The sequence below is a fragment of the Diabrotica undecimpunctata genome, chromosome 3 (assembly GCF_040954645.1).
Source record: "Diabrotica undecimpunctata isolate CICGRU chromosome 3, icDiaUnde3, whole genome shotgun sequence".
Taxonomy (NCBI): domain Eukaryota; kingdom Metazoa; phylum Arthropoda; class Insecta; order Coleoptera; family Chrysomelidae; genus Diabrotica; species Diabrotica undecimpunctata.
The window spans coordinates 89,387,293-89,448,240 of NC_092805.1; the positions used below are offsets into that span (position 1 = coordinate 89,387,293).

The 60,948-nt window shown below is 32.8% G+C and overlaps 2 protein-coding genes across 5 annotated transcripts in view; one reads left to right on the top strand and one right to left on the bottom strand.

The window, feature by feature from the left end:
• The window catches only part of LOC140435755 (uncharacterized), a 9,036-nt gene extending 2,563 nt beyond the window's left edge, over positions 1-6,473 (top strand). Inside the window, exons 2-3 of one of the 3 annotated variants that reach the window (XR_011950226.1) lie at positions 3,897-5,446; positions 6,371-6,473. Coding sequence is in view for 1 of the 3 variants with exons in the window: in XM_072524475.1 (XP_072380576.1) it covers positions 3,897-4,876 (980 nt within the window). In the remaining 2 variants the exon portion in view is untranslated. Of the gene's footprint in view, positions 1-3,896 lie in introns of all 3 variants that reach the window. The other 2 variants (XR_011950227.1, XM_072524475.1) reach the window with 2 other exon arrangements.
• Positions 6,474-21,252: 14,779 nt separating this feature from the next.
• On the bottom strand, positions 21,253-60,509 carry Pur-alpha (Purine-rich binding protein-alpha). 2 transcript variants are annotated; one of them, XM_072526264.1, is made up of 7 exons: positions 60,400-60,509; positions 59,816-59,857; positions 44,917-45,029; positions 28,591-28,693; positions 28,176-28,484; positions 26,524-26,711; positions 21,253-23,139 (listed from the first exon to the last, which is right to left on the bottom strand). In XM_072526264.1, the coding sequence occupies exons 1-7, from the start codon at positions 60,440-60,442 to the stop codon at positions 23,095-23,097; spliced, it is 843 nt and encodes a 280-aa protein (XP_072382365.1). In that variant the 5' UTR covers positions 60,443-60,509; the 3' UTR covers positions 21,253-23,094. The 2 variants fall into 2 exon arrangements, with proteins under 2 accessions (XP_072382365.1, XP_072382366.1); XM_072526265.1 differs by lacking the exons at positions 59,816-59,857; positions 60,400-60,509 and adding an exon at positions 59,500-59,628.
• Positions 60,510-60,948: the final 439 nt, after the last annotated feature.

Sequence of the window (60,948 nt, forward strand, 5' to 3'; positions counted from 1 at the left end):
TGTCCAAGGTGAAATCAATATTAATGGAACCAGCATAAACAACATCAAGTACGCTGAGGATACCGTCCTAATAGAAAGCAACGCTCAAGAACTGCAAAATATTATAAATGTGGTAGTTCGTCATAGCGAAATGTTCGGTTTACATCTAAACGTTTCCAAAACTAAAATACTAGTATGTAATTACAAAGATACCAATAAACGTATATTTGTATGCCAAGGGACAAATATTAGAACAGGTAAGTTCCATAAAATATTTGGGAGCAAATATCAAGGTGTAACCCAAAAAAAATCCTATCAAAAATCAAACAAGCTGGGAAAATACTCATGAACATGAAAACATTTTTAACAAAATCAAACCTTAGACTAGAGCTCATAATCCCAATGATCAGATATTACGTTTACTCTGTTTTGCTGTAAGGCTGTGAAAGTTGGACAATGCACTGTGAAACAGAAAAAGAATAGCTGCCTTTGAGATGTATATATACAGACAGATGCTGAGAATTCCATGGGTACAAAAATTTACCAATGCTGAGGTACTTCGGCGTATGAGTAAACAAAAAGAATTAGCATAATGAAAGAGAGGAAAATACAGTACAATGTGTTGAGAGGTGAAAGGTATGAATTACTTAAAATCATCTTAGAAGGTAAAGTACAGGGCAAAAGATCAGTTGGAAGACACCAGAACTCATGTCTGAAAGACCTGAGGAGAGGTTTGACCGCTCATCCTCAGAAATCTTTGATTGATTGACAGAGTTGCCATTTGGATTGATAACCTCCGAAAGGAGACGGCGCAATAAGAAGATACAAGTTCAGGGTCCCTTGCGTCCGAATTAACGTCCGGTTCCACCAACGTGATCTAAGATCGTACCTAAGTTTTGCTTAGTCAAAGAAATTATTATTTCTTAGTTGAAATTTGTGTTCCACCATACAAGTTTTTACTTAATTTAACCAAGAAAAAACTTAAATTATCAAAGATACCAACTTTGCAAAGTTGTCAAAAATTATTTTCCTGTTGACTCATTATTAATGAAGAAACAATAAAAAAACGAAGATCATTTGTGTTATTTTTGATGTTGTCATTAATTTGATTTCAATATTTATTGTAGATGGTGATCATTGTTGTGTATTTTGTCTGATCCATTTTTTCAAAAATCATACACTATATTCTATATACCTAAAATTCGGTAGAATTTAAAAAACAAAAAAAATATATAAAAATAAAAATCCTATCAACACAAAAACATCTACGTATACTGTATATACACAATAAACCATTATGTTCTATACTACTTTATACCATAGATTACGGTAGAAATTTACCCTCACTTACATGTCAATATATGACAGAAGATGAATTTAAGTACATGCTCCAAGTTAAAACTTTTGCTTAAGTCGTCATAGTGGGTAACTTGAGCTTGAGCAAAAATATTTGTCTTCTTCTTCTTATAGTGCCGTGAACCTATAGTGCATTGGCGAATTATCTTAAGGCCAGACGTCTGTCCTTTGCGGCACGCAAAAGATCGTCAGTGTTATTTATGCCTGTCCAGTTCTTTATGTTCCGTAGCCACGACATTTGTTTACGACCTAGTCCTCTCTTGCCTACAATCTTTCCCTGGATGATTAGTTGAGGGATTGCGTATTTTTTCCTCTCAGAATATGGCCGAGGTATCCAATTTTCGTACCTTGATCAAATTGAGTATTTCTCTCTCAGTATTTGCCTTTCTTAAGACTTCCTCGTTTCTCACCCTATCTGTCCATGGTATGCGGAACATTCTTCGCAACGTCCACATTTCGAAGGCCTCCAACTTCTTAATGGAAGGTACTCTTAACGTCCATGTTTCCATGCCGTATAACAATATGGACCATACATAGCATTTATCCATCCTGTAGCGGAGATTGAAGGAAAGATTGCGGTTACATAGTAGCGTTTTTAATTTGATAATATTTGTACTTAAGTAAAATATTTTTAGTTGGTGGCACGAAACTCAACGTAATTAAGTAAAAATTGTTTCTTAAGATCAAATTTTCACTTAAATCACGTTGGTGGAACTGGCCGTAAATTTTCAGCTTGATTCGTCAACTTACTGGAGAAGTTTGTTCAATAATGATGAGGTGGTCTATATCTTATTCAAGGCTAGTTCGTGAGTAAGAGCTGCTAAAGTCTATGCAGAGTGTTGCAAGTTCAGAAGCCTGCGACCTATCATGTCCAAGACATGTTCAATTGGAGACAGCTCAGGCGATTGTGGTGGCCAAGGTAAATGGTTGATGTGATGTTGATCCATGAAGGCCAATGATTCTCCGGCAGTATGTGGTCTGGCATTGTCTTGCTGAAAAATCGGGTTTTGGGTGGTGTTAAGTTATGGAATAAAATGAGGCTCCACTACTTCCTGAATATAGCGTCAGGCAGTCATATTGCCTCTGATGAAAATGTGTGGTGATCTGCTACAAAAAGCAATAGCACACCATAACTCCCATGGTGTGGTAAACGTGCCGCTCGCTGTCAAATTGTGGATCACGTCTTTCACCACGTCGCCTTCTCCCTCTTGCCGGACCATCGTGCATCACTAGACAGAAGCGGCATTCGTCAATAAAGACCACCTAATTCCATTCCCGGTCCCATAAAATTCTTTCTCTCAGCAGCAGACTTCCATGCTCATCAAACCACTGATTGGTGATGGTTATAGTGCTACTGAATCTGTCTCTTGGAGCCAGAAGTTTCAATCGGCGATCTTGTCGCTATGTGGTCCCTCTGTGACGTCGAGAACCCCTAGATCGGTGTTCTGCTGAGTCCACATTCGTTCACACTGCTCAATTTGACCGCTCTCAAAGTCACTTAGCTGGGACACCCGGCGAATTCTATATACACTAGGTATTTTGAGCAATAAAAAAGGCGTGTCAATCAGTTTCACGAATTTTAAAAATTTAACTGACACCGTAAATTCACAAAAACTGACTGTTTGTTTATCACCAAACAATTCATAAACAATTCATGCAGTCACCACAAAAAGTTAACAGATAAACCAAAAAATTTAATCACTTGTTCATGCCAAGATAAGTCGATATGCAAAAAATTAATGAATTCTAATAAACATATGTAGGTGTTTACCTTTTTTTGACACACAAAGGTGATAGCCTGTAAAGACGCTGTACTAGGTAAGGCTCCTATCATATTTAGAAGCTCTTGTCTTGAAACCAACAGAACCTTTGGTTTCACCTCACAGGTTTTACCTGCAACTCATTTGCAGTTCCAGAAGAGTCAGATAGCCCTGTTGATTATGTTGTTGATGAGTGTTCCAATTGAGTTTGGAATCCAGAGTTGCCCCTAGACACTAAACCTCATTGGTTCTTTCTAGTTCCTCCCCAAATAATTTCAGTTCACTTAGTTAAGTAAGCTTTCTCTTATTAGTAAAGGCTACTATTTTAGTTTTAAAAGGGTTCATAGATAGGTTGATTTTCAGACATCAATACTCTACGTAATGAAAGGCATATGGCATCTGATCTGCAACAATCGTTACTATTACAATATCGTCTGCGAAACCCAGGTCTCAGATTCCTTTGCTGCTGTCCACGAATCAGGTTGTCGACGACTCTATTCCATTTGTTCGTAATTATTGTAATATTTTTTTGTTAATTGAATATTAAAGTTGAAATTAAGTTAGTCAAATGGTTTATTTAAATAAAGAGGTGCATTATGCATCGGAAGGGCGGTCTAGTCAACAGAAAGCACATGCCTCTAATCAATATTGATATCATTCACTAGCATTTTAAAATACCTGTCATTTTATTGTGCTTTACATTGTTTATTAGATGTATTTGGTACTTTTTATATCCATTCTTTAGTTTGTGTTATCGCTTTTCCTTTGTATTAAAATTTCTATAAATGACTTTTATTTTAGGTTGTCCCGAGGAGGAGAATAAAATGGTAATGACAAAAACATTAACAGAACATTCATCTTATAAGGAAAAATATATAATTCAACACTATGACGATAGCACATTAAATAATAATATAAAAATTAAAACTGGACAAGGACTTTACGAATGTGAAATTTGTTTAAAGCAATTTTCTCTTAAAAGTAAATTGGAAACACATTTGATAACACACTCTGGAGAAAAATCCTACACGTGTGAAATTTGTTTCAAGCAGTTTTCTCGTTCAAGTCATTTACAAAGACATGTGTTAATACACTCTAGAAGAATCCTCGAAAAACCTTACACGTGTGATATTTGTTCCAAACAGTTTTCTCGGCAAACTGATTTGAAAACACATTTGATAACACATACTGGAGAAAGACCCTATAAGTGTGAAATTTGTGTTAAACAGTTTTCTTCGCAAAGATATTTGAAAACACATTTAATAACACACAGTGGAGAAAATCCTTACAAGTGTAAAATTTGTTTTAAACAGTTTTCTTCGCCAAGTTATTTGAAAACACATTTGATAACACACACTGAAGAAATACCTTACAAGTGTGAAACTTGCTTTAAACAGTTCTCTCACCAAAGTTCTTTGAAAATCCATTTGCGTCTTCACACTGGAGAAAAACCATTTAAGTGTGAGATTTGTTTTAAGCAGTTTTATCAAGCAATTCAATTGAATAGACATTTGATGGCACACACTGGAGAAACACCTTACAAGTGCAAAATTTGCTTTCAAAAGTTTTCTCAGAAAAGTTATTTGAAAACGCATTCCATAACACATACTGGAGAAAAACATTTCAAGTGTGAGATTTGTTTAAAGCCTTTTTCTCTAGCAGTTCAATTGAAAAGGCATTTGATAGTACACACTGGAGAAAAACCTTACAAGTGTGGAATCTGTTTCAAGCAGTTTTCTCGTCAAAATCATTTGAAAAGGCATGTGTTGATACACTCTTGAGAAACCCTCGAAAAAACCATATATGTGTAATATTTGTACTAATTCCAAACAGTTTTCTGAGCAAGCTAATTTGAAAACACATTTGATAACACACACTGGAGAAAAGCCCTACCCCCCTCCATTGGTTAGGTAAGGGGTGAGAGTTCTGGCCGCATAACCCACACCACTTTGTATGCCCTCGCTATCAACCCCACCACTACCGATAAAGGGGTGAGAAATCTGGCCGCATAACCCCCACTCTTCGTATACCCCCCAGCATCGACCTACCTCCCCATCGGAAGAAAGTGTTGTATTTGTGAGTGCTGGAAAAATTACTTCCAGCGAGCGGCAACAAAGTGAGGCGCAACGTCCTATTTTAAAAATTAATAAAAAAAATTACACCGGAGACACAAACAATTGCGATGGTGCGCGCAACAAACATGGCTGCTTCCACATCGTCTGAATCCAAACGGTGCATCCAGGTAGAAGATCTGTCATAGCAAAGAAACACATGACGGAGGAGCCTGTCTATGAGAAAATTAATGTCCGTGGTAGAACGGTCATTTTAAACCATAGTGGCAAGTATTTAAGGTAAGAATTTGTATTACAATATGTTGTAAGGATTTTACTATAGAATTTTTCATATAAAAATGATTGCACGTCAAGATTTACGACGTCAGAACCCCACAGCGTTGCCAAAACATCAGAATAGTTAGTAAGTGAGAAATTTTTAAAATGTCAACTATTTGTCAAACTATTTTATTACCAGTAAATACACTTAGTTTTAAGACTACTGCGACAAACTAAAATACATAAGAAAATATTTTAATACAAAATTATATATTCTAAATTTTAAACTTACCACTTTTAGGGCTGTAATAGTAAAGACGTCTCGTCATTATTTCTTGTTCAAAATTATCTATCTATCAAATTATCTATCTTTTAGAGCATTAATAGAAAAACGTCCCGCCATTATTTCTTGTTCAAAATAATCTATGAAAGTTTATCAGTTTTCTACAGACTATCTAGTTGTTTTGGCATAACAGAATCACAATACACAACAATAATTAGTGTTTAAAGCTATTAATCTAAATTTAATATGTATTTATAAATACAATTTATTAATATATAATATATTATGATCACATTGTGTAAGAAATCAAAACGTAAGCAAAATTCTTACTCTAAAAAAGCGGCAACACTTTAAACAATTTTGCCACACGCTGAACTGTCATTAAAATTTGAAGTATTCCTGTATTTTTTACAACCACATTGAAACATTTTTTTCGTCAATTGTTACAAACCCTCTATAACGTAATTTTAATTTATTCTTCCTTGTGCTATTTCTTTGTTAAAGCATCCTCCTCGTCAACAACTAGCGCGCCCTCCTTCGGCAATGATTAATGTATTCAACGTTGTTGCTGAAGTCTACCTGTAAATTTGTAAGTGTGATCATTAATTTTGTAGACCATTATATTTTAATTTTTTCTACATGTTGCGATTTCTTTGTTACAGAATCCACCCTGTAGGCGACCCCTGTATAGTTAATATTAATTATTTTGAAGTATATATATATATATATATATATATATATATATATATATATATATATATATATATATATATTAAATTATAGTTTGTATTTAGCTTTATATTTTTATTCCCTTTAATAAAAACGTATTTAACAATATACATCACTTTTCCTTACTTTAAACTTAAAGAGGTACTTAATTTATATAAAAACTGAAGTTTTCTAAAATCTTTAAGAATTCAGTTAAGTTTTCGATAAAAAATGATATTCATATAATGAATGCATTGGCATTCTAGTTTACATTAGCATGTAATACAGCGGCGGAGCAAGATCATAATTGTATGTGGGCAAGATACATTTTGCGAGGCTCGCGCATAATGTGTTATTTCATTATTAAACTTTTATTATGCAAAATCTAGTCAAACTTACAACTAACCTAAAAATATTTAAGATATTTAGACCTAGCAACGTTAAAAAACAATTTAATTTAAATATTACAGGAACGGAATTATTTTACTTTTTGCACTGCTGAATTATTTAATTACATGCTCGTAATCTAGCTTGGATGCTATATCAGCCTCTATAGACAAAATTGCGACCGCAGAAAGTCTTTCCTATGATATCGACTCCTTAAATAATTCTTAATGAGTTTTAATTTTGAGAAGCTCCTTTCAGCGGAGACTGTATTAATTGGTATTGTTAATAATATTCTAATGAGGATGTAAATGTTTGGGTATATTTCTTTTAAGTTATTATCTGTAGTGTATTGACTCAACTGTTTCATGTCTGTTATAAAGTTTGGTAAATTAGGGATCATTATTTGTAATTCTTCTTATAATTCGTAAAGTTGAAAGTCATTGCTCTCATCCACTCGTAGGATTGTGTGTAAACCATGACAATTTTTTTATAATATTTGTTCGTGTGAAATATTTTTTAATTTGCAGAAAACCGAAATTTTCATGATTTATATTTAAAGCCTTAAATCTCAAATCCATATTGGTAATAATTGGCTCATAATTTAAGACCCTTTTCTTTTTCAATTTGTTCAGTCTCTTTTGTTTTTAAATTTTGTTCAGCAGATCATAACAGCCTCTGTCAATAAATTCAGTTGCAGTTTGCCGATAATATTACGTTAGGAATGTCCTACGATTAATTTGCGCAAGAGACTCCTGGTTCGAAGAAATACAACATTAAATTTATATTACAAAAATCTATACTCCCACATTCACACAATAATTTTAAAATATACCACACAATCCGTCTACCCCCTAAAGTCCAATATTTTTCGCTAAGCAAACTAAGTAGCCGGAAGTAAGATAGGCAGACGAAAATCTTCCGTGTCAAGTCTCTCAGTAACGCGAGTTTTTAAACGTATAAGTCCAAATTCATCGAAAAACGTGTTTAGCGAGGAAATTCGTTTCGTATCTGAACCGAACGCTTCGTTCTGCACTAGCTTCAATACAAATATTTCGGCTTTATCGATTTCCTCAGCGATTCACCTGTACGTTTTTCGTGTGAATTTCTTGCATTATAACAAAATCGTAGCGCCCAAGCTATCATTCTTAAAAGTTTTATGTACTGAGAAAAGTAATGCAGATGCCAATCGTCAGACGTCATATTCAAAAGTGACGAACTGGCATTTTTCTTTTTCTCGGTACAGACTTCTTCTTCATCAACTTCTAATTTTTGTTGGGGCCAATCATTTTCTTTTCTCGTTCGCTAAGCTTAGGACGGTATCATATGCAAATCGAATGTTATGTCGTTGATGGATCGACCGTTTACTTTTATACTTCTGCTAAACTTGCAATGGTTCCTAGTCTATTGTTTAGTAATTATTTACTATATTCATGGGCAAGAATGGTATGTAAAAAGTGTAAGGGTATGTAAAAAAAACAATTTTTATAAATCTTTTATTTTTTGTAACCGATAATGTTTTAAAATAACATTTCGATATATAAATAATAAAGTGTGTTTCAGCATGTCCAGAGACAGCAAATCCATGGTGATTGGTGAAATTTTTCTGTTACCAAACTATACCTTCTATATTTTTATTAGAACACAGTATTTTTTACCAAAAACCATACTCTTATATCAATGTCCAGAACAAACTTTCGTTAAGGTTAATTCATTATTTAGTAATACTGATGAAATAAAGTAAATAGTTATAATTAAGAAAAATTTGTACAATAAACAATGGACATTGTTATAAACTGAATTTTAAGTAAAACTTCCCTACTTAAATAACATCTAGTTTTACCAATGAATTTTTTCTTATGTCAAACACGATACCTTAATCTATAATAATAAAGTTATGTATCAGTTTTATCACTGCCCAACTTTAGATTGTACACTGTATCACCCATTTCCTCGAAAAAATTAAATTACACGGTAAGTACTGTATATTGCACAAAATAAATGTAACGAATTCTGTGCATGTGATTTCCAATCTGTACAAATCTTCAGACCACTCAATTGAACGATATACGAATCATCACCTTTTTGATGCCTTATATCATTTGTAACCCTTCTCTAAAACCTGCCTCAATCAAATTCCAGTTGGGTGATAAAATAAAACAATTGCCTACTAGACTTATGTTGTTGATGATTAATTTGATTAGAGAAACAAAAAAGTTCAGATGCAAAGTGGTAAAGCTACCTGGATGATCTGATCTTGTTAACTTCTAGTTTACCCCCACCTCTGTCAAATTTTATGAGTATGGTAGTTACCAACAGGTATATTGTAGTAAAACTGGTATTTTTAAGTTTTCATGTTTGCTGCTATGGTTTATTTAATATTATGAAAAAAAAAAAAGGTATTCCACAGATCGTTTATCACATTCATAAATAACGTACAATAAAGATAACTTCTTCTTCTTGTCACTGTTCTCTATAGGCATATATTAATGTTCATTCTTCAGGTTATTACCCGGTTTCAGATTGTCTGACCACAGTTTTCTTGGTCTTTCCGTTGATCTAATTTTAGCTGGTAATTTAAGTCTTGCTATAAAGATAGTCCAGAAGATACCAGTGGGCAGAACACCTAAGATGATATTCTGACGAAAGAATAGTAGGGCTCGCATGGGAAGAAGCTCCAACTGGAAGAAGATCAGGTGTACGACCTCGAGTCCGGTGGAGAGATAGTATAACAGACATTAAAGCTATGGGCGTGGAGAATTGGATGGAGCTTGCCCAAGGCAGACGAATCGAGGCATGTTGTCAAGTCGGCTAAAACCCACAAAGGGCTGTAACACTACGGACTAAGTAAATAAGTATAAAGATAGCCGTACCTTAGCATTATTAGTATTATCATTAATTTGACTAATAAATAAGAAATGTCGATATCGGGTACTGACATTTTTCAACCCTGATGTATCAAGACAGTTTTGGCACCCTATTTTTATTTGGCTAGTAGCAATACTAATGTCATATCATATCAACTTTAATTTAAGAGCAGTAATTTATCAGTATATCAAGTTAGAAAATAATAGTTTCTATGAGGATACAATATTGAGAAAATAAATGGCAGACTGGTGATATTTTTACTTTGATATGTTATTATATCGCAGTTGATCTAGATGTCCATTGAAATGTTGAATGATATAGGTGACCAGAATAAACGCTGTCTGAAATTTAAAAAATTTTAAATACTCCATTTTTATTTCATTATTTAGGTCGTGATTCCTTGGGTGAGGTTGGAATAAACAACGCCTAAATCAGAAACCAAACCACATCAAAAATGGGTAATTTACTTGTATTTGAATAAGATAAAGTATTCTTCCTGTCCATCTGATTTGTGTTATATACAAACAAGAGTAAGCTGATCATAGACAATGATTTGATCACTTTCCGAGGCCTGCATCTAGATCACATTTTATACGGTGCTTCGGTAGTTGTAACTAAAAATTAGCTACAAGATTTCTAGATAGCTCTAGATTTCATAATTTTCCTGGGCGATAATATAGCCCATACATTGCCTCGACCGAAAAAAAAAACAAAGCAAAATACGTAAACAATTTGCAAACTTTTTTTCCAAAAAAATATATTCTTGGTGATCTATTCTGGAAGGCAAAAAATGAACAACCTTCTCGTTAGTGAATTACTAAATGTCCGCTTACGAGCCTAGGTAATATTTTCTATTACACCGTTGGCGGCAATTAAGTGCCGCCATCTTTTAGATATCTTTACTAGACTTAAATTTAATATATGAAATAGCGACATATCGTTCTATTTTTTGGTTAGATCTTGCAATTGACACCGCAAATCCTATTTGCTTCCATATATATTCATCCAGCTCACCTTTTTCTTTGTACAGGTCGCTTGAAAGTAATTGTTTTGTTCACCGTTTGTCCTAAACTCCTTTCTAACCAATGTTTTCTGTTTCTAACCAAAAATGGAACACTTAAGAACCTTTTTCACTGCCTACTACTTATTATTTGGCAAGCATCTTGAAAATGGTGAACATAAATAAGAAATGAAAAAATAAAAATAATGTTAGTAGAATTACCACCTTCATCATGGAAACTAGGACTTACACTAATTTTTAAGGAAACATATCATTCTTCTAACGCATGTTATGATTTTTTTGCAAGATTTAATTACAAATGTTGGAACAAGATGCTGAACGTATCATAATTATTCTTAAATTTTACTGAAATTGTACAGCATCAGTGTACGTGACTGACGACAGGTAAGAGAAATATCAATGCATAATCGCATAATGAGTCATTCACGCCCATTCTCAAGCTTGAAGATTTCCATGTTATCTGTATATGTCCACATTTTCTATTGATAATGGATATTGTAAAGATTGAATTTGCAGACAAAGTGAAGAAACACTCTGAACATTTATTTCAACAATATTTTCTATTTAGGAGAAAATCTTGAATGAACTCAATATTAGCTTCTCGGCAGAACACTTAGATGCGAAACTAATTTAACAACAAGGAGGTTTTAGACCAAACAAATCCTGCACTGGTCAGGGACTGAAACGGACAGAATTCACAGAAGATGGTTTTGAGCGGGGAAAGATAATGGGAATAGCTTTATTAGCCCTCACTGTGATAAATCCCTGCCAAAAGTTATTAAGACATTTCTCTACATTAGACCCTTCTCCGTTGTGTTAACAGTAAAGAAGAGCAGATGGCGTATCTAGAAAAATATCCTGCATAAGGGAAGCATTCTGGCCCTATAACTATTTAACATATACACAAAAGACCAGCTAATTGTTTATGCCCACGACTTTGGTATAGCTGTGAAATGAAAAACATTCAAACAAATAGAATCCACAGTACAAGAGGTCTTAAACAAGTTGTCAATATATTATAATATATTGAGAAAAACTCCCTAACTCCTTGCTAAAATCCAAGTATGTACATTCCACTTAACAGCCATCTGCAGCTGAAAACTAAACATATCCTGGGGAAGCCAACATTTGGAATACCAACAGATCTCAATATCTTGGGAGTCATGCTAGACTGTTAACTTACATACAAATATCATTACCAAAACAAAACAAAATGTGACGAAGAAAAACAACATCTTCCGAAAATTTTCTTGAGGTGCAAATGGGTGCAAAACCAGAAATTCTAAAGTCAACGCCGAAGCCTTTTAATTTTCTGTAAGAGATCTCCTATCCTGTTTGGAGTGTGTCTAGACACATCCAACAAGTCACCAATGGGGGAAAACGAAATGTATAACAACCACTGGCTATTTAAGCCAAGCGTTTTAGCTCTCGTTGATTTTAAATACCCAGAATACCGCAGATACGTTGAACAATATTTGGAGCAATTCAAACTCTTTATGAAAAACACCTAATATACCACTTTAAAGATCCAATCAGCCAACTTAAGAGATTTATAAAAACAGTTAACATTAAACCAATAACCAAAATTGTTCTCCTTGCATCCGGAATCGACATACAGTCTGGATTGAAGAAACTATAGTACGGTCAACTGCATTCCCCTGTTAAATATAATCTGATTAAGTAGGGTATAAAGCACAAAAACCACGCACTCTACGAATGTGGGGAAATATACGATATGGAATACTTAAGATTTTGGTATACTGATACTACAGAAAATCTTAAAAAAAATTATTTATGGTGTTTTATGCTTCAAAATTTGTATTGTTTCTGTATCCTTCACTATTTCGTTCTTCAGGAGTGAAGAAACAACCGTTAGGGTATCTCAAAGATACCCTAACTACCTTGCTGGCGCAAATGATGAAACTGATACACTTTTTTACAGCCACTTCCTATTTATGTTCGTTAATTAAAAACATAAATAGAATTCTACAAATGTCTATGTGAATAAATCCATTTTCTTAAAAAGATAAACTTTAAAAAGTACAATTCTTCGTTAAATAAATTACAACAACATAAAAACAATTTAAATGGATGGCAGGTTTTTCGTACTTTTAAAAGTTTTTTAAAGGTTAATCTGGAGTGCCTTCCTCGATTTTTGTATTGAACGTTCACCAAGCAACATTCCATATTAAAACTGTGCATGAAAAACAGTGAATATCAAAATGTTCTTAGACCAGAAACAATAACGGTCGTGACGTAGACACCAACAGAGCTCATTCCGAATTTAAGTTAAGCCAAAAGGTTAAAAAGAGCAGATTTTGTGACAGAATTCAATAAGAGTGTGAAATGGACGAAGAAACAATAAGAAAAATAATTTTATAGAGAAGAATGTCCTGAACAAGAAAGTCAAGCTATACTGTAACTAAATATTGAATCCCGTGATCAAAGCAAATCGCCGGCATTGATGGCAGTACAGTTTAGTGGTCCTACCTGTATATTTACACATAATACTTGTACACTGCATGAATATTCACGATTTAAGTTTCTCCATGCGTTAGCCTAGCCAGTTACCCATCTTACATTACTGGACTAGAAACGCAGATGCGCCAAGAGACCAAATCGTAGACAGAAAATGAATATATACTTCTGCTTCTCAGTGAAAAAAATCAATTTCAATTAGACCCAAAAACAATAAATTACAAACATACAGCAGGTATCGTGAATCGTTACATGACGAAATGCAATTCATACTTTTAATATTTTATCTTCGCCTTTCACATGTGAAAATAAAGTCAAAACTGTTAACGTGGGGTTAAGCAACGAAATATATCATTTTTATTAACACTTGCACATTCGGTAGACCGAAAACAATGATTGGAGACCAACTCCAATCTCTTTAGTACAGTTTGTAATATTTCACTTTTGTTGACATTGTTATAATACTATCAGTTTATTATTCTATTATTGTAAAGGTTTTGCTATCCAAATCTTCTTTTATTAAAAAAACTGTTGTAATAAACCAATCCACCAATAATTTTCTGGAGCTATTATCTAGCTTTAAAAAAATGAAGTGGTCTAATATTTTACATTATAATATTTTTAATTTCAAGACAAGTTCCGTCAAAACATTAGGACTCTGAAATCACTTCAACAGTCCGTCCAGAACTATAAATATTGCTCAGTAAACTCTCAGACGAAATGGTTCCGCTATGTTTATTTGCAATTATTAGAAGTGGATATATTATAGTATTATTTAATTAAGCCAAACTGCAACAGTATAGCCGTTGGTCAAACAGACACGGCGTTTGTAATTCGAAGCAGAATGTTCTATGTCGACTTATTTCTTACACTGTAAATGGTGACCGGTAAAAATCCACTGTTCAAATTTTACCAAAGATTTACCGATATATTGTAATTTTTTATTAATTTTATAAATGGAGATGTCGACGAAATGAAAATTAAATTAGATTGTAAAAATCAAGTACTAATGATTTTAGTACAATAGATGACAATCAAAACCTTACTCTAAATAACATAATCTAGATAAACTGCAAAAAAATGGTTAATAGAAATATGTACAGACCACTGTTGACTAAGAAAGCATGTAATAAGAAACTGAAATAAAGAGAGAAAAAAAAACGACAAGTGTAATCAGATTTTGAAAAAAGCAGAGCAAAACCTCGATTATCAGGAAAACAGTGTAACCATGAATTCGGACTTTTAACCTTTTCACGTTGTTGCATGCAACAACGGACAAGAGAGATATATTATTTGCAACTTGTCTGTTTCTACTTGCATTAATATTCGAAGGCATACCAAATTCATCTATTTTTGTCAGTCCTTCGAAAATTAAATAAAAAAAATAATTTATTTATAAAATAGTCATTCTATATACTATATTATAATACAGTACATATCTGAATCTGCCGAATCAACAACAGGATCCCCATTCGGTGTGGTGAGCATGTGCAACAACTCGCATCTCGGTTTACCTCTCATTTATGGCCTGCCAAGTTGCATGCTCCTTTGCCCTTTTTGCTCTAGATCCTTGAGGCAAGTAGCACAAAAAAAATACCGTATTAATGCGCCATTATTTAGACAAACCAAAACCTTTCATGTAAAAGATTAAAACATTTATTAAAGTTCTTAAAGGGTATTATCTGACATTAACTCTTATCTTTCACACTATATAGGCCATATTAAAGCATTAACGTCTGAATAGATCAGCTTATTCTGGTGGTATATACTCCTATGACTATTATCGAAGAATTTAGTTTAAGACAGTGAAGTTTAACAGTATGGTTCGTGCAACAAAAACCGAGAAAGGACCTTTTGCGTAAATGGCCTGCATTTAACTTTCGAAAGTTCCAGTACATACATAAACTTTCTGCAACATTAATTAATTTCATAATATATAATTTGTATCACTAAAAAGCTATTTCTGTCGAATTTATATTTCTTGGGAAAATGTCGGGGCAGACATTTGAACAGCGCTTCACAAAAGTCTAAACAAACAAAAAAACCTAACCCAAAGAGTCATAGATCATGTTATGTTGTACTAGATATGAGATTTTGTACGGGTTGTGTTGGAAGGAGCATGATCCGCCTTTTGGGCTGGGTGTTTTCGTTAGAAGTCACAAACGAGGTTCAGGTTGCGTAATCTAACAAAACTTTTTTAGCAAAATTCGAAATACCGCGTTTTTATCCTACACAATGATTTCTAGCGAAGAAGCGACCGTTCAAATTCAAATTGGTACCCCTGTTAAAAGAACTTAGATGACTAGTACTACAAAAATAAAAAATCTAAGGGCAGATAAAAATAATCTGTCAATATTTAAAAAAATCATACAATGGATTACTAAACGTCCGCGTGACGTAACACGGGGTGGGGAAACTTATGAACCTTTTTATGTCAACTAATACTTAAATATGTATAAGATATATTTCATTTCAACTGTATTCTTCAGTTCCTTATAAAAATACTAGTAGCTCGACGTATTGGACAATATATCAATAGATATTATATACATATATCCAATGAACATAAATATATATATATATATATATATATATATATATATATATATATATATATATATATATATATATATATATATATATAATTGTGCTTGTAAAAGTCCTTGAATACGATATACTTAACACACTCTCAGCTTATGAATCCTTTTGAAACATAAAAATATTTCAGAATTCGACAGCGTTTATTTCCAATCTTATAATTTTTCCGTACCACAGAGCAATTTTAATATGAAATTTAAATCAATAATACAAACGGACAACGTTGGTGAAAAGATATTAAAAAGTATCTTTGCGTGATTGATATTGGATAGGAACATATTTCCTATGACGTGAAAACGTCTATATAGTTAAAATTTTCAAGGTGATCACTGCAATACAAACATCGATGCTAACAGGATTTACAACAAATTAAGAAACACTGTTGAAATAAAATACCTTGTTTGAATTTATTTAAAATCAGAAGTTATTTTTTAAAATTTAAATTTATTTGGGAGGTTCAGAAGTTTAATCTATCGTATGACGTCACACTCGAGTAATCCACCTCCTTTATATCTTTAAAAATTTTGAGAACAAAATTAAAACAATTTTTCCGAATAAAATAAATTTAAGAATTGTCTAATCACAATGTTTTCATAGAATGTACATATTAATTCTGAGCTATACCCGTGAAAATAGAATCACTATCTCCAAGTTCAACACTCTTTTGCGGGCACCACCTTTGGAGCGAAGGAAACCTTTATAAGGAATTACTTTTTAAAGCAAACAAATCTCTTACTTAATATTCTTTATGAAATCGTTTAAAGACTACTAAAATCGTGCTTTTGGTAAATATCGGTATGCGATAGAAGGGAGAGTGTAAATAAATATTTCAATTTTGTCTACGTAAAAATTCGTTAGAATATACAACAAAGGCTTTTTGTTTGTTATAAGCAGCAAGTAGCAAATAATAGGCCTTGTATTCAACATGTTTTTTTAGAATAGGTATGCTTTCCAAGTTGGCATATAATCATAAGTTATCTCAGTTTCTCTCCGCATTCCAGGTCATTTCTTGAAGCAATTATTCTTGCCCCAGTTGCCCCACTAATGATATTTTGCTTTTTACAATTCCATATATTGTACATCTGATATTTTTGGAAAATGTTTTGCTTGGTTTATCTTAGTTATAACTTTATTTTATTATAAGTTATATTAAGTTCAGTGCACTGCGTCTATCAGAAGTACTATCGACGAGAAAATTACAAAAAAGAACAAACATTTCCCCCAAAAGATTGTGATGAGGGAAGTTGAAGTTACAAAACTGATCTAATGGAAATCAAGATAACACTGATTTGATCTCCAAGAACTTTCCTAATAAAACTTATCAATAAAGCTGCGTGTGCTATTCAACATGAAGGGTGTCGATTAATGGAGTACAATGCGACAAGCGAGAGCTGGCGGGTGAGCTGCGCGAAAATAGAAAAGGACTTATTCTAAAAGAGATAGGAGAGGTACTTAATCGCTGGTGTCACAAATGCGTAGTTGCCGTATCAAAAATTTAGTTGGGATCTGAAAATTACGTTAGTAGATATGTTCCGTGGTTATGTGGATGTGTGTGTGATAAACTTATTTACCACGAAAACAAAATAAAAATTATAATAATATTGAATAAAACGTAGAAAAAACTGTTAATAATATTTATTTTCGTAAAATGTAATTAATTCTCAAAGGGAAGGTATTTTTGTATGTATCGCGGACAGATACAAATTATGTCTTAATGCTTACTAAACTAAACACCACACAGAACACGCGTTCTTTGTTTGTTTTTCTAAGCCAGACGATAAACTCATGTATTATCGGCCTTTTATCTTGTGATATCATTGCTTACAATATCATATTTTGTTTCCCATTTATAAAAAATGCAACGTATCGAAATATTAAAGTGTCCAGCATATCTATAGTAAATAAACATATTGTAGAAACACATTTCAATTTTTATGTCATTTCTATTTCACATGTTTCACATTATTTACTGGTAATCTAATGCACTGTAATTTTTTATTTATTTATTGATTGTAACTTAAATTAAATTATTTAAAGCTCAATTTATTTTGAAAATGAGTATTATAATTACCAGTTAAATGAGATACACGTTCTTGTATCTTTTTTAAATCAACTAAGACTTTATCTGCATTAGCTTCTTCGGTTGTAAAATTAAAAACATTGAAAATTATTTCTCGTGCTTGAGATACCAAAGGTTTGCCTTTTAATACACTTGCCATTTTGATAAATATAAATAAGTTTATAATATAGCCACTCCAAATAAAAATGTAAATACTTGACAACACTGTTAGAAATCTAGCACTAATTCCACGATGTGAACTCGTAGCCGACAGCAATAGAAATGAGCAATCCCTTCCACTTTTCAATTTGTTCTACGCGCAACCCGCCAGCTCTCGCTTGTCGGATAGTACTTTGGATTGATGTGTTGACAAGAAGTTCGAAGAAGGATTGAAGTACTGTTACAAATTCATCATACTTGTTTTACGGAGTTAGATGGAAAGAAATCTATCCATGCACTAATGAACACAAAGCTGAGACACTAACTTCCAACAAACCTAAAAGTAATGTCTGACGACAGAAGAAACACAATACGGGCAAATTGTTGTTTAAATAGCTACTATGTAACAAAAGGATCATTACCCAATCTTAAAAAGATGGGTATATGTATATTAACCTATAACTTTATTCTACTGATGGTTACAAATTGCACAAAAGTTAGGGCTAAAATTACTAATGTAAACAGCAACATTGAGATTGTAAATATTGCCAGAACTGTTGAAAGTGTTAACATAAGCTAGGTGTGAGTAGGTCAATTATTAAATAGTTTTATGCACACAATGACCAAACCTTAAGTCATGATTGATAGTACCCATTGCTTGAATGTCTAATTTTTCAATAATTAGGCATGTTCCTCTTGAGGATGTCTGATAGAGCTCAATGTCACAGCAACCAGACAGGAAAACAAGAAAATAATAAGGACAGGTGTCGCAGATGTCATAGAGCAAATAACACGGCTGAAGTGAAACTGGACGAGCCATGTAGCCAGAATTATGTCATAGAGCAAATAACACGGCTGAAGTGAAACTGGGCGAGCCATGTAGCCAGAATTGATGATGGGCGATGGGCCCAAACGACTACAGTGTGAAGACCACAAGCTGACAAAGAAGCAGAGGTACACGACCTACACGATGGACAGACGACGTTAAAAAATCACTGGGAACTGCCTTCAAGACCGACGGAATTGGAAGAAATTAGGGGAGGCCTACATTTAACTTTGATCACAGAAGGCTGGATGATGATGATAATGGTAACATCATAAAATTTAACCGCTTTCAACAGTTCAATGCATTTTATACAAAAAAGTGTTCATACCTAACGTATCATATCATTTTTTGGTTATGTATTGAACCTTTCTTGTAGTAAATTGTTTTGTATTCGACTAGTCAATTCTTCAAAACTGACAATTCTCGCATATCCTTGATCTACTTACCAAAAGCATGTAATATCTTTGCTATGCATCTCCCACATTTCAGAATAAAAGTACATTTTTAATTTATTTACAAAATAAAAGACTCAACGAGATCCCACTCTTTTATCACTGGGTTATCTGAGACAATAATTATTACAACAGAAAAAATCAAGACAACCGTAAATTTAATATCAAGAATGCGATCTTGTTGTCGAAATAATATTGTCAAAACTTGCTCTAAGCACTTATGATGGCAGTGAATATACTTTGATATATAAAATCAACAACATCCTATATTCTAGTTGGAATAAATACTATCTGAGTGTCGTTATAGTATATAAATTATCAAATCAGTCATATATATATATATATATATATATATATATATATATATATATATATATATATATATATATATATATATATATATATATATATTTAAAGGAAATAATAAAGAACAGTGTCAAACGGGCCTAGAGTGATTTTTCTTTTTCACTTTCTTGTCAAATTATATTTAAATAGGGGCAGCAATATTATTGGAATGTAAATAGCCAGGTGCGTAAGAACAGATGGAAGAAAACCAACAGCCAAGCCGTTGCGCTATATTATTCCGAGTTTGCAATTCACTAACTCTACCTGTCGTGCTGCTTATGTTATCCACTTTGGATTTTACACTGCGTGTTTGAAACATTTTCGAATTATAATCTTCATAAACTATAAAACAAATCGAAGTGAGTCCACCAGCCTGCTGAGTTATCGAGCCGACTACGTAATATCATCATGATTATATAAGCTGTATCCTCCCAAGTCAACTAAAGTAGTATTCAATTGAAAACTCCTGTAAAATTGAAAGTAGTATTCAAACATTGATACTTTTCTTCTTCTATCTGTTCTCTGCATCATATTGCATATCTAGACGCAGATTTATTTTAATATGCTGTTATTATTGCTAAAAATTTGAAATAATACATATATGTATTCGTATTATCTTTACTATTTTTAAAAATTTTTATTTAGATTTTAGCTGTCTATTTCTAATATCTAACAAATAAAAATCACTATTTTAAATCAAATAAGAATGATTTGATAATTATTTAAACAACTAAGATAGATAATATAGTAAAGAGGACTTCTCCTGGCATAAAGTAAATGATTCAGTAGAAATCTAGATTAATGCAAAAATGGGAGATGTCAAGTAAATATTATGTATATAACCGAGGAGACCTTTACTTGATGTAAATCCATTTTTATTTGAAATAAATATATTCAAATTGTAGTTTTGAAAAATATCCAATATATTGTCTTATACATGACAGGTAAATCATAAAATTCCCAAAGACTGCATTTGTATAAAAAAAAATGAATGATAAAAAAATTTGGTGGTTTAGATTAACAGTTTGTTGACTTTTTGGTGGTTTGGTGTTTTATATTTGTTGACTTTTAAAGCTTAACTAGATGTAGCTATACAGTGGTATCTGAAGAGGCCACATTGTGCCATGAATAAGCAGACGGTGTGAAAATTTTTCAAAAATATATTTGAATTTATTTTATTTAATATTATCAGAATAAAGGCGTCCCCATCCTTCTTTATCTCTACACATTTTATTCATATGTGCTATTATTAAACAAGAAATAACTGTTTTTGGTTTCTTCGGGACTTAAAAGTGAGTGCCTTGAACAATACATAAATTCTTTGCCTCTGTAACAATAGGACAAAGCAATGCATTTTTGTTTAAACTTATTGGCACAAAGAAAAGAACTATACTATGAATATTCTCGGACACTAATTCCACATCACTGTATTGAGAATATAAATTTTGTAAATATGTCGTCTAAAACAATTCTCCTGTTGATAAGATTTATAAAATATGTTCACTTAAATTACTTAAGTTAATCAAAAGATTTGGAATCACTGGAATTTAACAGGATCCAGTTTTAGCTCAAATTCTGTTGTTAGACAGGAGGAGTCCTTTGTTATATAAAAGGAATATAATAAAAGTATAGAAGCAAACATTACGTGATTTGTTATATTTTTATTTTTTCAGTATAACAAAAGACTAATTTTAATACAATAAAAATATTAAGCTTTTTACACTACTACAAAGATTGCTGTAAGAGCATAACCTACAAAATCAGCCTTTAAACATAAGTTATTTGACAGAGTTGGTATGATAGGTATATGTTGCAGTGTTGCCACAACTTTAGTAGTGGTTAAGGCGTTCGTTGTAGGTTATGAACTAATATAGAATATTTGTTGTAGTATTATTAAAATAATCACAGATTATAGACGATGTTTGACATCGTCATAATATTTTGAAATCACAAGAAAGTGGTGCCCATCAAACCTTTGAAAATAAAGTAAGCCTTTGAATAAACAATAGTCTCGATCCGTAAAGTTGGGTAACCTGACTCAACTTATCGGGATGTACTATGGCAATTGGCAACCTTTATATAATAAAACAACCTGTCTTAATGCAGATTGTTCGTCATAGATAGGAAAAGGCCCATTCACTGATAAATGTAATCAAAGAAATGGTTTGACTATTGTCAAAACATAAAAAAATTGCATGAATTAAAAAGTCGTTTAACTAGATTTTACAATGATTTACTACTGTGTATGTATGGTATTAATGTATTGTCTGTTTTTCGTAACAGGAGATTACAATTTTGTAAGAATACAGGAAGCAATAATTAACACACATAAATCGAGTCGTACTAAACGTAGGGTGGGTTTGCCATATCGGGCACATCACCAAAACTGTCAGAAATAATCCAGACATAGAGAGCAAAAAAATATAATGAACTAAAATATTCGCAAAAATATGCAAAGGCTTGAAGTGATGATTGTTTAAAATTTACACATTTCAATACAGAATAGGAAGAAAAAATGTCACCATAGACTATAAGGAAATGTTAACGAAATTAAGTTGAATAAACATAAACGAAAACAACGGAAATAGAAGAAAATCACCATGTAGCAAAACGGCATTCATAAGATATTGATATTGTTCTGGAGAGATTGTTAAAAAGATCTGAGCAAATTTTTTGGTTTATCTGTTTGATAGGGCCATTAATTTGTATTTCTTCTCTAATGATGGCCTCGTGTATGTCTTGAAGTAATGTAAAGAACCGCGAGAAATTGCGGAATTAACTTCGATTATTTCATGGAAAGACTTAACTAATCATAACAAATGTTAATTTTTCGGACAAGATTTTGCACGTTCGTAGTAGATAGACATATGAGAGTAATTTACTCCGTATTTCTTCATATTACTGCGATTTTACATAGTCTGGGTAGACATGCACGAGGTGAAAAGAAATAGTTAAGATTTTGTAAAAAATATAAACTTTCTGACATCCTTAGCTAGTACTTTTGGTGTCACAAAGAGCTTGTTTGGTGTAGAATAAACCTAATCCGCAACATTTAACCCAAAAGAGTAGTACTGAGTGCTCCGCGTATAAACTACCCAAAAACAGTCTATTGTGACCTTCTCCTATCTGTAAAGAAAGTATCACTCGTGTAACGACTATGGTTTACTCAAAAGTAAAAACATCACTACCGTAACAACTTAAAACAAATAAATACATAAATAATTTAGTATTATTTTGTAACATATAATAGAGAATCTAACATTTATAGTGTTTGTAACACTGCACAAAAGAACCAACTCCTTGAACTGATCAATATTTTAGACAGTGGTCGATTTCTCAGCCTGGCATTCGAAAATCACACATTTATTAATTGAAAGAGGGGAAAAATTATTTTTCTGTTTTTGTGGTTAAAAAATCGACTGCTGTTCCTATCCAATTTTTTAATTTGTTATATTAATAAATCTAATAGTCTAAAATGGCCAGCTAGCCTACTTTAAACTTGTCCCGGAATCTTGTTGGGTGTTATTGCCAACCTAAAAAAAATCAAATATAAATATACATTAGATTTAACAAGTAAAAACCTTAAATTAAATTGTAATGATACATTGTTATCAAGGCTTGTTCGCCATGGTATGGAATTATTTCAACACGATACGATGTTTCGTCTGTAACTGTGGCAGACATTATCCCAGGTAATGTGACAAAGTGGGTGAACCTCTAAACTGACTAGGACTCCGCACAGAACAGCCTGGTTGGGGAAGTTTTTATCTCTGATACAGTGCAAGTAAGGTATAACCAAAGAAATATCCGCGGATCAACCGAGAAGATGACATAGGGGCTGAAGCTATATCATTAACTGTAGATTTATTGATTTAACATGACACAATCACAAATACACACACGCAGAAACACAAAGTACACATACACACTAGTACATCTACGCCAGGCTTAATCAACAAATCACAAGACAGCCGAACCACAACTGCCTTATAATTCCACAGTAATATTTGTGATTCCACTAGCACTCTCTCCAATCTCCAAATGTAACATCATGTCCATCGAATGCATGATACAGGCCTAAGCACTGCCCAAAAAGAGCTAATGAACTCTGTGGGATTATAGCCTAGGTAGGTACGGTATGGGCGCATTGCCGTGCTTAATAGTATCTTGTCCCAACTCATACGAAAAAAAAATGGACAGCAAAAAAAAAATGGCCATGACGAGAGCTCAGAATTAATGAATCTTCTGAATCTTCAAAGGGAACAAGTAGGGAGACAACCCATACCCTATTAGGGTGAGAAAAAGAAAAAGATGCAAGCTTCAAAATATGGTATGGTTCTTAAATTATAGTAGAAAAAAATTTAACTTTTTTCACTAAGAATATAATAATATAAATTAATACGGAGTTTTACAGATAACAAGTATTAAGTGCCCTTCATTACGTTGGACCTACAGTTTATATCATTCTTTCTAGAAGATCCTTCTAACAAGTTGCAGAAAAAATTGGTTAACCAGGGGTAAGTTTCTTGATCTGCAAAACTTCCGAAGGTCATCTACAAATGGTGTGAAAAGTTGAGTAATGTAAAGCTCTATAAATAACTAGAGACTCTTACTATTAATCTAACTCTTGACTAACAGTTGCTGGACGTTTGTTTTTCTAGATGAAGTAATGCCAAATAGTTTCTCGTCCAGAAACTACGAACCAGATAGTCACTTTTCACTATGTGACAATATTTTTTGCTTTTTGTACTTCTCGTGGAACTTATTTCTACGCCTACTTACATTTAAATTTGATAATAATGTTCAGTACAATACTATTACTTAGTACCTACCTGTATTGAAATGCACTGAAAATTGTTGGTGGACGAATTTAATGCTTGAGCATTTTGTCTAATTGAAAATAGTAACAAAGTAAAAAACTTTTTCTTCCCTAGATAAGATTTACGAACTTGCGTAAATATTAGTACATTTACAATTACCAAACTTCAAAAACATTGTCGATTATTACAGGTTTGAGCAAAAGTGGCCTACAGTTTCAGTACAGTGATATTCATTACACTCGCAGAAATTTCACAGCACAATATAGCCTTATCGGTGAATAACAGTGACACAATTTTTAAAGACAATAAAGCAAAAATTAAGCGAAAACAAATAAACAATCATCATATTTGTGCAAAATATATAAAAAATAAATATATTAATATATTACATAATAATTATATTTGTGCAAAATATAATATATTAATATATTGCAGAAATGGAACAATATCAGACAAACAATGTAGTTCCTTCTCCTATCGGAGGTTGGCTATCATCACAGCTATCCGTACCTTATTGGCGGCTGCTCTGAAAAGATCTACTGAGCTGCAACTATACTGCTCTCTTAGGTTTCTTAGCCAGGAAATTCTTCGTCTTCCTATAGATCTTTGGTATTTTAGGCGACCTGGTAATGTCGCCTAAATATTCCAGCTTTCTTGTTTTGATGTGCTTTATCGCAATACTTTTGTAGCCTTCTTAACACTTCTGCATTTGTAACTCGTTGGGCCCACTCGTCGCCACAAACAATGGCAGACAATATTTAAAAAATCTCCAAAACGCATATAAAACCATAATCTTGATGGAATCACGGAGATAGAAAGACGGTTGCAGAACCGCAGAAAGGTTTAAGGTTTAACTGTGGAAATCCTAAGAACTCAAAAACTGAAAAACCAAGTACAACAATGGACTGTTTTTATATATTAGAGGTTAAAATACCAGTTTTAGAATCTCAACGATTATAGCTTATATCCTTAAACAGAAAATAGACTTGCACTATAATCCTTAAACATATTGTTTAAGGATTTATAGGCGTCCGACCGAAAGGCTTGGAGACTTGCTGCTCCATCCTGTTATACTCCTCACCTTAACACCATAAGATGGAGAACCAATTGTGTACATGTGTTTATTGACTATGTGACTCTATCAGCTTCATATTCATCATGCAACTCTTGGGTGTTCCGTTTTACTGTCTGTAGTTATCTTTGATTTAAGGGGGTAAACTATTTTGAATTTTGCATGAAACTTAAAACTTTTTGAGTGCTTTTTCGAGTATTTCGGTCGACAATAAAAGATTCTTATCGCAAGCGGCAAGTATTCAATTTCAATCTAAAATAGAAAAAAATACTGCACACTTAACATTTTCCCGCAAAATAAAAAACAAATCTAATGATGCGCCATACGGGTTTGTCTATAGAAGTAGGAAGTACTGAATTTGAAAGAGAAGACCTCATGCTAAACAATTATTGGTTGCTGGTGTTTGTTACATGGTTACCTTTTCTTTAGCAGCCTCAGTCTCGTTAGGCAGTTCTTCTTGAAGTTTAGTCTCTATTATTGTTAGTAGCCCTTTAGTTTGCAAGAAGGTAGATCTTGCTATTTCTACACGGCATCTTATCTCTTTGCTTTATAGCGCCTTCATAGTGCATCAGTGTAAAATGAGGGGATTATGGAGGAGTGCCTGGAGAGCATTAGGGCTCGGATGATTTGTCCTTGATCTACATGGACCAATCTTCCTCACCCCCAATAAATTGTATGCCAAATGTTCCTACGGATATGCAAGTCTCATCCAGGTCAGGGATTACCATTGTGTGTGAGCAAATCTCAAAGTTGCAACTTCATACACTTCCCTACATTCACACATTCCTTCTCATTTTGCACAATCTAACGTTGGCAAAGCATAATATATAGACTTAAAATCGTAGTATTTCTGGAATATGTTAACGCGTGTTCTTAATTTACCCATTCCTATCCCTATACTAGAACATTTCCTTTTCTATAATATCCATTCTATTCCTTCACTATTTGTATCATTATTAAAAAGGTTCTTTAAAGAATTCAATCAAATTTATTGCTAAAGAGAAATAAAAAATAAAATGACTTACCAATGGATGTGGCTGATCTTGGGAAGCAACACCTCCACCAGAACCTTGAGATGGCTGCTTAATCTTGTCACAGTAGTCACTTAATATATCTCTGAACCTTTGCCAACTCTTTTCAGGTACGGTAATAGCTGTTCTGAAATTAGTTTTCACTTCGGAGATGCGCATGTATACACCGCGGTTGTTTTGTCCTGTAAGAGGGGTTGAATCAATCATGAGAATGTAACACAACTTCTAATACAACAAAAATCCAACAAAGTATGACCAAATTTTTTGCGGAATATACTTCAATTATCTGTAAAAATGCTAGTTCATACAGGAAATGCAGAAATAATGCCCAATAGAAAATTAAGAAATTCAGTCTATAAACCAAAGATTCATAGAAAAACAAAAGTAAACAACGCTAAAAAATGTTGACAAAATGAAACAAGTTGGACATAGGGGAGCTTTAAAATACATACAATTTGCACTGAAAAAGTATATATATATATATATATATATATATATATATATATATATATAGAAAAAATATATACAATGGGAATAATTCTAAAAGTTTTACCAAAAGTAAAACAAGCTGAAAACCAAAATCAACTATCCCCCAGATTTGGCCCCCTCAAACTTCCATCTATTATGAAAACTGAAAGCCTTCTTACTGATCGCGCGATTCACGAATCTCGCTGACCAGCTATTGATGACCAATGAAGAAGATATTGCGGCTCTAAGTGAGTACTTTTCAGCATTTTTAGGCGAACACCACAAGGGGAAAATATTGTACCGAAAACAACAAGTAAAAATAAAAAAAAAAAAACAAATCACCCGGTGACGACGGCACAGCGTCCGAAATAATTAAAGGATATGGACAAAATCCATAAGCAATGTTTCATGATTTGGTAACATTATGAGTGTGAGTCAATATACATACCATTGCAGTGAGGACTCACTTGCATAATGTTGCAACTACAGAAAAATAGCTCTTATGTCTTATGCAAGAAAGATTTTCCTCCATATTCTATGCGTCTAAAAAATATTCTTGCTACTTATAAAACTATTCTTGCTACCACAGATACTTGATGAAAAAACAGGGTTTGTGTCTGTAAAAGGAACAAGAGGGCAAATTTGAAATGTAAAACAAATAATATAAAAAGCATACGAATTTAATGTTATAAACTTTATGCTTCATCAATTACACTAAAACACTTTCGATTGCGTGAAATGGAGAATACTACTGTTGGTCGTGGAAAATATGGAAGTTAGGAAAAGTAAAGGTTCTTTCCAAACCATTTAGACCAAAATAAGGTGTAAGACAAGGCTGTATTACATCACCCATACTATTTATTATATATTTGAATAGTACATTATGATAAAAGTCTTGCAAGATTGGAGAGACGGAATAACGATAGGTGGTACTAGAAGCTTAAATATGCGAATGATACCTAATGTTAACCCACTCAGAAGGGGGCTGCTGGTCAATGATTTCACTACTCTTTCGAGAGTCCACAGACAAAACAAGAAAAGCATCAGTGCTAATATTGATACTAGAGATTAGGTTAAACAACAAAATTTCTGTGACAACATAAATTGTCGTTTTCACTCAATAAGGCCATCAAACTTACTTACCTATGTCAAAATAGAAGGCCACCAAACTTACTTACCTATATCAAAATAGAAGTTTTTGTTGTCAACGTGCATATGTCTACCTTCTGGCAAGTCCGGTTTGTAAGAATGTTCATCAGTACTGAATTCGTCAAGTAGATCTGTCAGAGCATCTCTGAACTCGATCATACCCTGTGCGGGTATAGCCACCTGACTGCGTGGCCCTCCTCTGGTGATCATCTGGGAAACTCGCAAGAAACGTCCTCTTGAATTTTCCTTTAGGTCCAAATAATATCTGCGGTTGTCCTTAATCATCATTTCGCTTTTAAGCTTACCATCCTCTGGGACGTTGTCAGGGTTGGGGGGTCCTAGAATAAATAAAAATTCGATAATGCATAAACTATTAGTAAAATTCAAAATATTTGTACTTCAAATGATAATGATATATAAGAAAAGCGGCATCTGTTTACTTACCAAGTGAAGAGTAGAAGTCGCTGAATGCGGAAAGGTGGTCTCTGAACTCAGCAGCAGTTGAAAGAGCAAGGAAAATTTGAGATCGTCGTCCATCGGCTCCGATCTAAAAAAAAAAATATTAGTTTACAGCAGTTTGATATAAAGGAGCAAAAATTAACAAGACTATACGAAAACTTTAATAAAACTTAAGTGCATATTTGTGACTTACAATAAAAAATGTTTGCAGGTTTACGAATATGAATAGAATTAATTCAAATGCCCGGGCAAATAACTTACCAAGAAAATCATTTTATTGATAGGTTATTTATATTTTGAAAAGGATTTCCGAACTGGAGGTCGAAAAGTCAATACAATATGTAATTTTAATTCCAATTTTTTCAGTTTATTCACAAGAAAAATATAGTCAATGTAAAATATGCCACTAGAAAATATCTTCAGAACCATTTCCTGGGGTAATTACTATTTAAATGGGAATAAGCCACAATTAAAGGTTAAAGTAAGTTTATTGTGGCTTATTCCCATTTAAAGAATAATTACCCCAGGAAATGGTTCTGAAGATATTTTCTAGTGGCATATTTTACATTGACTTCGGAAATTGAAACGTCAATAAACTTACTTTAACCTTTAATTGTGGCTTATTCCTGTTTAAATAGTAATTACTTTAAAATGCCACAAGAACATAGCTTCAGAACAATATTAAGAAACCATTCCCTGGGGATTTCAAAATGTTGCCTGTCGTATTAGTAACAAATTTTTTTTGCCTTTTTTGGTGGCGGAGAATTTTTATATATTTAGTGTTTGGAGCGACCTTTAGTTTTGAGAGTCCAATGGTAAATTGAAGTTTCTTCATCGGTTATAAACGCATCTAAACCCTCTAACTATGGCGAAAACGTGCCAGAAGACCGCCAGAATACTCAAATACACTCCTGGTAAAAAAAATTCGTACACTTGCATTTTGTATGTTTTTTTTTTAATTCTGTAGGTGTTTAAATGTGGAGGAACTAAACAATAATAATGGAAATCGTTATTTAAAACACTAAAAAAGTAATAATAGGAAAAACAAGTAACCCAAAACAAAGTACCTAATATGTAACGTTAAAAAAGTAACATTGTTTAAAAATTAACACAAAATAAAAAATAAAATTTTAATTGCCCACAGTTGGCTGTTCTTTAGGTTTAGTATCTCGATATTTCCTCCCCTATATCTGCGGAGGATTTCAATACACCTAGGCATACTTGCAATAAGTTCCCATTCTTCATTCGCTATTCTCAGCTCTTGAATCGTTTCTGGCAATGATTGCCAGTGTAGGGGAAAGGATGAGGTAGCTGGTTCGATGATTTAAAAGTAAATATTTGAAAAATTATAGTCTCACCTTCCTACATTTGGTAGATAAAAAATAAATATAAACCTCGAAGAGCCAGCGACCAATAGGTCGCAAAATTGCGGATTAGTAATTATGTAGTAAATAGTAAAATTGAAAATAGAATAACTAAAATAAGAATTCCGGTAGAAATATTTTTATTGTATTATTTACACAAATAAATAGCAGTATCGGAATTGCCAACAAATCACCCTTTTGAAAGATAATAAAAAAACATAAATGTTCTTAAAATTCAATGAAAAGGTCAATGCTGAGTATATCGTTTCGTGACCGAGTTAAAAAATGAAGACTTAAGACGAACAACAGGAGTTACCGATGTAATTTCCCAAATTGGCACGCTGAAATGGAAATGGGCCGGACACGTCGCCCGAATCAGTGATGAAATGTGGACGAAAAGATTGCATGAGTGGAGGCCGAGGTTAGACAAAAGAAGTGTAGAGGAAGATCCCCTACTCGTTGGACTGACGATCTTAAGAAAATATCAAATGATTCAAATGCAAATCGTTCTCAGGGTCTCCTCCATACGTTTGCGTCCGTTTGGAGATCGTAAGCAAAAAGGAGACTCATCAAAAAACATAACAACACTGAATTGCTGAACAGTTCAGTCTCTGTGATCATTCGTAAATCTCATTCTGTGAGCTTAATGATCTGCTGTTAATTTAGGGCATACTACTGGCTTATTAGAACGTAAAAAACTTTCATGCAGAACTCCCCTTACAGTTCGTGAAGAAATCTGAGTTCCTCGAGCTTCTAACAAGCGACTAACGAGAACATTTAACGTTAAAGAGCGGTTCCGTAATGCGGAAATCTTAAAAAAAAAACGTTCATCACGCTGATCTCTGCACCTTTTTCTGCGTGATCCTGATTTTCTAGTGTATTCTCCAGTCTGACGATACGTCGTAAGAGCATCATTGACAGTACTTTTGACTATATTCAAATGATTTATAATATAACGTATACTGCGGCCAATCTTCATGTTATGGCACACTAACACTATTTATCAGAATTAAACGTCATTAAACGTGAAACTTTTCGTAAATGCAATACAAAATGCAAAAAATTTGTTCCTAGTAAACAAGATAAGTATCATTTCAGTAGTCAAAACCTGGTAAGTAATTATGATAACCATACTTTTGTAAGTAAAAATAAATATTTTATATATTATAGATGTGGAACAAAATTTATTTTCTGGCGAGATGGAAAACTTAGACAGTGTTGCAAAATATTTTGATGTCACAGAAAACCCTTTATATGCAAATACATCATATGTATCATCCGATGAAATACTTATTCAACATGGCAATGATTTAATCGAATTTAAAAGATACTTACGGCCTGGTTGTAGCAAATTTCTAGACCGGAATGGTAGTGATGTAGAGTCTAGTGGTCATAGAGAGCCTTTCTCCGCTGATGTGTCTGAATATGTACCTTCCAGTTCTGAAGGTAAGATGTCAGTTTTCAGAATACCCATTGCTATTGCTATGTACTTTTTTCTTTTTAATAAACGATCACAATTTCATTTTATTACGAATTGTAAATTTCTGTTTCTATCGTTATTCTGTGATCTTCAAGTAGAAATACAAATAGTTTTGTTGTAGAAAGTAGCTATTCGGATGTACCAAAAGAAAAGAATCTATAAGAAATAGATGAGGTTAAACCAAGAACAAACCTCAATATACAAATTAAACATAGAACAAATTCGCATGAGAAAAAGAAACGAGATGTGCCGCGAAAATGTACTTCTGGTCTTTAGCGGACACACAATACCAACAATTAAAAATGCAACTTGAATAAAGGGAAAAAATAGGATTGGCATTCACGAATCAACGAGGTTAACATGATCATTAAGTACAGTTTGTAAATAACTGTGTTGAAAGACTACCTAAAAAACAAGCAATAGTTGCAACACTTGCAACTGCAAGGCGCCGCTGGTCATATAAATATTCATTTACGATAAATGGTGATAAAATTCGGGTATGTAAGAAAATGTTTTTCGTTACTCTAGATATTACAGGTAAGTGAGTTTTTTTAGACTATTTATAAAAAAATTGATATGGAAGTAACTGATTGTGTTTCACTAGCCGATCAACGAAGACGTCACGAAAACCGCCCAAACAAAGTACCTGAGGTTACTAAACAAAATGTGAGGACACATATTGCTCAGATACCAGTTGTAGACTCACATTACGTGAGGGCTCGTAGCCATAAACAATATTTTGACGAATGTTTAACGTTTTCCAAATTATATTAACTTTATAAAGAGTGGTTACGTGATAATGAATATGCACCAGAGATACAAACCACCGAGAGACAATATCGAGAAGTATTCTACGATTAATTTAACATAGATTTCCTTTAATCCAAGAAAGATCTATGCGTAATATGTGATATTTATAAGAGAGGTTCGATTAAACAAAGAGAAAGTTTACAGCTTAATTATACTCATTATATCGCTTCCAAAACTGTGGTGCGATAATTTAAAACGCAAATTAAATCCCTTGCTCAATGTAGTAACTGAGTAGTTGCGGCATCATGTTTTGATCCCCAGAAGACCTTATCCACCCCAATGTCAGAAGTTTCTGCATCATACTATAAGCGAAAATTAGCCGTCTACAATTTTACAGTCTTTGATTTGGGAGACAATGAAGGACACTGGTATGTCTCGGATAAGACTGTTGGCTACCGATAAGGTGCTACCGAAATTAGTAGTGCCGTATATTTATTTATTAAATTAAAAGTAAAAAAGGGATTTTCAGACTTTTTCTTCTTTTCTGATAGTTGCGATGGACAAAACAAAAATAGAATAAATAAATATAAGGTTGAATGCTCGAATAAATCAAATCTGATCAAAGTTTAAAAAAAAATAGAATAGTTTTTGCTATGTACTCCTATGCAGTGAAAAAGTTCAACATTAACATTACACATGTGTTTTAATAGAAATAATAAAGTAAAATGGTATGATACTAAATATTTACAGATACGCAGCGAAAATGATTCACGTATGTTATGACGTTTTTTTGAAAATAATTACTGCGTTAATTTAGAACAAATGCCTGTAATTCAACGTTCTTCAGCTAGGAAGTCAACAAAAGAGAAGAATGAGCGTATCACCATGACAGATATACCTCCCGTTTATTCTAATTCTCTCGCCATATCGAAAGACAAATATAGAGATTTAAACCACGGTTCGTAGACTTACTACGGTTGCCTCTTCCGACTGGGGTGGGACGCTTGAGTTACGTCACCAGAGTACACAAGAATACAAAACCCATTTATTCGCGATTGAAACTGAATGTAGAGGGCAGGTCGATTGCATTGTTGATTGGTTGAAGGGGAAGAATTACGTCACGACAGTACAGTTTCGGGCTTAATGTTCATTGGTTAGGCGGAAGAGGCAACCGTAGTAAGTCTACGAACCGTGGATTTAAACAGCCTTTCTAAGTCAAATGTCATACTTGACATTTGACTTACAAATTTTAATATGTTAAAATTTTGCGGCCCTAAAAATATTCAACAATCAGATTACGAATAAAAATTTGAGATAATTATTTTATTTTGTTCGTAGTGGTAGAATATTGTTTGTTTTTTTTTTAATTTATAATTTCTAATTAAAATTGTGAAAACTACGAGTTGATATTGTATTTTAATATACCATAAAAACTAATTTTCTCTTATTCACATTGCCAATAACTTAAAACATACAACCTTTTAATTCCTCATTATATTATAAATATCGTATCGCATTAGTGTAAGAATTTAATCATTTCGCTACAAATTATTAAAAATACATGTTTTCGTGTTTTGCCTCTCCTGTAAAAGCGCTAAAAATGAGTTACAACCTTGTTCGATGGGGGTGTCGAATTGTCGAGGAAAAAATGTCGAGAATTTTAAAACTGCAATCTGAAACCGATTGCGTTTTCAACTGTTTTGTAATCTCTGCAACGTAAAAGCACGGGGACTCGCCCACGAACCGATTGGAACTGATTTCCAATAAGTCTAAAACCGATTTTGTTTTACCTTCCTCCCATGGTTGCAGTTGCCTTGTAATTTTTTGTAGCACGTTTATAACACGTATTTTAAATATATGGTATATTTCGTAAACATTTTAGGATAGAAATACTTCAAGATTAGTCATTACTGGTTAAAAAATCTTGTTTAGAATATTTTGAATAAAATAATCCAAAACTTTTTTTGGTATGATACAGAATTTATATTAACTAAATAATTAAAAAAAATTACGGATATTTCTATTTTAAGATTTTATTTTAATTTTCGGTACACATTACAATTGTCAGTTGAAAATAAGTAAAAATAAAGAGGCTATTACAAAAAATATTAATATATTGATTTTGCAGAATAACGAATAACTTCTTCACTTTGGAAATTTAACGAAAAATCTGAACATCATTTCATTTGTCCAAATGTCTATGGTAGCCGAGAAATATATTTGTGAACAAATGCATTGTTTCTTTTCTGGTTTAGAAAAACTGAATAACTTTTTTATTTTTTTTTTTTAAAGCTAATTTTTTAAATTGGTCTTACGTATACCCAACATTGCCCATTTTATATTGTATTATAAGCTGATAACATTGTATTTTAACTCAACTGATCCAAAACAAGTCGCTTCGTAGGGGACACAGGTTTTATTTAGGTTGTAATCTGTTTGTAAACCGCTTGCAGATGAAATTAGTTTTCAACTGTTGTTTTAAAACAGTTGCTTCGTGGGCGTTGGACCTTAAAGAAAGGTAATCCTGCAATTTATACCATTACGAGTGCTAATCTCTTTGCTCCACCCTGGCTCACTTAAAATTAAAAATTATTTTTCAATGTAGTCTCCACTAACATTTATACATGTTGTTCTGAATCTATTTTGTTCATCTTAATACAATTTACTATTTTTACTAGGAATAAACCACAATTTTAGTTTAAAATATTTTTTTAACTTTCCGAACTACCGCTTCGAAAGTCGTTCCCAAAATATAAATTTAACAAATTTTGTCTTTGTTACTTGGTAATCAAAAATTCTCTCATTCAATTCATTCTGACTCATTCATATTGACATATCAGACATACATTATACATTTGGACAATGCGAAAAGCTCGGGTTCGTTCGAAAAAAAATTTCCATGAGATTTTTTTGCATAATCACTTTCATAGTAAACCCCAAAATAGGGTTCAACAGGTCGCCCTGTTACAAAGTTACAAAATTAAAAACAAAATTGTACTGGCCGAAAAAATTGATTGTAAAATTTGTTTAAAAATATTTGAACAACTTTTCCCCTGGACAAACCCACAGTGGCGTGTAAACGCTAAAACCCGCTTAAAAATGACTAAATCCTCAGGAGATTGAAGTATAGCCTGGAAATTTGGCTATACTTCAGTTGAATTGTTTGTGTTACTAAGTAGTTGGATAATATACAATATAAAATGAATTCAAGGATAATGAAATGTTCAGTAAACAAGACAATAATTGTCAAAAAATAGAACAAATTTCAAAAAAGTTGTGCTAGGTATCATTCCTATATAGGGGGTGGAAATCACTTATGGAATAAAATTATTTCTGTCCCTGTTTTAAAAAATGCTTAGACTTATTGACTTTTATATATAAACAGGCGCTTTTTAAACAAACCTAAATGTACAGGATTACTCACGCCTAGCATAGTTCAAAAGCTTTTTTTCTTAATGGAACATCTTGTACATTTTTATATTTTTAAAAGCTCCTTAATAACCTGATCTCAACGAACTATATTATGTTGGGTCTATTATGAATAATACAGGGTGAAATTTTAAAATTATAAAGTGTGGAAACCACTTATGGAATAAAATTTTTTGTGTCCTTATTTTAGAAAATTATGAAAAACACTAGGAGACGTCAACTTAAATTCAAATGTGCGTTTTTTCAATATAAATTTAAATGTAAAAGGTGATTCAAACAATTTTAGCATAGTCCATCATCTTTATTTTTAATGGAACACCTGTATATTTTTATGTTTTTAAAATTTCCTTAACAACCTGATCTTAACAAACTAAATTATGTAGTCTATTATGAATAATACAAGGTAAAATTTTGAAATTATGTATAATTTTCTTAAGAAATTAAATACAAAATCCAATATACTGATACTTAGTTTAGAAATTTGATGGCTGTATTTGAATAATTAAAAAAAATACCATTCAAAAATTCACCTTGTATTATTCATAATAGAGCCTACATAGTATACTTTTTGAGATGAAGTTTTTAAGTAGCTTTTAAAAACATAAAAATATAAAGGGTATTTCCCTAAAGTGAAGTCGTTTTACCCTGTCGTATTTCGGATTAACGCCCGAAAAATAATTTATGACTCTAGTTACAGCCACTGTTATGCTTTCCCTTTTCTACCTGCTTTGTGGTACCGAACCTCCTACTGGTCGGCTGTAGTACTTGAGGATAAATCAGCGCTACCAAAACAATTTTTTTATAAATCTCAAATTGAAAAACTCAAATTGAATGCTTTGTGATGATAATTTATTGAAAAAACTTTTATAATTTTATTTCAAATAAAATTGTCTCGAGGAGTGCATCCATTCCTTGCGGTCGCATAACTGGATAATTTTAGTTGTTACATTTGCAAAAATAGTAAACAGTCTGCGGAGTCGAGGCTCTCCATTGACGGACTCATCGGCCAATGACCGACTGACCGACGCGCCCTGCCACCGAGGCCCCGCCCCCTCGTGTATATATTCAGAGAGCTCCGAAAAATCTCGTTATTAGTATTCAACGATCGCCGGTTTTCAATAGTGACAATGGATAACGTACAAGAAAACGATAGAACACCTAAATATAAGTTTTTATCTCCGAGTGAGCGTCGAATTGTGTTGAAAGTGGAAAATTATTTTACTTTAGAAAAAATCAACATGGGACCAATTACATCAGTACTGGCGGTTCAAAAAAGGACAAGTGCAGCTTGTGGAATTTCAGAACGGACCTTGCAAAAAGTTCGCAAAATGACTGAGGAGGAATTAAATAAGGAAAATAAAAGGATTCATTTGCATCCGAAAACCCTCGACTTGCCACAAGGTATTAAAATCTCAATCAGAAATATCATTTATGTTATGTACAAAGCAAAAGAACATGTTACAAGAAAGACACTTATTGAAAAAATAAAGCACAGAGAACTTTGTGATTTGAGTTTGACCAGTTTATCAAAAGTATTAAAAGCTATGGGTTTTGTGCGAGCTGTCCAATGTTGTTGGAAAAAGGTGGAAATTTATAAGAAACTATTTAAAAAACAAGAATTCCGAATTTGCCAGACAATTTGTATTTCTTGGCGAAACATGGATTTTTGCGAAAGGAAATAATACCAAATCATCCTGGCAAGATGATTCTACCAAATGCTATTCGAGTACTAGTGCGAGTAATGGCAAAAGATATATTATATTGCATGCAGGAAGTACGGAAGATTTTATACCCAATGCTAGTCTTATATTTTCTTCGACAAAAAAAAAACTGATGATTACCACGGAAATATGGACGCCGATATTTTTGAACATTGGTTTGAGGAAAAATTATTAAAAAATCTGGAAAATCCGTTATTATCTTAGACAATGCTTCGTATCACACCAGAGAAGAGGAAAAATTTCCCACAAGCAGGTCATGAGGTCCTAAGACTACCACCATATCACTGCCAGTACAATCCAATTGAATTGGTGTGGGGCATCACTAAAAACTACTATGATAAACATGCATGCACAGACCACCGACGAAGCCAGCGTTTTACAACTCTGGCAAGATGCACTAAACCAAGTCAATGAGGAACAATGGCGGAAATGTATTGCGTATACTGAAAAAAAAAATTTTAGAGTCATATGAAATAGAACAAGTTATTGATGAAGTAAGACCTTTAATTATTCGTAATGATGAAGATTCAGATGAATCGGATAGCGAGTCAGATAGTGATGATACCTGTCCATAGATTAAGACGTACATAGAAAAATTAATACAAAAGGGTACCAACCACAAAAAAAAATAAAACAAAAACCGCATGCAGGAGAGAGCCGGAGGCACGCCGCACGACGCTCTTGAATGCAAGCACCAAAAAAATTAGATAAGCAAGTAAGGTAGATTAAGGAAATGACTGGGTATTAGACGACGGATTAAAGGATTCGATGCTTGCTCGCTCTCGACTGCACTTGGTGCAGAAAAGGGAAAGCAAGTATCGGCACACACAACCATCATTAGATCGCCGAACAATTGCTTTGACCGGTAGTGATAAAGCCAAGTGGGCTAACCTACCACTTAAATGTAAATATACGGAAATCTCCCATTGCCTGACGGGGGATACCGCGAAATAGTCGAGACCTAGCTCCAAAGACCAGGGGGCGGAGGAAAGCCGGGGCTGGTTGTACCGCAGGAGGACAACCTACGTCGGTGGGTTTGGGAAGGTGTGTGTGGGAAGTAGGAATAAGTCTTTGTTTTATATAGATATATATTTTTATAGATATATTTATAAAATCTATAAAAATAAAAATATAATACAAAATTTTGAACACCCAGTATTAACATTGGCAAATTTTGTTATGCTTAAATAAAAATAGAGTTTAGTACACGCTGAAAAAGAATTTTTGTTTTTTCAGCATAAATATTAACCCCAATATTAATTTTTGAAGTTGCATGTGTAATACGAAAAATTTATCAGAACCTTTAAATATCTCAAAAACGGCTATTTTTTCGAGAATGGTATCCCAATAAAAATCGATCCAGAATTTTACGTAGATTCTAAAAGAAATAACAAAAAGCACAGTTTCTATTTAAAATAAGAAACTTAATGGCGACTTCCGGTACAACCGGAAGTGCTAGAAGAATGCAAATATTTAAAAAATGAAGAATGCTTTGCATAACCCATTATTCCAAGTTTGCAGAAACCAGTGACGACCAGAACTTTGAAAACTTTTAACCAACATGTTGCGTGAATGACCCTATATATTTCATACTCAATGTTTATCAATTTACATTATGATATTCAATTATTATAACACATAATATAAAGTTATTTTATTAAAAAAATTCCTAATGTCGTATTATCAAATTAAGAAAACCGTACATTTTTAATTTGAGAACCGCTGACTACCTGAGACAAATCTGAACAGACACTTTTATTACTTATGCGACAGGCTGAAACGATCCTATTATAGTAGACTTGCGTGCAACACCCTGTAATTTTAATGTTACCGTCGAGTTGATACAAATTTTACTATCGCGATCGCTTCAAGCGTTGTTTCTGAGAGAACGGTTCATTCTACATAACAAGTGTTACTTAACATTTCCGTTCAAATTTATCTCAGCTACATTTTTTTACGACGTACGGAATCTTGGTTAATCGAAGCCAGGAAGCATCGAAGGTGAGCTTGAAGCCAGACCCTTGAGGACTAATTAATATGTATTTCAAAGAGTACACAAGAGGCCATTTTTTTAGGGTCTTGGAAAAAAACTTTGAATTCTCTAGGTTTTTTGGACCGATCAAAACCGATTTTCGGTTTGAATATTAAATTATTCATTTTCTTTCTCCTACAACTATCGCTGGACATGAAAGAAAGTAATATATCCGCCTTTAATAATAAAAAAATTAAAATTTTTGTCAAATTCCCACACTCATGGCTCTTCGCCTTGTAAAGGCTCCTGTTAGCTTTGTAGTGGACAAAGGGCTCTAAAATTCCAGTTCTGATTGCCTAAAAGATAGATTTATGCAAATTTCTTCTTCTTCTTAAAGTGCCTATCCGTTCCGGATGTTGGCGATCATCACGGCTATCTTTACTTTATTTATTGCAGCGCGGAACAGTTCAGTGGTAGTCGTGTTATACCACTTTCGTAAATTTTGAAGCCAGGAAATGCGTCTTCTTCCCGGTCCTCTCTTACCATTTACTTTCCCTTGGAGAATCAGCTGGAGAAGGCCGTAACGTTCTGGATTTCTCATTACATGTCCTAGATATTTCAACTTTTTAGTTTTGACGGTCATGAGAATTTCACATTCTTTCCCCATTCTACGCAGGATCTCCACATTAGTAACTCTGTCAACCCAGGATATACGTAAGATGCGCCTATAACACCACATTTCGAAAGCTTCGAGCCGATTCATAGATGCAACAGTCAGTGTCCATGCTTCCATTCCGTAGAGCAGAACTGTGAATATGTAGCAGTTCAATAGACGGCATTTTGTTTTTAATGATATGTCTGGACTGTTGAAAATGGTTCTCATTCTAACGAATGCTGCTTTTGCTTTTATTATTCGCTGTTTAATTTCTGTTGAGTGGTCCCGTTGGCTATTTAAATTGGTGCCTAGATATGTATATTGCTCGACTCTTTCGATATTCTGTTGGTTGATTGTAAGTTGAGCGTTTAGTATTGTTTTTTTACTAATTGTCATAAATTTGGTTTTCTTTATGTTAAGAGCTAATCCGTATCTGTTGCTGACTTCTGTTATGCGATTTGTTAATATCTGTAAGTCATTCAGATTATCGGCAAAAACTATAGTGTCATCTGCATATCTAATGTTATTCAACCATTCACCGTTTATTAGTATTCCTTTCGCACAACCGTCTAAAGCTTCCTTAAATACCCATTCAGAATAAATGTTGAACAACAATGGAGACAAAATACAGCCCTGTCGTACTCCACGTTCTATTGCAATTTTATCAGTTAACTGGTCTTCTATTTTGATTTTGGCCGTTTGATTGTAGTAAATGTTTCTGATAATTCTAAGATCTTTGTTGTCAATTCCAATTTCTTGCATTAGAGTCATTAATTTGTCATGTTTTACTCTGTCAAATGCCTTCTGGTAATCTATAAAGCATACGTATATGTCACAATTCACATCCCTGCATCTCTGAAATAGCACCTGTACAGCAAAAAGGGCCTCCCGTGTTCCCAGAGCATCACGAAATCCGAATTGTGTTCTTGTTAGTTGTTCCTCACATTTTGTATATATTCTTTTGTGAATGACCTTTAGAAATGTTTTAAGTAAATGGCTCATAAGGCTTATAATTCTATAGTCTTCGCACTTTCTCGCATTGGGTTTTTTTGGAAGATTTATAAAAGTTGACACTAACCACTCTTGGGGAACCACGCCTGTATCATATATACTGTTAAATATATTTGTCAACCATTTTATGCCATCATAGTCCATAAGTTTTAAGAATTCTGAGTGAAAATTATCAGGGCCTACTGCTTTACCATCTTTGGTGCTTTTGATGGCATATTTTACTTCTTCGACTGTAAATGGTGGTCCAGATTCGCAATTGGTGTTTGTTGTAATACCAGTGTTACTTCGTATATCTTCAAAAGTTTTTTCTACGTATTTAATCCAAATATCTCTTTTATGCTCTATTTCCAGCACTATGTTTCCCTGATTATCTGTCAGGAATCCAGTGTTCTTGTATTTATATAAGCCTGCCGCTTCTTTAATCTTTTTATGGAGGTTAAATGAATCATGTTTTTGTTGTAATGACTCTTATGCAAATTTACTAACCATAAATTGATTGAATATATGAAGTCATTTTTAAGCGTTTTTTGGCTTTTTCGCCCCACTGTGCGACCCCTTGAACCTTATTTTGGGGCATCTTATATAAGTGATTATGCAAAAAAACTCATGGGAATATTTTTCCAAACCAACCCGAGCTTTTAGCTTTGTCTAATTTTAAAGTAAGATGAGTTTAAAACTATATTGTCAATATTTTTTAGTTGAATTCATGGGATGACTTTATTGTAAGACAGTTCATTCTATTACATGAAATCAACTTTAACTTAAGAATACCTGTCAGAAAAATCATAATTTATCTTTAAAAAAACAACCACATGTAATGATGACAGTAAAATTCTCCTGGTAGTAATTCCATGGTAAATCATGGGAAAAACCAGGAAAAAAATCATGAAACTATCCCGATATGGTAAGTACCTTGCCTTACATTTAGTTTACCCTTAATATTATCAAACTCTCACTTTATATGTATGTTATTTTAAAATATAAATACACATGCTTGTTATTTTCATACTTCAAATAATTATTTTATTCAAATTTATTTTGATTTTATTCATTTGTTAACTTTCTCTTTTGTTTTACTATTTTTCTTCTAAAAATAGTTGGCGCTCAACTCTTCTATTAACTAAACATTTTGTTTAATCTCTCACTTATTTCGATTCTATTCCCTGTATTTAGACTCCATATCTACCCTCATTCTATTATATGCCATAGACATATTATATAAAATGCTTCAAGCTTCAAAAGTGACCCACTTCAAGCGACAAAATATATTTATCAGGCTACTCTTGACTTCTGTCATCTTGGTTTTACTTCAATATAGTATTGGATTTATGGAATATGGAATTATTTTTTTAATATTGTTTATCTACTTAAAAAGCGACTTCTGCTAGTTAATTCATTTACATCGTTAAATCTGTTCTCTGGATGAGTACAAATGTCCTTTCTTATGTTTTTATATCTTTTTTGATGATTTCTTTCATTCTTTTTGACTTGTTTAATACAATTGTCATTAAGTTAATCTCCAAACCATGTTTTATTTCCAACTTTTATATACGTAATTTATTTTAAAAATTATTATATTCATTTAATTATCATTGCCATCAGCTACGTCTTTTCAAAAAAATTATTTTTACTATGACAAGAAAATCTTTAAAACGTATGCAGTCGCAAACACAAGGTTTATCATTTTAGTTCTTTTGGCCTAAATAAATTTTTCTTGTTAGCTACCCCTTGTTGGGTGGAATTTCGTGAAGCTTCGTGGTGAACCACACCCGGGATAGCAACTGCAGCAGCATAGCAGTTACCATGCAAAACTCAATAACTGCTTGAAACTACAACGAGTTTCCCCGACATCTCCACAAGTTATCCTGTCAACTACATGAAACCATAAGTTTCAATTTCAAATTTGTGTAAAGTTATGGGTAGGATTTACTTTTATTGTGATATTAAAACTTCATTTTATTTTTTTAATGTACAATAAATATTATTAGTTAATATCCTGTTTTATTTGTCCCAGACAAACTCATTTTTCAGATTTGCAATTAATGTAACACGTTTTTACACTTGAGAGACTGAGCTGGACGGAGCGAAAACAATAGGCTGTCAAAGAAATGAGTTTTATTGTTACACATTGGCTCCCAACTTTCAGAGGGTAGTTATATTGTTAAAATGTATCCTAGATAGTTTATTGACTTACTAATAGTGGTATTTTTTTTCTGTTAATTTCCCCTTTTAATCAATCATGGTCGATGTAATCTTGTACGAAAGTCTTCTTGGTCTTGTCTATACTGGATATAAAGATAACTACGAATTTATTTTTGAGTTTGCTTGTGTGTATCTGTAAACATTCTTGGTACCTTTTTAGCAGACAAATATATTCATTATTGGTCTAACTTACAACACAAGATCATGAACGTTTTTAAAATTCTCTAGTGAAATAGTCGTTGTGAACGTTCCACCTGCACGTTTGTCTGCATACAACTATCTATCACATTTAAAATCACGACGCCACCTTTTCCTTATGTCATATGATACTATAGATTACCCTAATGTATCCTCCAAATATTTATGAATTTGAATTGTATTTAATCACCACTCGTAGACACGATCCATTTTGATCATGAGATGTGACTCTCTTGAATTCGGGCATCTACGATAAGTAAACTTTACAGGTTCAGACTTGTAATTTTCTACAGTGAGTCTATCCATAACATGTCACAATGCAACGTGAAGATAAATAATTGTTTTGACCTAAAAATTGATCAGGGGCGGCGCAAGATTAATTATCGCACAGAGAATTTTATTCAACACTGTTGAATAAGATTCTTTCTCAATTATTGGTATACTTGATAGGATGCTACAAGGAAAATATAATAGGAAAATATAAATAACTCTTTTGGAGAGCACGGGGATCAATCCTCGCACATAGGTACAAAACTATTGGATGTAATATCATTATAAATTTCTGTTGACATTATTAACAAACCTGATAGGATGCTACAAAGAAAAGATAATAAGAGAATACCAATAGGTCTTTTGGAGAGGAAGATTTCTTCAGGGCTACTATAGAAAAAAAACTTTACACTTTTAGTCAAAAATTATTTTAGTTAATGCACAGTAAAAGTAACTACAAATTTATGTTGGTTGGATTATGCGTAAAGATCCTTCTTCTGCTCTTCTTATGTTTATATTGATATCAGGTATGTCGCACCAGTTTCTTATGTCTCTAAACCATAAGTGTGATTTGTGTCCTGGTCAGCTCCCACCTTCAATTTTGACCATTAAAATGATTTTTAAAAGATTATATTTGTCGCCTCTTAAAATATACTTAGAAATATGAGACCTTTCGCGGTTTAGTTCTCTGTCGCAAGTTCTCTTTGGCTATTAGTTCTTAAGACCTCTCAATTTGTAATATGGTCGACCCATGGAATTTTAAGCAACCTTCTGAGACACCACATTTCGAAAGATTCAATAGTGTTTAGCGATCTTACTTTAAGTGACCAGGTCTCGCTACCGTACATTATTATTTGCAATATGTAGCATTTTAGGACGCGAATACGGAGACCTAAAGGAGTATTTATAGCTATTGCTACTCATATCTTCACTTCTTCGTTGCAGTCCCATTTAATGTTTATGACATATTATTTACAAAAGTCTTGATCTTTTAATGGTTTAGTCAACAGTGTATTCTGCTTGAATGCAATAAAAAGTAAATTTAAAATCTTTACTATTCAAAAGAGATAGTTCCGTACTAAAGAGCTAATCATCTTAGAAATTAATGGAGCTTTACAATGTATTGCCACCTCTCACTAACCACAGAACTGGAGCATATTTCACTTTGGTTGTCAAGAATAAACAAAAGATATATTTTATATATTAGCTTTATGCTTTTAATACTGTTTTATTAAAACAATAATTATAAATATACCTACCTCGGCAACCTTAATGAAGCGGCCTCGGCGATTCTGTTTTACATCTAAGTAAAAACGTTTACTTTGGATCTGCAACATCTTGGTAGCGAGCTCTTGCTCGACTTGCTGCTGACCTGAAATTTCAGTTTTATGAGTAAATATTAATTTAAAGCAATGATGCTAAATTACGTTGCAAAGAGAACAGTATTACAGACTTGGTTGATTATAGTTTTACGATAAAAGAAAATTCTTTTTTTTAAGTAAAACAGTAAAACAGTAAAACAGTATTACAGACTTGGTTGATTATAGTTTTACGATAAAAGAAAATTCTTTAAATTATTCCTTTAAAATTTTCCTTTTAGAGGGAGTGGGCGATCGACCATTCGCAGGGAAGCATGTCTGATAAAACTTCCACAGGGAATTGGCTCAATCCCTTTAATACAGCATGTGTCTTAATAGTTAGATACCTACGATATCAAACCTTTTGATACTGTAGGTATGAGATGAGTGAATTTTCCCTCTACGAGGGAGTGAGGGCCACGTGACTGACATATAGTCATACTATTACACGTTAATAATAACACGTTTGCTGTCAACTGATTTAATAACATGTTCTCTCACGCCAATTTAGTTTACTACATATCTTTTAGTCAAAATTGTCGAATTCTAAACAACCTAAAAGCTTTTTACACTATTCACAACTTTTTGCATCAACTCAGAAAAATTTAGTCAAAAAGACAAGCAGAGAAACCCGATATTTTTGACCCAACTATGAAGAAAACTATTTCCTGCACAGAAAGTGAAGAAATCAGTTTTATGTCTAGAGACTTTTTATAATATATATCAGGATGAAAATATTGTTGTAGCTACTTACACATAAATATAATTTCTTTTTAATTTGATTTAACCGCCATATCTATTGTACACTTTCCAATTTTAATAACCTTATATGACCCAAATAGTTTCATTTATTTCCTATTTCTAACGCCAGCTAGCCTAAAAAATACATGTATAGTAAAAGAAATTACGTATTCCGCGATTAAGAGATAAATTACTAATGAGTGTTAACTCATAGTTGGTTTCAAAAAGTTAACATTTTAAGTACTTTGATATCTCGTATTTGGCAGCAAACGTGTTAATATTAGTTTTTATTACAATATTCAAAAATCTTAAATACTTAACACACTGAAATTTTGTATAAAGAAACCAAAGAGAAATTTAAAAAATTCTGTGAGCAGATAGGTTTTTTACTATATTTCCTACAAATTTTATAATATTTCCATAGCATTGGAAGATGATGAGTTAAAATACTATGGAGACTAAAGAACCATTGCAGTTCCAAATTTCTAATTGAATCTGAGACCTCCACCAACACCAAAATACACTGAGCAGCAAAATTAACGCGCCACCTTAAAATTGGGACATTTTTGATGTCTCGAATTTCCTAGACCTGTTGTCCGATTTGAGTGATTTTTTTAATATATTATAGCCTTATTCTTTATGAATATCACTGTGATAATATTGTTGCTAGATAGGTAAATGTCATTGTACATCGGGTGTAACAATCATACTGTTTTTTTCTCTAAGTTCGGAACACCCTGTGGAATATTCTAGAATTTATAAAATATTGAAACTAAAACTCAATTGTAGCCTTAGGCTTTCTTAACATTCTGTTTTTTGGTTTATTCACTTATCTTCAATAATAAAAGAGATATGTACTGTTATAATGCAAAACGTTATTAGCATAACGTAAGAAGTACATTACCGTGTACCACATAATAAATGTGGCCGAAGTAAATTAGATACGCCCGGTTTACTTTTTTTAATAGCCTGTCTTCTATATGAAGCTCTTCCAGAATTGACAGGTTGGTTCTATGTTCTTTCTAGGACACGCGTAGAATTCTTCTATAGACCCACATTTCGAAGGCTTCGATCTTATCTGTAATTTTCTAGGAAGTGGCAAACGCTGTCGTGGTGTTCTGCTAATTATGTCACACAAATGTTCGATCGGGTTCGAAGATTTACCTGTTGTAAGTATTCGGTTACAGTTCGTGCAACGTGAGGACTGCATTATCCTGAATTAGCAACAAATTATTACCAATATAAGGAACGAAAGGTACAACATGCTCAGATAAAATATCAGTTATGTACCTTTAACTGTTTAAAGAACTTCTACGTAAAGGAACAAGATTTGTCCGCACTGTTAAATAAATTCCTCCAAAAGACACTATAGACGCTCCATTAAATAAGGTCGTTTTACGTATGTTGTTGCACTGGGCATAACGCTCATTTGGTCGTCGGATTACTCAAACGTCGATCGGAACTATAGAGGCAAAATCTGGATTCATCTGAAAACAGAACGATTTCCCGAACCACATAGTCGTGCATTTCTCTAAAGCGTTGAACAATACGGGAAATTCTCCCAACCTCCCACCGATCATATGATAGCTAAGTCCTTCGCTATGTAAGGTCACTGCTTGAACACACTCATCACGGGTCAAATTCCTTGTAGCACGTTCCATTTCCACCAAACAACAAAAAAAATTCCGGACTTAATTGAAACTTTAAATAATAAATTTTTAACTCCGCCTCCGGTAAGTGCTGGGTGGATTGAGTAGCTTAGTAAATGCCGGTGCAGGTCCTAAGCCCGGATAAAGGAGGAGGGTTGAGGCGATGGGCTAGCAACTCATCCGTTGTCAAAAAAATAAATGCTAAAAATTTCGACCAAAAGCCTCGGAATACAAGGGATGGATCAAAATAAAGACGACCAATGCAACAGAAAAGGAAAATGATATTGGCTACATGGAATGTACAAGGACTTAGAACCAAACAAGCAGAAGTATTCAAAGAATTAGTGGAAAGAAAAATAGATATATGTATTCTCACCGAGACCAAGAAAAAGGGAAAAGGAAACAGAAAGATAGGAGAATATATACATATCAACATTGGAATGAGTAAAGATAACAGAGCTAAGAAAGAAGTCTATTGTCATTCGAAAAAATCTTAAAAACAATATTAAATCGTGGACTGAAGTAAATGAACAACTGCAAATACTGTAAATGAAAAAGAATGGGCACAACATCGTAATTGTCGGAGTGTATGCCACAAATGAAGATGCAGATCCAGAAAGTAAAGACGATTTCTACAACAAGATTAATGAAATACTCTTTAAAGTTAAAGAAAACTGAGAAATTTTTATACTGGGAAATTTAAACGTCAGAGTAGTGAGAGAAGAAAATAACAGAGTCGTGGGAAGATATGGGGAACAAATAACCAATTACAACGGAATGCGTCTTAGAGATTTTTGTGAAACAATGTCTCTCAAAATTATGAATGGATTTTTTCAACATAGACATCCAAAAATTTACATGCATAAAACCTACTATGAATCTACGCTCGATAATCGACTATGTAATCCAACATCAAGTTTCCCAGCTGAAAACAACTGACAAGGCTATACCGTGAATCAGAAAGTGGATCCGACCATCGTTTACTTATGGCCAACGTGATAGTTAACTATCGCAAAAACAATAACACTTAATTACAGAATTTAGAAAAGGGACCAGAAGTAACATCCCCTAAATATAACCTAGAAAGCTTAAAAGAAGATTCAACAAAATTTCTTTACAAATTACGACTGGCTACAAAATTACAAAATGTGAATCGAGAAAATATATCAGCAGAAGAATTATACCAACAACTTAAAAAATGCATTCATGAGGCTGCAAGTGAAGCTTTGGGGTATAAAGACAAACATGAAACAAAAAATCAAGAATGGTGGTCGGAGAATATGCAAACGTTAGTAAACAAGAAGAGAACTGCTTATCAGAAATAGATGTCAACGAAAAAGAAGGAAGATTACAAGATATATATAAAAATTAATAAATTAATAATTAATCAAGATATGTAAAAATAGAAGTAGTGAAAAGTAAAAATGAGATGTGGGATCGAAGATATGCAGAGGTGGATAGGTATATGGGTGGAACAAGAGTTGGACAAGCGTGGAAGGTGATAAGTCTCTCCGGAGGGAAGGAAAGGAAAAATCTAACGTACAGTTAATAGATCTGAAACAGTGGAAACACCATTATGAGGCCTTACTGACAGAGGATAGATGTAAATTCCAAGAGATCGACATAGAAGAAATATCCAAACATACACAAGTAATTGAGATAACAACGGGAGAGTTAAGCGATGCCCTCAAAAGATCTAAAAACGGTAAATCAGCAGGACCTGGAGACATCCCGATTGAGTTGGTAAAGTATGAACCAAAAATATTACATGAGATGTTGGTTCAACTATTTAACAAATGGTTAAAAGGACAAAATATCCCTGATGATTGGAATGTTGGATACATCAGCTCAATATTCAAGAAAGGGGATAAACGCAACTGCTCTAATTATGGGCGAATAACTTATCAGCTCAGTGGGGAGGTTGTACGGTCGGATAATAAAAGAACGAATAGAATCAGAATACGAAGACATAGAAGAACAAAATGGATTTCGTGCCAGAAGATCGTGATCTGATGGTATATTCGTTCTGCAGAAGGTAATCGAAAAACCGGAAGGCAAGTTATCTATCTACCCACCTATTGTTTGTAGATTTAGAGAAGGCATACGATATGGTACCTTTGAAAAAACTGTTTCAAACATTGACGAAAGTAGGTCTCAGTATAGAGTATGTAGATGCTATCGCAAATATATACAAAAATGCAAGAAGTGTCGTTAAAGAAGGAAACTTTATATCTGAATCATTTCCAATAACAAAGGGGCTTAAACAAGGATGTTGTATATCTCCGACCTTATTTAAAATATATATTCAATCATCACTAGAGCAGTGGATGAAACAAGTATCCGGAATGGGAATAGACATAGGCGTTGGTAAATGTCTAACAACTTTATTTTTCGCAGATGATCAGGTAGTCGTAGCGAATGATGAGATAGGCATGGACTACATGTTTAGAAAACTAAAGAAAGAATATGAAAAATGGGGCCTCAAAATGAATATGTCAAAGACAGAGTATCTTAAAATAGGAGATGATGAAGAAGATCCAGAGTTAGAAATTAGAAACACAAAAACATGCAATGAATATAAATATCTCTGATCTATAATATCTAAAGAAGGCACTAGCAAAAGAGATATCGAAAACAGAACGCAGCAGGGAAAAAAAACGGTAAACATTCTAAACTCTCTACTATGGTCTAAAGATATTATGAAACAAGAAACGAAATTGACAATCTATCAAACCTTGGTAGGGCCTATTATGACTTATGGGGCAGAAGTAGTAGAAATGGATTTTCTAAGGAGAGCGTGTGTTGTATCCAAAAAAGATCATATCATATATATAAATATATATATAAATCGGGATCACTACTTCCCGAAATCAACAGACGAATAAAACAAGCGTGGTCAGCATTCGGACGAAATTCCATAGTCTTCAAGTCCAAAATGCCACTATACCTCAAGAAGAGAGTATTTGATCAATGCATATTACCCGTCTTGACATATGGATGTGAAACTTGGATATTAAAGAGAGAAATAACGTCGAAACTCCAAGTAACTCAAAGAGCAATGGAAAGATGTATGCTAGGGATAACAAAGAGGGATCGTAAAAGAATTGAATGGATACGGAGGCAAACCCAGGTGACTGATGTAATCCAAAGAATAAAATCCCTGAAATGGCAATGGGCAGGACATATGGCAAGAAGAACAGATAACAGATGGACCACTAGAACAACTATGTGGTACCCCAGGAACGCTAAGAGACCAAAGGGGCGCCCAAATCTCAGATGGGATTATGATATTAGAAAATTAACAGGAACAACGTGGTCTCGAATAGCACAAGATAGAAAAATATGGGCGCAAATGAGCGCAAATTATTAGAACAACGTATAACTAAGACATCGTCGAATAATAATAAGAACATAAAATAACATTGAAATAAGGGAGGCTGCACCGTAATTGGAAACGGTTGATAAAGCTGCACATGATGATGATGATGATGATATATATATATATATATATATATATATATATATATATATATATATATATATATATATATATATATATATATATATATATCAGAAAAAGGATAATGCGAGTTAATAGTAAAATAAAGGTAAAAGATATCGGCATAGCTCGCAATAAAAAGAGAAAAATATAATAAAATATATATACGTATTTCTGACTATTGGTCGTCTTCAGTGTATATATATATATATATATATATATATATATATATATATATATATATAATAAATTTACTAATTTTCACAAAGCAGACACTTTTTTTGACTGTCAACAATTTGACACATATCAAATTGTTAATTTCTCATAGACTACTTTAGGCTTGTTTATTATACTAAGCAAAAAATGAGTATTTATTGATGAAAAACATGGCTAGTTGTTAAAGTACCTAACTTTTTTATGGTCCAACATAAGCGAATGAATCAAAAAACAATATGTTAAGAAAACCTGAGCCTATAGTTGGGTTTTAATTTCAGTATTTTATAAATGCTAGAATATTCCATAGGGGATTGCGAACTTTGGGAAAAACATAGTCTGATTGGTACACCCAGTATACAATGACAATTTATCTGTCTGGGAGTTCGGTTCTGCATCGATAACTATAATGTTGTATTCAATGTGGGCTCCGAATATTTTTAACATTAACAAAGTTTAATAAGTTATAAATTGTGAATCTCAGTAATATATTGAAGTGTACAAACTCTTTACATAATATCCAGTTAAATTAGCATTAAAATCGGACTTACTTTTCACTTAACGTTTATCGAAATGAAATGAATTCAATCATGGAATCACACAACAGTTCTACAATACAAGACCATCAAAGTCAAATAAACGCATCGCAGTCATCCTCTTTGGCAGCGTCGAGAGTGCAATTTCCTTTAAAGTCCCAAGCAATTATCTTTAGTGCCTTAAAAAACACCAAACTTTAAGACTACCTTCTCCTACTTGGAAATATAATTCAACCGAAAAATATAATCTTCTCTTCTAGATTATCTAATAATCGCATATGTATGTATTTATCCAATAAACAAATAGTGTGTAACGAGTCCGTCACTTCAATAATTCTTTAATCACTTTAAATAAAAATTTAAAATCCAGATCCCCTTAATATTTTCTTAAATTTTAAATTCTAAGTTGGTATTAAACAGCGACCCCAAGCGGAGATTTTGACAAACATGCTTAGCTGAATCAAAACAAGTGGCCATCGCGCACTTCTGTTCTGACGTTGGTTAAAGACACTTGGGTTTAAATGGCTTAAAAAAGTTTTTTTGGGAAGAAGTAGCAGAAAGTTTTGGTTTGGTTTTTTTGGGTGTCCTGTTTGGTTTGTAGCCACTCTGTGCTCACATTTAAACCTTTGGACATCTACCCGTCAGGATAGTGTCCTTATTACTTTTCAGGACATTTAATTGAAAACCGAAATACAGAGTTATATCTCTAGTAGGCAAGTAAATTACCTTTTTAGGTAACCACTAGCTCCGAACCACTAACTCAACTAAACCCCAACCAGAACAATATAGCATCAGTATCCAGCGCAACAAATATATCCTTGCAAGCACCCAATGACCCAAACCCTTCTCGGTGTGAACAAATGTCTATTTCTAATATCCCGGAGATACCGAACAAAGTAGATGCATCAAATAAGGACAGTCACATAATTTATCAACCAAAACGTAACTTTGATGAAATTATTTCACCTAAAGCAGATCCATCTTCAAAAGAATGTAACATTTTTCCACCACCTAAAGTCCAAGCAAAATCTAAAAAAGCTAAAATTAGTTCAGCAAGCACTTCTGAATGCTCATTTTCTGTCTTACTTGACCCTGCTAAAAATTTCACAGAAAATCACCCTCTACCTTTCCCTCTAAACTTTGATCAACTTAAAGGTCGCTTCAAACACATCAGTCACGTCTCGTCACAGTCCCGGCGCCGAACCGAACAATCCGTCATACAAAATATTCTTTATTAGAAATATGCCGCCGGCATTCACATTCATCAGTTGACGAACAGTTTCCCAGCAGTCAGGTTTCGACACGTCTATCGCCCGGCCGATTTTATAATCTCAGCGACGAATTTTTTGGTTTTGCCGGGAACATGACGGGCGGTACAAGTGAACAAAATAAAATTATTGACGAACAATTAATAGAATGTGTGAGAAAATATGTTTTATATGATTTGTCGCATGTACAATACATGGACATTAATTTAAAAAAAATAATATTTGGCAGGAAATAATATTTGCTAATTCTTCATCCGAGAAACTTTCCATCTTTTCAACAGATTGGTCGCCGAAGACTAATGCATTTCGGGTTTGTGCGAATAGAAGAACGAATAGTTCTGTGACCAGACGGGACCGGTTCGGCGCCGGGACTGTGACGGCACTGATGTGTTTGAATCGACCTTAACATGTTCCTAATGAATACCACGGGATCAACAGATCCTATAACCACAATTCAAGAATATACCACAGACCTATCAGCTTTGTCCCATATGCTCAGTCAAGTTTACCCTCATTTAAAGGAAAGATCCATAAAACGTAAATTCCCGTCCATAAGAAAAAAAATCCATAATTATCTTGGCAGTGAGGCATCGGACGCGGAAAGTGACACATCTCAATTAAGCCAACATTAAAATTCAAGTCTCTACTTCAGTGGAATATTGATGGATTTTTCCATCGCCTTGCTATGCTCCATCTAATTGGTGAAACACCAGTGACGCATCAGAAACAGAGTGTCGGAGTGTCGCAGGCGATCTAAAAGTTTATTTTAAAAATAAGGTGTTAAGTGCGTGGAATCGGGAGTGGAATGACTCTAGTTCGAAACTCAGAACCATCAAAAGTGACATTTTTTCATGGAAGTCCACAGCCAGAAGTAGAAGATGACAAACTATTATTACACGTCTAAGACTTGGACACTGTAGGTATACTCACGCCTATCTCTTCTCAAATAGTGAACCTCCAAAATGCGAAACATGCAGTACAGTAGACAGTATAAAGCACTTCTTGATAGACTGTCCTAAATATGTAAATCAAAGACAGTTTAGTTCCGGACCATTTATTAGGTTCTTAAAATGTATAAATATGTTACACAAAATTTAACTTAATTAATTGTTACAAATGTTCAATTGTTCACAAATTGTAATAAATTGTTACAACTTAATTGACTCTGAAGCCTTCTGACTTATCCTGACTCTGTATTCTGAAGCCTGTTCCACAACTAACAGTAAATATAGCTTTACTGATTACTTAGTTTCTCATATATTTTTGTTATATTATATAGAAACGTTTCCAAAATTTAATTCCATTTAACTATGAGTTGGGTACAAACATCCTTAGTAAATGATCGTGATCCGGTAGGAATTCCAGTCAACTCAATTGAGCCTTGACTTTTTATCAATAATCGGCATTTCAGAGTAAACTTCATGGAATATGTTGGCTTTCGAACCACTCGCAGAGGATGTGGCTGTTGAAAGTAATACAAAGTCATCGTAGCAGTTTCACAGTGTGAAAGATGATTTTTGTGAAGAATCGTTCTTTTATATTTATCCTTGCTCTTTTTTGTCTAACAGTTAAAGGTAACTTCGTTCTCATCTTTACTAATAATAACCACGCCATCCCTATCATGTTTTTCAGATTCAGACTCATCGATATTGATTTTAATAGCTGCAACTCTAGTATTACTTAAAAAAAAATGTTTTACTATATGGGATCTAAAATATTAGAAATGGTAAAACAATATTTGGACTCATCAATGGAAAACCTTTTGTTAATTAAAGTAATAAGACTTTCTTTCATAGTTCCAATGCCATATAATTGTTCTATTTTATTAGACAAAAGATAACCCCTTAATATAAAAATTGTTGGAATCACTTCTGAAATAACTATGTAATTAAATTTTTAATAAAAAGTTATAAACAAGTGTCCCAAAGAGTAGAGCTACCAGTGGAAGAAATACTGTTTTTTGAACCAAAATAGATACTCGTTAATTCAGCCAAATATTCCCAAATTTCCTTGGTACAAGTCTTGTAGAGCTTCCAGGATGCACATAACTTCCATTATTAGAATAAGATTCTGACACGCATGTTATCCAAAACACTTATTTAAAATACAGGTTTTGGATGATGACAAATGTGAGCATTGTGGAGAATAAGGTTATTTAGATCATATATTTTTTGGTTGTTCTAAAAATACAGTCTACTCATCCAAACTTATAAATGATTTATTAAAATATAAAATAGCAGCTCCTTGTAACATACTATATTTATTATCACTTGGCTCTGTAGATATTTACAACTCTTTAATTAAATTTTTAAAAGAAAAGTGTGTCCCTGTTCTCCTAATATCGATGTAACCTTTTATTTTGATAGGGCATTTAGGATTTGGGTAAATTATAATGATAGATACTGTCTTATTCCTTTTGTGTCTGGTGTCCCGAATATAAAATAAACATTTTTTCTTAGAATTATCGGAATAGCTCTTAAGAAAATTCAAAGAGAACTCCTTAAGTCAAAAAAGGGTAACAAAAAAAAAATAAAAAACTAATTTGTTGCCCCTTAACTCCCAACAAAGTAGCCTTTAGGTTAAGTTAGTATAGTGTATGACCTCCATGTTTGTTGATTACTGTCCTACATCTGTAAGGCAAACTCATGATCAGATGGTTTTATCCAAGATTCTAGATAAAATTTATATAAAGTTCCATAGGTCAAAACTTCATATTTTTTTATTTATTTCTTTTTTCAAAAATTTTGACAAAGACAAACTTTTCAAAGTTAAATAGCTGATCCATTTAGAAACATAACCCTTGAAAACTTTTGCACACAAAGAATAGGTAATGTTCTTTCAGTAATTTACATCAAAATCGAATTTATAAATACAGGGCATTCACAAATGATATGTCATTTCTTTAAACTTCAAATCATAGTAAGTCAATAATTTTAAATGAAACACCCTGTAATTTATAATTAAAAAAAAAGAAATCAGTTGTCTTTCAAATAGTATTAGGATTCCCTATATGTTAATACTTTTAGAGATAATTGTTGTTTAATAATGTATATGTTATTTATTGTTTTATTTTAGCAGGTCATGTATGAATATGTCATAATTGTCATTATTTGTAATTATTGGCACTTTTGCAAAGTGATAGAAATGGCTCATTTAGAATTAAACAATGAAGAATGCGTAAATTTACTTTACTTAACTAAAAGGGCAGGGCTTTTTAATTTATTGAAGGTACCATAAATGAAGCGAAATATCAACAAATACCTGAAAATAGCCTACTGTCAAGTACTGTGTAATAAAATTCTGGCAGGAATATGTTTCAGCAGGACAAAGCGGCCTATCATACAGTCAGAACCACAAACAACTGGTATGGAAACCACAATATAAATGTCCTTTCTTGGCCTTCTAACAGTCCTGAAATAAATGTCATTGAAACAATGTAGCATAAAATGAAACAGACAGTAATGAATAGCCCACAGTTAACATTACACGAACTTAAAGCCAAAATAGAGCAAATTTGCAATGAATTTACCTCTGGACACTGCAGATCTTTAGTTAAGTAAATGCCCAACTGAATTTGAGCGGTCATAAAGTATGAGGGAGATTCTGCTCCAGTTTTAATATAAATATTTGTCTTAGTCCCAATATTTAGTTGCCAACAAAATAAACATCCTTTATTATTAATTATTTTTGTTAGAGTAAGTATATTTTCTAGAAGTCTTCGCAAGGTGATCGCCAACATCAGATAATTCTGATATGACACGTGAAGAAGTATATTTTGTTTTATGTTACTGATTAAACCTATCCTGTATTATATTATTAAACCTGTATAAAAAATAAACTGTCAAATATCTGAATTTTGCATGTATTTTAGTTTGTCCCATTATATAGTATAGGCCTCGTAGTATTAGGGAGGATTGCATATTATGTACTAGAAGGCATAAATGTCTGTCTTTTGTCTACCTTCATTTATTCACACATGTTTTTTTCAAGAGAAAGAGAGAAATCAAATTCGAAAATGATAAGATACTGGTAATGGAACAGATAGGATACAGATAATTAACCAATCAAAAGAAGTAAAATCAGTTTGGAAAACCTATTTTCAAGCTCTGCTAGGAACACAAAAAAATTACCATTCTGTGGATTTTCAACAAAACGGGGCAGGAGACAAAGTGATAGCAATCATGGCTATTGAAGAGGTCAAACAAACACTACAGATGCCAGAAAACATCAAGGAGCCGCGATTTAATAATCTTCCCTCCGAACTGTTTAAATTATGTGGGGAACACATAGCAATAAGCATGAACTGATAACTAAGGTATGGAATGAAGGGAAAATTACTAGCAATTGAAAAAACGGGAATTATTTGTACAATCTACAAAAGGAGGGATAAATATAAGTGTGAATATTATCATTAACCCACTTGTGCTCAGTTTATAAAATCTTCATATCCATCTCCACCTTTGAAAATATTATCAGGCAACATAAAAAAGCTTTCATCAAGGGAGGTCAACAATAGGTTAACTCTTTTAACTGTAAAATAAAGTTTAAAAAATCATGGTAACACTGTATTATGTTGCTAATATATTGGTTGATTTTAAGCAGGCCTATGACTCAATAAGAGAAGCCTGCTATATATCATGTTAAAAAGCTTAAAGATACCCTTGAAATATATCCAACAAGTAAAAGTGACAATAGATTCAACAATAGCAATGGTCCAAATACAGAATGAACATATAGTTCATCCCAAACCCTTCTTTCAGTGCGTCACAGTTAATTGAATTCTCTCTAACGCATTAAGCTAGAAGTGACAGAAAAAAACGTGAGTCTGTGATTATTATACATAGAACTTAGAAAATTATGTATCATTCACGGGTATTTGCATATTAAAGCGAATTACAGATATATAATTGGTTGGAGTTTACAATACGCTAAATAGATATCCAATCAATGATGCGCATAAATATAATTTGACGCAGATGGTCTCAATAGTGACAGTACTTTGACAGTGTCAACTGATAAAATAATAATTGTCATCCCAGGTTAGTATTATTTTCAGACATTTTACAGTAAAAATTTAATTTTGTATTTATTGCCATAAAAATATTTTAAATATGCCGAGATATACCGAGAATGAACAAAGACTAATATTAAAATTATTAAATTATTTTCGATTAGGAAAAGAGGCTGGGACAACTTTATTACCAGTTTCTGACGTTAGTGAAGTAAGTTTTAAATTATTCTAAACAATATTCATATTAGTAGTTTAAATACTATACATTTTAGCCATAGTACTTGGAATAAATAATAATAAATACATAAATAAATCTTAGCTAATTAAGCACTTTCCTTGGAATGTATAGAATAGGGATTATGACAAACTGCCGTTCCAATATAATGCACAATCAAAACGGGACCTCTAATAAGTAAATTTAAAAAAAAATTGAATTCTTAAAGTTTTTACTATACATTTTCAAAAAATAACCTTTTCACATTTAGACGATTACGATTCTTCAACTGTCAGATTTAACTGAAATGTCATGCAATAATTCTCGACATTCTTAAAATCTTATATGACGTCAAAATTAGTGACGCACTGAAAGAAGGGTTTGGGACAGACTGTACTCGAAGCTTTGAAATGATTCAAGGTGTAAAATATTACGATGGGTTGTCCGTAATACTGTTCAATCTGGCTCTTGAATGTTATGAGACTGAATGTCAGAGAAAACAATATCTATAAAATAAACATAAAAATTACAAAAACACTAATACAGTCAAGAGCAAAAGAACTACAAATCAAATTAAGAGTAGAGGGCAATGTTGAAGCAGTGAAAAGCTTCACATATCTAAGAATTGAATTTAATACAGCAGGAACAGAAGAAGAAATCGAAAAATAATATTGAAAGGGAACAAAGATTAGTTCTTGCTGACTGAGATATTCCACTCCAAAACTGTACATCATAAATCAAACATTAAAGTCTCTAAAACCATCACTAGACCAATAATATGTTATGGATCTGAGACATTGATGATAACAGGAAACACAAAAAGAAATTTAGAAGTTTTTCTAAAGATGTAAATGTAGAAAACAATGCATAAAAGTTGGAAGTTTATTCAAAAAAAAAAGTTTTTTTTTGATGAAAGGTAAAAAATACTTTATTTATACTCTATAAATTTTTAAAATAAATTATTGATAAATTAAAAAGTATAAAAATTGTTGAAATATAGGTTATGTAAATAATAATACAAAACATATCTTTCCAAATTATTATCAAACAAAGAAACTTGAAACATTAATATTTTTCAAGTGGTAATAAACAAAGATTAATATTAAAATTTATTATTTTTATAAACAGACATACTTACTTCCGAAAATGTAATTAAAATATTTAAACAATTGTTATTATTAATGATAGAAGATTCAAAATATTTTGATCGAAGAGATTTAAACATTTTTTCATTCAACCAAATCTGTAACACTTACTACTTCCATTTGGAAATCACATTTTGGAAAAAGAATATAACAACACTTAATGTTTGGATCACTAAAATAGGTATAATCAGGTCAAAGAATCACATACTGGGATCTTGCCAATATTGAATTTTGCCCAAAGTCCATTCACTTGATAACATTTTGCAAATAATTTACACAAATAGCTACACTACCGGCAAAGGAATTGGTTCAACTAGTTATGAATCATATTGATGAGAATTCTATAGTAGAAGTTACTATGAATTTCCTGGAATCCAATGAGTCATCAGCTAAGCACTTCATTCATAAAGTGATCGTCAAAAGCTGATAAGTTTATAATCTTAATCGTGATGCAATTAGATTATTTTTCGTACTGGATGAAATAAACTTCTTTTTTACATGTAATATACTACTCAGGTACTTACCAGAATCATATTCACTTCCCTGCTCCATTCCCTGGTGATATTCTGAAAGAAAATCACGATTTTAAACAAAAATACACAATATTTTATTATATCTTATAATATTTGACCACAACTTTTAACATTCGCGATTAGAGCTAGCAGATTTTTATAAAAATTGATCAAAAACACCAAACCGTCCTATAAGGTTCATTTTGCCATGATTTGACGTTTGGTTGGAGTAAAAGGCAACCCAATCGACGTTGGCCAAGGTCATTAATAGACTACGACAATATTTAACTTATGCAGGTCTTTTGCGGTAATTTTGACACACTTTATGACCCAATTCTTCCATAACTATTTAAACAAACCTGTACTTTAAAAACCTTCGTTGGGGCAAAAATATATTGCACGTTTCCTTGAGTATATAATCAAAAATCGAAAAATTTTCAAAGAGAACAATCCATTCGCCATTTTGGTAGACTTGTCAAAATCGCAAATGCAAGTTAAAGAGAAGTCCATAAGGGCAGGGGGTATGGTTTGTTTTTAAAGTAAATGAAAACCTCACAATGTTAATAATACATTTTCTTATAATTTCAAGCACTTACTTTGCGAGCTTGAACCTTCATCACCACTTCCTATATCCGACATCGCAACCCAACACACACACAGCCTTCACTATTTGGGAAAACATGAAATGTTACTAAAAATTGACACTTACATCGAATACAGGTCCGTCATAACATCTTTCCTAAATTGACATAGGAAATTGTATGTATATAGACCTGAAACTATGAAAGTTTAAAATAAAACTTATTTAGGCTTGTTTAACAAAAAGCAAGTAATGTATAAATTTTCTTAAAACCCGAATATACGATTCAATCTATTTATTAAATGTAATCAATTGTAAATTAAACTATCGGGAACTAGAAAGACATTTTTAAGTACCCACATATTATTAATAAACTGTAGTTTCTATTATAGCAATATCTTTGAAATATAAAAGTATTTAAATTGATTCAAATTCAAACTAATATTTAGAGAAGAGAAAAGTCAGACCCGCACTTGAATGATCTGCAACTTGCAAGCACCGTGAAGATGAGATACATTTCACAAGGTTCATCGATATGAGTGATTCGTTCTTTTCAATCATCTCT

Bases quoted from the DNA above. Each gene is read 5' to 3' on its own strand.
- Pur-alpha (XM_072526264.1), bottom strand. From the start codon at position 60,442: ATGTCGGATATAGGAAGTGGTGATGAAGGTTCAAGCTCGCAAA. The intron at 26,712-28,175 runs GTAAGTAAGTTT...CCCCTCTTACAG, and splicing joins AAACTTCTATTTTGATATAG to GACAAAACAACCGCGGTGTA. The intron at 23,140-26,523 runs GTAAGTCATTTT...GATTTTTTTTAG, and splicing joins AAGATCAGCCACATCCATTG to GTTGGCAATAACACCCAACA.